The 72,089-nt window shown below is 43.4% G+C and overlaps 2 protein-coding genes and 1 non-coding gene across 3 annotated transcripts; 2 read left to right on the plus strand and 1 right to left on the minus strand.

Moving 5' to 3' along the window:
* Nucleotides 1-18,954: 18,954 nt before the first annotated feature.
* LOC123430404 (ATP-dependent 6-phosphofructokinase 2) lies at nt 18,955-21,035 on the plus strand. Its single transcript, XM_045114274.1, has 2 exons — nt 18,955-19,617; nt 19,988-21,035. The coding sequence occupies exons 1-2, from the start codon at nt 19,030-19,032 to the stop codon at nt 20,807-20,809; spliced, it is 1,410 nt and encodes a 469-aa protein (XP_044970209.1). The 5' UTR covers nt 18,955-19,029; the 3' UTR covers nt 20,810-21,035.
* A 255-nt stretch (nt 21,036-21,290) lies between these two features.
* On the plus strand, nt 21,291-21,364 carry TRNAI-AAU. The gene has a single exon. It is a non-coding gene; the product is annotated as a tRNA-Ile (tRNA).
* A 2,956-nt stretch (nt 21,365-24,320) lies between these two features.
* On the minus strand, nt 24,321-28,536 carry LOC123426969 (cytochrome P450 724B1). Its single transcript, XM_045110892.1, has 9 exons — nt 28,153-28,536; nt 27,434-27,761; nt 27,056-27,208; nt 26,645-26,881; nt 26,451-26,537; nt 26,078-26,156; nt 25,782-25,888; nt 25,184-25,308; nt 24,321-24,819 (listed from the first exon to the last, which is right to left on the minus strand). Exons 1-9 carry the CDS (start codon nt 28,365-28,367, stop codon nt 24,720-24,722), a joined length of 1,431 nt encoding a protein of 476 aa, XP_044966827.1. The 5' UTR covers nt 28,368-28,536; the 3' UTR covers nt 24,321-24,719.
* Nucleotides 28,537-72,089: the final 43,553 nt, after the last annotated feature.

Raw genomic sequence — 72,089 nt, forward strand, 5'->3', positions numbered from 1 at the left:
GTCAATTTCTTGGTCGTTCACTCGTAAGTTGGTCTTCAAAGAAGCAGAATTGTGTCTCATTGTCTTCCACCGAAGATGAGTATGTTGCAGCTGCGAGTTGTTGTGCAGAGTTGCTATGGATGAGGCCAACTTTAAAGGATTACTGTGTCACTTGTGACAAAGTGCCACTTCTATGTGACAATCAAAGTGCTATCAAAATTTTCCTCAATCCGGTGCGACATAGCAAGACCAAGCACATTGATATTCGCCATCACTTCATTCGTGAGCATATCAAGCGTGGTGATATTGAGGTTCACTTCATCAACACTGAAGAGCAACTTGCAGATATTTTCACTAAGCCCTAAATGAAGCAAGGTTCCGGGAGTTAAGGCATGAGCTAAATATCATTGATTCAAGTAATGTGGATTGAAACTAGGCACTCTGCACCTCATTCCGCATTATATCTAGTTCTAGGTGTAGGCATGGACATAGGGGAGTGTTGTTCTCTTAGTGAACTTTCCCTCCCCCCATTATGCATAAATCGATCAAGTCTTTCACATCGGCCATTATTGATGGCACTTGTGCTTCAAAGATGAGCATTGGTCATGAACCCAAGGATAATTCTTTGCGGTGTCATACCTTGTGTCTCAAACATAGGTGGCTCTGGCCACCGCCTCCCTTTCTCTCCCGATAAAGGAAGGTTACAATATGACTAGTCAGTATATTTTGCTTGTGCTTTTTTCTCCCATACTGACTAGTCGATGCCCACAATGATTTCGCGTTGTTCTGGCAAGTTCTCAAAACTCTGTGTGTTTTCTGGAGCGGTACTACCATTCAGAGGAAGTGGTACTACCACCAGGGGGAGCGGTGCTACCGCCTGGGTAGCGGTACTACCGCTATGACTCGAGCAGTACTACCGCAATGACCAACATGGTACTACCGCTGGCTAGGGCTAGGGTTGGCTATATTCTGGGGGAGCGGTACTACCGCTCATGACTCAAGCTGTACTACCGCCAGCCCTGCGGTACTACCGCTCTGGCCCGAGCGGTACTACCGCCCTGCCCGTGCCCTAGGGGGTATAAAAAGGGAGGGGGCCATTTTCTCTGCCCCATTTGCCTCTTCTTCGTGGAGCTCTCTCTCTATCCCGAAATCCCCCAGATCTGATCTTCCTCCGTGGAGCTTCTCCTCCCTTTCCAGTTGGAGGGATTGCTCCCCCTCCTCCTTCCTCCTTCGGGTGCTATGGATTCTGGTACAACTCCTCTCCTTCCTCTCTTGGTTGGTTTTCTTGCTTCTAGGGTTAGGTGCTTGATGCACTAGATTCATTGTTTTGATTTATGCTTAGTTTTTTGATGGAACGGGGGAGAAATCTTAGGAGATTTTAGGTCCAATGTTTTTACTTGAATCAATCTGACATGCCCTAGAGTTCTACATGTTTTAAAATCTGTTGGTTCTTGTCAAAATTATTATGGATGTGGTTTAGATGTGTATACCATCTAGAAATCCAGCCTCGCGCGGTACTACCATTCCATCCCGGGCGGTACTACCGCTGGGGGTAGCGGTACTACCGCTGGGGGTAGCGGTACTACCGCTTGCCTGGCAGTACTACTGCCAGGGGGAGCGGTACTACCACCCCTCGGCTAGCGGTACTACCGCTATGCCATCTATGGCTGGTTTTCTTTGGCGTCTTGTGCTTCTTCTTATGTGTTCTGGACCTTGCCATGACTCTTTTTGTCGCCTTTTCTGCGTGTTTGTGTTGTGTGTCACAGGTGGTGGTTCCCGTCGTTCCAACCCAGTCCGTGACACCCAGTCAAAGAGGTTCCGCAATCCTGACATCCCAGAAGGTTCAGAAAGTTCCAATCCCAATCCTCCAAAGCGCCATTTCAAGAAGACTGCTTCGAAGGAAAAGGAGGCCAACATTGACTACATCACTATGCCTCCTAAAGAGTTTATGCGGCGTCGTGGGAGCAATCCTTATGTCAATGAGAGAGTTCAGCTCAGAGGTTGTGATTTGTTTTGGACAAAGCAGCAAGCCCTCATATATCAAGATGTGATCCTGTCCTTCAAGAAGATCTATGTCCCTGTGCAGTGGATTGATCTCCATCATCTCCAGAGGTATCCTGATTATTTTGGAGAGGCCCTCTCTTTGATTGAGCAACTTGGTATTGAGAACGTCATCACCTCCCATCATGACTTCGATCCAGAGATTGTGGCTCAATTCTATGTCACTGTCCACTTTCATAGTGATGAGGATCGTACTATGACTTGGATGACGAATGGCGAGAGAATGTCAGGAACTTGGGTAGAGTTCATGAAGCTTCTAAATGTGCCTGGCGAGGGGCCGCGGACTGCTGTTGGCTTGCGCCCTCATGCCCAACCTGGTGCCACCCCCAAGAACAAGAACCTGGTGCCACCCCCAAGAACAAGCTACAACATCTCTATGTGAGAAAGAATGTGCTCCCCCCCCCCGCTCTTGGATATCATGCATCGGATCTTCCACAACACGTTGTTTCCTCGTGTTGGCAACAAAGAAGAGGTTCATTCCTATCTGGTGGACATGCTTCTGATGTGTGAGGAGGGAAGGACAAAGAACACTGGGCCACTTGACGTATCTGATGTGATGTTCTATGAGCTTAAGAGTTCGATCTCTCACCGTAAGGTCCCCATCTATGGGTCTTACCTGTTCTTTTTCATCAAGATAAAGTGGGCAGAGTCCTTTCCGCAAGTGCCCTTTCCTGCTGGCTCTGGGTGCGTCAGCCATGATCCTATCAAGTTGCGCCATAAGGAGAAGTGGGCCAACACCTCATCTTCAAGTTCTGCTCAACGCATGGAGACTAACAGGGAGACTGCTGCTGCTAAGGGAGGCCCTGCCTCGCATACCTGCTCCTCTACTGTGCCATCTCGGGCCGTGAAGCTGAAGGACCAGATGAAGACCCTCTTCTGGATGTAGGCCAAGGGACAGTATCAAACTCATGTGGCCCAAAAGGAGAATCGTCAGAGGCACAAGCGTGTCTTGAGGATGCTTGATGTGCATATTTCAAGTGGCTCTGAGGACATCATCACTCCAGAGGCTGACTGGATGCAGGCACGAGACTACCAGTGGGCTGAGTCCGACACTGAGGAGGAGGCATATGACGAAGACATTGAGGAGGAGGAGGAGGAGGATGCGGATGCTACGCACGAGTCTGATGCGGATGCCTGAGCTACCACATGTGTCCTAGGTGTCCTCTCTGCCCTTTTTGGTGTCTTGATGCCAAAGGGGGAGAGAGTGTAGGGATTTGTATTTGCTTTGATTTATCATTTTCTGAGTCTTTCTGTGTTGAACTTGGCTAGCCTTATCGTGTTCGATTACCTTTCATGGTTGTGAGACTCCCTACATTACCTTTATTAATTATCTTCATGCTCACATGCTTTACCTTGCTTCCTCACTTAATGTTGTATCAGGTCGTTGCAAGGAGTACTAGCCTATGATTTCTAGGGGGAGTCTTCTCCTTGGACTGAGTGCACTGCTATTCATAGCACTAACCTAAATCATGCACTCATCCAGGGGGAGCCAGTCCCTAGACCATAGACTTTGGGTTTGCAGTTGTATTCAGTATACTTTCCTTTTGTGCAAATCCGGTATTGTCATCAATTCACCAAAAAGGGGGAGATTTTAAAGGCATATTTATCCCGAAGTGATTTTGGTGATTGATGACAGTACCTCAACGGACTAATCGTGTGCATTGAGCATTTCAAATAATACATGACAAAGGCACAAGACGTTTCGGCTCCCCTCCGTGGATTAGAAGCACGATGGCTTCTACGGTTCTCTTTGGTGGTCTTGAGTTGTAGGAACGCCATACTATTAAGAGGGGATCCGTGTCGGGAAGGTTGGGTGGAATCAAACTCTCATGCGCACATTTTATCTCCACCTCTTTTCCCTCGCTGCTATGGAGCTCCCCCCTTGTTCTTTCTCTCTCTCTCTTGGCAAAAAGGCTCTAGCGGTAGTACCGCTAGAGGTGAGCGGTAGTACCACTAGAGGTGAGCGGTAGTACCGCTAGTAAGCAGTAGTACCACCTCCTAGTTAGCGGTAGTACCGCTCCAAGACTGTAGTACCGCTCTCCTAGCGGTTGTGCTTCGTCGGACTTTTTGCGAAGACTTTCTCAGCGGTGGTAGGCCCGGTAGTATCTCTTGCACTATTTTGGGTAAAGAGGTAGTACCGCTCTAATCCTAGTGGTAGTACCGCTACCCCTGAGCGGTAGTACCGCCCTGCTCGTGCAGTAAGTGGGGGTAACGGTTGGTTTTGTTCCTCCACTATATAAAGGGTTCTTCCACTCCGTGAACCCTACCTTTGACCCTCCAATACTCCATTGTTGCTCCCTAAGCTCTCATGTGCCCGATCTCTCTCCCTAGCCAATCAAACTTGTTGATTTCCTAGGGATTGGTTGAGAAGGCCAAGATCTACACTTTCACCAAGAGAAAATTGATTCCCCCAGTAATCCCTTGCGGATCTTGTTACTCTTGGGTGTTTGAGAATCCTACACGGTTGAGGTCACCTCGGAGCCACATTCCATTACGGTGAATCTCCGTGGTCTTGTTGGGAGCCTCCAAGCTTTGTGTGGAGATATCCCCAACCTTGTTTATAAAGGTTCGGTCGCCGCCTTCAAGGCACCTATAGTGGAATCACGACACCTTGCATTGTGTGAGGGCGTGAGGAGAATACGGTGGGCCTAGTGGCTTATTGGGGAGCATTGTGCCTCCACGCCGCTCCAACGGAAACGTACTTCTTGTCAAAGGGAAGGAACTTCGGTAACACATCCTCGTCTTCATCGGTTCCACTTGTGGTTATCTCTTACCTTTACATTGTGTATGTTATTGTTGTAGAGTATTGCTTACTTGCTTTAGCGGTTATAGTTGGTAGCATCATATAGGTTGCTCACCTAGTTATTATTTTAGAGAACCTTTATGTTGCTAACCCTAACTTGTTAAGAAAAGCTAAAAATTGGTATTTGCCTATTCACCCCCCTCTAGTCAACCATATCGATCGTTTCAATTGTCTTCCCTCCTCGCACACCAGATGAACTTTCGCATAAAATAGAAATAACCCTCGCTATCCCATTTGTCCGGATATTGATCCATCTCTTTCTAGAAATGATTGGACCTACACAACAAGTAAGAAACACAAGGTTTCTTCATTCTCCAAGTATTATCATTAGTGAAAAGGTGAGAACTAGCAAAACCCCTTGGAAAGAAATCGAATTACCCACTTGAAAGTGTTAAATTATGTAGCCATCAACTCCTCTAAGTTTAAACGTTGCTCGTCCTCGAGCAATCAAGAAATAAAAAAAAGGGAAATAGACAATTGGGTGAAGAGGGCTTATGTTCTCGCAATTATGTAATATATCAATGTCACAAATCATGCAACCTTAATGAAGGGAATACTTGTATTTGAATGGTTGCACCGAAGCTCGCTACCTAGCCACTAATAATTTTTGTAAGACTAGTTCTAGTTCACAACACAAAGCTCAATAGGAAGATATACATGAAGCAAATTAAAGCACTTCTCTTTTGAAAATGTATTTTCATTTTCACTCACTTTCAAAAATATAAAAAGGGTCATTTTAAGAAATCATAGTACTTTAATATCTCATAAAGAACCATGAGTACCACCTAATCATGACTCACAAGCACCCCTTCCTTTCGTTCTTTGCAGGAAGTCCGTTTTTTGTGATGAATCCATACCAAGAGTTGCACGGTTCATCTAAAACGGGATGTTACTTGGGTTGTTTTTTATCAGCATGTTCTACAAAGAATTACAAAAAGGTATTCTAATGACACGCATAAATTTCTTGAGAAGAAAGGTGTTGTAGTTACGCGCATAAAGCAACATCCTACGTACCCATGTAGTAACACACATAAAGCAATATTTACACTATTGTGATAAACCCTTGGCATGCGTCAGCCTCAATTTCTTTTAAGTTCAGTTCCTTTAGACAATTATTTTATGGAAGGTTATTATGTCGATTAAACTAAGTGTTCTCGACTTGAGTATGTCGACTACTAGTTTCATTTAGGAAATTTTCTCGACACCCAAGTTCTCTAAAACTTTTCCTTTCTATTTGTATTTTTCTCAAGTTCAAAACAAGGCTCAACGTCGAAACTACGCTAGCAAGACTCGCAATGGGCAGTGGAACTAAATGTTATTCAACTAACATGGGGAGAAAAATTTAAGTGCAACCATGTTGGGGAACGTTGCATGGGAAACAAAATTTTCCTATGCACACGAAGACCTATCATGGTGATGTCCATCTACGAGAGGAGATTATATCTATGTACCCTTGTAGATCGCTAAGCGGGAAGCGTTAAGAAAAGCGGTTGATGTAGTGGTACAGCTTCGTGATTCAAATCACCGTCGTCCCACGATCCGTCCCACGACCCGTTTCGATCCAGCGCCAAACGGACGGCACCTCCGCGTTCCGCACACGTACAGCTCGATGACGATCTCGGCCTTCTTGATCCAACAAGCAAGACGGAGAAGTAGACGAGTTCTCCGGCAGTGTGACGGTACTCCGGTGGTGGTGATGATCTACTCCTGCAGGGCTCCGCCCGAGCTCCGCAGAAATCCGATCTAGAGGTAAAACTATGTGGAATAGGCTTGAGTTGCACGTGGCAAAGTTGTGTCCCTAAAACCACCAGTATATATAGGAGGAGGGGAGGGGCTAGCCTTGGGCTCAAGGAGCCCCTTGGTGCATCGGCCGAAAGGAGGAGGTGGATTCCCACCCCAATTTGGTTTGGGGGAAGGAGTCCAGTTCTTCCTTCCCACCTCCCTCTTTCCTTTTTTTCTTTGCTTTGGTGTTTTTCCACTTGTGGCGCCATGGCCCTACTGGGCTGGCTTCACCATCCCACTAAGGGCTGGTGCGCCACCCTAGGATCGCTAGGCTCACTCCCGGGTGGGTGGGCCCCTCCCGATGAATACCCGGAACCCATTCGTCACTCCCGGTACACTGCCGGTAATGCACGAAACTTTCCGGTGACCAAATGAAACCATCATATATATCAATCTTCGTTACCGGACCATTCTGGAAACCCTCGTGACGTCCGTGATCTCATCCGGGACTCCGAACAACATTCGGTAACCACACATATAACTCAACTATACTAAAACATCATCGAACCTTAAGTGTGCAGGCCCTGCGGGTTCGAGAACTATGTAGACATGATCCGAGACACTCCTCGGTCAATATCCAATAGCGGGACCTAGATGCCCATATTGGATCCTACATATTCTCCGAAGATCTTATCGGTTGAACCTCGGTGCCAAGGATTCATATAATCACGTATGTCATTCCCTTTGTCCTTCAGTATGTTACTTGCCCGAGATTTGATCGTCGGTATCCGCATACCTATTTCAATCTTGTTACCGGCATGTCTCTTTAATCGTTCTGTAATACAAGATCCCGTGACTTACACTTAGTCACATTGCTTGCAAGGCTTGTGTGTGATGTTGTATTACCGAGTGGGCCCCGAGATACCTCTCCGTCACACGGAGTGACAAATCCCAGTCTTGATCCATACTAACTCAACGGACACCTTCGGAGATACCTCTAGAGTACCTTTATAGTCACCCAGTTATATTGCGACGTTTGATACACACAAGGTATTCCTCCGGTGCCAGTGAGTTATATGATCTCATGGTCATAGGAATAAATACTTGACACGTAGAAAACAATAGCAACAAAATGACACGATCACATGCTACGTTCATAGTTTGGGTCTAGTCCATCACATGATTCTCCTAATGATGTGATCCAGTTATCAAGTGACAACACTTGCATATAGTCAGAAAACCTTGACTATCATTGATCAACTCGCTAGACAACTAGAGGCTTGCTAGGGACATTGTTTTGTCTATGTATCCACACATGTATCTATGTTTTCATTCAATACAATTATAGCATGTATAATAAACGATTATCTTGTAACAGGAAATATAATAATAACTATTTTACCATTGCCTCTAGGGCATATTTCCAACAAACCAGCCAAATGAAAGCATTATCTTATTTAAACTTGCAAGAGAAGTGAACATACATACATACATGATACATTCTCATCCATGCTTGGTTCTTCACTCAAGTCACTTTTCCATTTGTTCTTCCCATTTCTAGATCACTAGCGACAAGTAACTTTGAAAGCTCACATAAAAGATCACCGCAAAGAGAGTTCCAACCAAATAAAACTCAAGGCTACTTTAACTTTTATTATGCAAGAACTGTAAATAAACATGCAAGAAAAAAAAATCAAACTAAGAAAATAAAATATGAATCTCTATTATTAAAGGGGAGCCTGTAGTTGTTCCATTGATTTCGTTACCACCACAAAACGAAGGAACACATCCCCATTTTTATCCAACACAAGCCCAACACCACTCTGTCTGTTTTTTCATACGAGTCAACCCATCTTCTGGTTTTTACTTCTCACTCTCCCAAATCCACCGAGCTCCAAATGTCAATAGACCCCATCCCCACATCTTCCACTTTCCTTGTAAAAGTCACAACGTGCAAAAGAGGTAGCCCAGGAGGTGTCCGTCGGCCCCCTGCGCCCCTTCACGCGTGGTGGCATGTGTGAAGGACTTGTATACCGCCTATTCTCCATTTGTCCTAGTAGCTTCCTTTACACATAGTTTTTTCCTATAAAATTCCCGAATTTTTCCGATCGTGGTAACACACTTTTTCCTCTTGTTTTCGTTTTGAGCCGTTTCTGCTAGGTTTTGTAGGGTTTGCATCAAGATGTATTCATCAAACTCCTCGAGAGATTAATTCTTTGATAAGGTCCTCAACCCCAATCTTCTTGGTGTGAGGAAAAATCCCAAATCCATACAAACATCAAGGAGGAAGAAGCGCCAAAGAAGGAGGTAAGCGATAAGGTTGGGCTTGAAGAAGTTCAAGAAGATATCATGTGCAAGAATATAGTGGAACATGGGGTGGATGAAAACCACTCCATGATATCGGGGCTTACTCGGTCTCATCACGAAGCTCATGGAATCATCAATGTATCTGTTGGTTGAGGTTATATAATAAAGAGATCGCATGAGCCATCCTTTTTATTTTTCATTATTATATATTGTAACACTATAATTCACTCTTATAGAATTATCTTGTGGGAGGCCATGACTTTACATGTTAGCTATAACAAATAAAAGCTAGTGAGAATTAACAAACAAGCGTTGGTCATATAAGCAATTTAACGAAACTTAGTACAAGGAAGAGAGATATCACATGCAAATATATTATCTTGGACATCTTTTATGATAGTGAACTCTCAATAAAAAATACCAAACTTGAATAAAGTGTTTGGCTAGACAAGGAAGACAACCTAATGCATGCATAGTTATGCATATTCCATTTATTTGTTATGGATCCTCCAACATGCACTCTTTAGTTCATCCTTTGCTAGCTCAAAACTATGTACTAAGTGGGACCTCTGCATGTACATCTACAACCCCTGAACCCCCATTTCTTTTCACAAGGTCCACTATTACTATGCATTGTGAAATACCTTCCAAGTAAGTTCTCATTGGTGCATGTATAAAATTTGGTATTAAATTAAAGTGTGAGTTTTTATTGAAAGGAATCAAGTTTTATAGAAATTTGTGATGAGACGTAAAACCATAATAATAACGCAAATGGGTGCCACCATAAGGGGCAATTTAAATTGAGGTTCATTTCCAGTAAACTGAAACTCTTTTGCAACCAAAACCTCAAAAAGTGCATGACAACTTCTACTTCCATCTAGGAACGACTATCTATTTAATTTTTATGTTGAGTCAATTCATTTTTTCCTTTATGGAAGCTACACCATACTTTTTCCGACGAAAAGAAACATGTGTTGCATTTTATTGATGTAGAAGAAATACGTTAGAGAGCTCAGACCGAGTTCACAAGCACACAACACAATGTTACACAACGCCAGAAGTACAACACAACACCAACTCATCCATACCGATGTAGATTACTTAGGAAACACAAGAACCCATCAACTTCCATTGTGTCTAACCAAGAAAGGCAAGCGCCTTTAGCATTGGCCATCTGGTTGCCACCCGACAATACCCCTCAAAGAGACGCCTTTAGCAAGATCACCGTGTGGTTGAATCCACTACTATGCAGACTCTCTGTGAAGAATTACCCACCTATCTCCATCTATATTGGCTAGAGAAGACGAATATCTCAGAAAGCATACATAGCTATTTAATCATACAACAGAGAAAATTTGAAAGATTCTATTATATTTAATGAATAATTTGATCATAAATTCACAATTTATCAGATCCCAACAAACACATCATAAGAATCACGTCAGATTGATCTCAAAGGAGATCATTGTATTAAAGATCCGGAAGAGAGAGAAGAAGACATCTATTTACTACTATGGACACGTAGGTCCTAAAAGAACTACTCACACATCATCATGGAGGCAACAAGGTTGATGAAGAGGCATCACGTGGTGGCTTCCTGATACTTGTGATCAGCGTTGGGTTTTTCCCCGAAGAGGAGGGGATGATGCAGAACAGTATAGGTAAGTATTTCCCTCACTGAGAATCACGGGTATTGAACTAATAGGAGGACCACGCAATTTCTTATCTTCAGCGTCTACACACAAAAAGCACACACTTGCACCTAACGCAGGCAAGAGGGTTGTCAATCCACTTGAACTCGTTACTTGCAAGCGATAAGTAGTGATACATATATAGTTGGTATATATTAAATACAAAAAGTAAATGCAAATAATAAAAGGCAACAAGGTATTCAGCTTTTTTATAAATATATTTCTGAATAGACCCGAGGGTTATAGTTTTCGCTAGAGGCTTCTCTCTCATAGAAATCATACAGTGGGTAAACACATTATTGTTGGGAAATTGATAGAAAAAAGCATAGTTATGCAATATTTATTCATAACAATGATCATTACATATGGGCATCGTGTCCTAAGCAAGTAGACCTAGTCTTGCTTGCATCTACTACTATTACTCCACCCATCGACCACTATCCAACATGCATCTAGATCATTAAGTAAAACATAGTAATGCTTGGAGAACAATGACATGATTTAGAGAAAGAAAATCCAATTAATATGAATCAACCTCATCGTTTTATCCTTAGTAACAACAATACAAATACGTGTCTTGTCCCCTACTTTGTCACTTGGATATAGAGCATCGCAAGATTGAACCCACTACAACGCACCCCTCTCACTGAAGATAGGCCAATCTGGTTAGCCAAACCAAATCAATGGATCAGAGGGAATTATGAAGCTATCACAATCATGCATATAAGAATTCAGAGAAGACTCAAATATATTTCATGAATAATCTAAACATAATCCCACAATTCATCGGATCCCAACAACGCACCGCACAAAGTGATTAAATAACTAATGATCACGGTGATCATGGCAACGAAGAACATAGAGAGAGATAGCCATCTAGGTACTAACTACGGACCCGTAGGTCTGTGGTGAAATACTCACACATCACCATGGGAGCAGCAAGGTTGATGTAAAGGCCATCCCTGGTCAATCCCTCCCCTCTGACAGGGCACCAAAACAGGGCTCCACATGGGCACACGGCAGAACAGAGACTTGCGACGGCCGAAAAAGTGTTGCGGGAGGCTCCCAAGGGTTTTTGGGATTAATGTGAATTTATAATACAAAGAGGAACGCCAGAGGCCAAGGGAGGTGGCCCCAAGCCATCAGGGTGCGACCACCCCCTAGGTGCGCCCCGTTGGCTTGGCGCCACCCCATGAGGCCTCCGGTCTCCTTCCGAAGCTTCCAGGTCCTTATTTGTCCAAAAAATATTGTCAAAATGTTTCGGGGTATTTGGACTTCACTTTATACAGTATTCCCGAAAAGGAAAAAACATGCATAAACAACAACTGGCACTTGGCACTAGTTTAAAAGGTTAGTGTTTAAAAATAATATAAAAAACAAGTAAATGCCTAAAAAACATCCTAAAATGAGAATATAATAACACGGAACAATCAAAAACTATACATACATTGGAGACGTATCACTTCCCCCTCCGACGGAGCTCAAACAGGGATCTAGATCGAATTGCTTCACAAGAGAGGTTTGTGACGGCGATAAAAGTCTCTCGTGTGTCTCTATGAGGGTTTCGGGAATAATCGAACTTTAGGCTAGAACTTAGGTCAACCAGAGGCTCAAGGGCCCCACAGGCTTAGGTGGCGCGACCCCCACCCACCCGGCCGCGCGACCTGGCTTATGGGACCCGCGAATATCTTATTGACGACCCTCGAAGCTTCTAGGGTCTCTCTTGGTTTAGAAAAAATTGTCAAAAAGTTTTTGTCATGTTCGGACCTTCTTAGGTATGGTTTTTTTGCGAAACCAAAACCAAGAAAAAATGAGAGACTCGCACTCAAAAATGAGAGACTCGCACTCGGCACTAAGTTTTTAGTTAGTTCAAAAATAATAATAAAACAATATAAATGCATATAAAAGTGATAATGTAATACTCCCTCTTACATAATGTAGTGCTTATAGATTGTTTTGAAAGTCAAACTTCACCATTTTTATCAAATTTGCAGGGGGAATTATCAACACCTACAAAACCAAATATATAAAACCATCATGGTATATTATGTGTTTGATATTCTAGATGTACATATTTTCCTCTAAAATCTTAGTCAAAGTTTGCATAGTTCGACTTTTCAAAAAATTATATGGACCATCATGGTATATTATGTGTTTGATATTCTAGATGTACATATTTTCCTCTAAAATCTGTATGCACTATATTATGTAATGGACGGAGTAACATTTAACAATAAAAAATTATAGATACATTTGACACGAATAACACAACATTATTTATGAGGTCACCGTCAAGTATAGGGTTAGGCTTTTAGTTCATCGGAAGACATATCGTCCGGTTTTACGTAAAAAATATCCTAATTTAAATGAAAACCGCCTAGTTTGTTTGAGTTTGCACCAAATTTTAACCAAATTCATTGAATTTCGTTTGAAATGCAACCGTACATATGCAGTAGTTTTGATAACCGCCTACCACATTCGTTTTCACGGACTGTGTCCCGGATGTGATGTCCGGTTATGCCTTTAGTATTAGTATTATTACTAGAAGTGAAAGCGCCCTTTGCTGCGCCGTTGAATTTCAACAACCAGATGAGTGGAGTACACAACCATCCATGAATTTTGAAATTTTGGGCACTGTAGTATATGTGAACCCTATGAAAAGAGTATAACTAAATTTCAGATATGGTCTTTATTTAAAAGAAAAATACTCAAAAGCCATCCATCGAGTTGTAACACCTAGCATTATAGGGATTTTCACAAGCTATTACAGCATGTGTCCAGTCACTTGAGGTTCCATTTGTAATAAAATTTTGATTCCATGGAACAAAAGAGGACTTGATCCCATGGATTTCCCTGATCTTCAGTGTGATTGATCTTAAAAGCATAATGAGGAGCGGCAGGCAGATTCAAAGGCTTCAGCTGAGCGGGCAACAATTTGTCCACCATGAGTGCATTAAAGTAGTAATTATGTACACACAAACATTGGCAAGAAGTGTTCTTGGAAGTATTAGCATTAGGACAAGACATAATCGAGTGAACAATTGTGTGTGTTTTAATATGTGAACATTTCTTCATTTCCAAATGCATAAAATAAGGAATAAGACATAAAAATCATCTGAATGAGAGATCACAATTGTTATCATGACTTGGAGGCATTTTTTTAGCAAAGAACTTGGATGCATTTCAGAAGAAGTTCAATCGTTTGTTGGTTAACCCAACTAATAACTACGCAAAATAGATTCAGATCATGACAAAAGAAGACGAGTTTAACATTTTCAAGAAGTTACAACCATCATAGAGTTCCAAGTTGAAGGATAGCATGGATTCTTCTATGAATTTGCAATATAGTTACAAGAGAAAAACACAATTTCGATCAATTAGTTAAATGTTTTTGCTTTTCCCAATCAGTATGATGGTTCACATAGATTGTCAGAGTGATTAACACTTGCGAAAATATATAATAAATACTTTGAGCAAATATTAGAATTAATTTTGTGACATAATATTACATGCTTATGTATATTATTTAAAAAACTAACTAGACAAAAGAGAGAAGTAAATAGCATTCTAAAAATCCACAAGAACACAACTAACTGAATGCTACCAAAAGCACACACATATTGACATTGCCAAGGGTATGAAGTAATATAAGAATAAAATGTGGAATTACTGCAATTTCTAATTCTCCATCCGATAAATGGATCTTTAGTACAAAAAAAATACAAAGCTCGACGGGTCTTGCTACCATTGTGAGTCGTACCAGAATAACCAAAATAGAAGAATTGCATTCTCTTAGTAATGCTTATTCAGTATGCAATCTCTAGCCAAACTAAAGTTGGTTAATTTAGTGTTCTGACTATTGAACGAAATGAAACTGAAAAAATATAGTTAAGAAGTAGCATAAATATTTTAAGGTAATTGGTGAAAGGTGCAGAAACAAAGACAATGACAAGAACACAATTTCTATTATGCAGTGAAATATATGTATCAAATTCATCTTCCATTGAGCATATTTTTTATATGTTTAGCTCATGATGCACTCAGTTTGAAGAGTATAAAAATCCTTATTTTATGATGCAAAAGTACGCACCTCAACACTAAATGATACCCCGTATGTAAACTAATATTAGACCTTTTAGATCACTAAAGTAGTGATCTAAAAGGTCTTAAATTAGTTTATGGAGGTAGTAGATTATAGTTCACTCCAACATAAGTGCAACTCAAATGGAAATGTAAACTTGTGAAGTGTAAACTGTTTAAAACTTTTGATAACTGAAATGACTCACATCAGTGGCACTCAAGTGTTCTCTATTTTAGACGTAAGATTTCATGATATGCATGATATATATTTCTCGTCGAAACAAAAGTGAGTAAGCATTTCAGTTATCTAACCATGCATACTGAGTTATCATGATCATATCACTAAATGTAATAATTTTAGCATTGCCATGATTATGATTAATTACGGTTTCTAATCCATTATCAATTCAACGAAAATAGTGGGCAAACAAGGTCACAAGAGGAGAGAGCGCGAATCTATAAAATATATGTAAAGGTGAGAATTAACTGGAGTGAACTCTTTTTCTCCCTAAGAAATAGTAACAAGCATAGTACTTTTTTCGAGAGTTCCTACTATAAGCTCAAAATTCCTTCCAGACCATCAATCGTCTCGGAGCCAGTTTCCTCTGTGCCCCAATGTTCTTCCCGTAGGGCGTTAATCATATGAAAACATAAGCATAAAACACATATTAAGGAACAACATCCGCTTCCTGTCGGCATCACAATCCACAAAGAATGACCATACATAGTCTACACATCCATGCACAAAGAAAAAACTGTTGGGTAACGTAGCATAAATTCAAAAAAAATCCTACGCATATTCAGATCTTCCTATGGAGAGACCAGCAACGAGAGAGGGATCAGTGCATCTTCATACCTTTGAAGATCGCTAAGCGGAAGCGTTGCTAGAACGCGGTTGATGGAGTCGTACTCGCGGCGATTCAGATCGCGGTGTGATTCCGATCTAGTGCTGAACCACGGCACCTCCGCGTTCAACACACGTGCAGCCCGGTGACGTCTCCCGCACCTTGATTCAGCAAGGAGGAGGGAGAGGTTGGGGAAGATCTCCGGCAGCACGACGGCGTGGTGTCGATGGAGATACGAGGTCTCCCGACAGGGCTTCGCCAAGCACCGTGGGAGAGGAGGAAGAAGGGGGGCAGGGCTGCGCCGAGGGAGATGGAAAACTGTGTGCAAAATAGCCCCCAAACCCCCACTATATATAGGAGGAGGGGAGGGGGGGTGCCACCCCTAGGGTTCCCACCCTAGGTGGTGCGGCAGCCCCCCCCAGATGGGAGGTGCGGCGGCCAGGGCAGGGGGAGGGGGTGGCGCACCCCTAGGTGGGCCTTAGGCCCACCAACGCCTAGGGTTTCCCCTCCTCTCCACCTCCTACGCCTTGGGCCTCCTTGTGGGAGGCGCACCAGCCCACTTTGGGCTGGTTGCCCTCCCTCTTTTGGCCCATGCTACCTCTTGGGGCTGGTGGCCCCTCCCGGTGGACCCCCGGGACCATTTCTGGTGGTCCCGGTACATTACCGGTGATGCCCGAAACATTTCCGGTGTCCAAAACCATCCATCCTGTATATCAATCTTTACCTCCGGACCATTCCGGAGCTCCTCGTAATGTCCGGGATCTCATCCGGGACTCCGAACAACTTTCGGTAACCTCGTATAACAATTCCCTATAACCCTAGCGTCATCGAACCTTAAGTGTGTAGACCCTACGGGTTCGGGAGACACGCACACATGACCAAGACACCTCTTCGGCCAATAACCATCAGCGGGGTCTGGATACTCATGGTGGCTCTCACTTGCTCCACGCTGATCTCATCGGATGAACCACAATGTCAAGGATTCAATCAATCCCGTATACAATTCCATTTGTCTGTCGGTAAAGTACTTGCCCGAGATTCGATCGTAGGTATACCTATACCTTGTTCAATCTCGTTACCGGTAAGTCTCTTTACTCGTTCCGTAGCACGTCATCGTGTGACTAACTCCTTAGTCACATTGAGCTCATGATGATGTTCTACCGAGTGGGCCCAGAGATACCTCTCCGTCACGCGGAGTGACAAATCCCGATCTCGATTCGTACCAACCCAACACACACTTTCAGAGGTACCCATAGTGCACCTTTATAGCCACCCAGTTACGCTGTGACGTTTGATACACCCAAAGCACTCCTACGGTATCCGGGAGTTGCACAATCCCACGGTCAAAGGAAAAGACACTTGACATTAGAAGAGCTTTAGCATACGAACAATACGATCTAGTGCTATGCTTAGGATTGGGTCTTGTCCATCACATCATTCTCCCAATGATGTGATCCCGTTGTCAATGACATCTAATGCCCATGACCAGGAAACCATGATCATCTATTGACTAACGAGCTAGCCAACAAGAGGCTTGCTAGGGACACATTGTGATCTATTTATACACACATGTATTACTGTTTCCTGTTAATACAATTATAGCATGAACAATAGATGATTATCATGAACAAGGAAATATGATAATAACCATTTATTATTGCCTCTAGGGCATATTTCCAACAAAAAGACCCATACACGCAAGTGGCACCATAGAAGGGAGCAGTAGAAGCAGCCCTAGATAAATCGAACACCCAGGACTGTCATAGAATGACAACAACAATCTCTGATAAATTGAACACCCACAGACCAATCCAAGGGAAACACAAAGCAACCCTCATCCATACTAACCATAATGTGCATCTATCAAAAGAGGCGATTAGGCTGGCCAAGGAGGACGCACGCAAAAAAAGGAACAACCCTAGGACAAAGCACACCACAATATCCTACAATCCAGTATAAGGGCGTACATGAACAACTGATAACAAATGCACGATGGAGCCCGCACACGAGAATCTAGAAGTACACTTTATTAAAGATCATTCCAAATAATTTGTCAAGCTATTGAAGAAAATTGCTCTATGTGGGTTATTTGAACAAACAAGTGATGGGCAAATTATATCACCAACAAATCTGCAAGCATAACAACTCATATGGACAATAGTTGAGACACATATTTCATAGAGGCAATCTAACACAAAGGATATCTCCATGCACTACAATGTCACTATGATCAATTAGAGGAAGAAATAAATTACTAAAATTATGGATCTTGTGGACTGCACGGGAGGAGATGTGCTTGTAACCATGACCTGGAGATCTAAGCTATTCCCAAAACACCAAAACATCGTTAAAAAGAAACGAATTAACCCACCTAGAAATAAATCCCATGCCGTGAGGGATGAATAGGTTAGCATGTACATCATACAAGGTCTGCCGCTAGCCGAAACGACGACGAGTCGCTCCGCTTTCTCTAAAACCCGACCCGTTGCGCCACCTCGTTGGTTACCATGGCCGGATCAAAATTCTACTTACGTCTAAAGGATTCATATTCGTAAGATGAGGAACGATGCAACAACAACGATAGTGCAAAGAACCCATCAGATTATCTATTTTTATCCCCCAAAAAGGTTGACAAACCACCACAAGAACAACCTTGACACTTGTATTACCTAAAGCTCCCGGCAGCCCGCCACACCAATCCACAGGAAAACAGAAATCCACATCAACACATGAAGGAAGAGGGGAGAGGGAGGAGAAGCATACACTAGCTCGGTCAGCCGCTGGAACGGACAAGGAATCAAGGAGCAAGCACCTGGCAACAACAAAGAATCTCCTCCCGTCGCAGGTAGAGGAAGTCGTGCCTACCACACCACAAAAGTCGCATGTGTCGGTAACTTCATTCTCTTCGCACATCATCCCCTTCTCTGGTTCTTCCCGCATATGCAACGGGACACAGAAGCAACATGCAAGTCCCGCATAAGCGCCACGCAACAAACACCATTGGATCCAACTCGAACCGCTGCATCCATCCTCTGACTTGCGGGCTCAAATGCTTCTCCGAAGCCTCGTATTTGGACCAACGACACGATCCGGTCAAAATTATACATCCAATTCGCAATTGAAGACCTCAATTAATTTTAAACGATTAGTACATGTTCTGCTTTGTCCGAATCTTCTTGTGCCGCATTTGAAAAGGGTGTAATGCATTTATTTTACACCTGTATTTTATCGGTCATTAGTATATTTCTAGCTGAAAATAAAAAGGTGGGCAGAGATCGGCAATCCAGGCAAGGCTTTAGATTGTACACCTAGTACTGTTTACGTGGCCATTTGTTAGTCTTCTCTTGACTGCCATTTGGCCATTTGCTAGTCACTACCGATGAGGTGTCCCTTGACACCGCGCCGCTTTCAACTTCGAGAAGCTCAAGCAGACCGCCACGCGTCGCTCAACCCCCTCCCTTTCAGGTTTCAGCTTTCATCTGCCGCGAGCGAACAGTTCGCAGTTCCACTTTCCCACCGCCCTGACCGACAGCAAGCGCAGATGGATCCCACCGTCCCCAACTCCGGCGACCACGCCGCCTCCACCCCTAGCAACACCACCGTGACCCTCCCGCCGCTCACCCTCCGCGACGCGCCGCGGCTCCCGGCCTCGCCCTCCGGCGCCACCACGATCCCCAACCCAATCTCCAGCCACCCCTACTTCCACCCGCCCCCCACCTTCTACATCTCCCCGGGGGACGTCTCCCTCCGCCACGCCTTCTTCGACCTCGCCTCCGGGAAGCCGAACCCGCTCGTCGCGTACCGCCGCGCGGGCCCGCGCGAGAGCGTCGCCGTCGACCCGGCCCGCGCCCGCGCCGCCCTCGTCACCTGCGGGGGCCTATGCCCGGGCCTCAACACCGTGCTGAGGGAGCTCGTCGTGGGGCTCCATGAGCTCTACGGCGTCCTCGACGTCTTCGGCGTCGCCGCGGGGTACCGCGGGTTCTACGGCGCCGACGACGACCACGTGCGGCTGGACCCGGCCTCCGTGGACGACTGGCACAAGAAGGGCGGCACCGCGCTCAAGACGACTCGTGGTGGCTTTGATCTTAACAAGATCGTCGATGGCATAGTCGCGCGCGGGTATACGCAGGTAAAAGCAACTCAGACGCAGCTTTCAGATTTTTACTAGAGACGGTGATTACTTGCAAGCAAAATCACCAGGTGATGTACAGAATGAGTAAGCACTTAGGATTGGGATCAGCCGGGCCTTACTCTAATGTACATAAATTGTTCAAAGTTGCGATTTAAAGGATCATGGGTGTAGTACAGAAAAGTCTGAAAATACTCAGGACTGTCCGTGTTAGTTAGGATCAATATTTTGGAGCATGTTTTACCTATTTTTATCGTCGATAAAAATTAAGTACAATGTTAAATGTGCTGGCTCACATGCCAATCGTTACAGTTCTTCAGGCCTTGATCTTACCATCATATCTGAATATCCCTTTTATGACAATTCACAGATCTATGCGATTGGCGGGGATGGAACCATGAGAGGAGCAGTGGCGATATTCGAAGAGTTTAAACGGCGTGGTTTGAGGATCTCCATTACAGGGATCCCAAAAACCGTGGACAACGACATCGGCATCATAGACAGGTCATTTGGGTTTCAAACAGCAGTGGAGATTGCTCAGCAGGCGATCGACGCGGCACATGTGGAGGCTGTGAGCGCTGTGAATGGCATCGGTCTTGTCAAACTTATGGGGAGGAGCACGGGACACATTGCTCTTCATGCCACCCTGAGCAGCCGAGATGTTGACTGCTGTTTGATTCCTGAGATTGATTTCCACGTTGAAGGGAAGGGAGGCCTGTTCGAGTTCCTGTATGATAGGATAAAGAAGAAGGGACATGCTGTCGTCGTTGTTGCTGAAGGCGCTGGGCAGGAGTTGATTCCCCGGACCGATGACCAGAAGCGAGAGCAGGATGAGTCTGGCAACATGCTGTTCCTTGACGTTGGCCCCTGGCTGAAAACTGAGCTGGGTAGGTGGTGGAAGAGAGAGCACCCCACTGAGTTGTTCACCGTGAAGTATATCGATCCTACCTACATGATTCGGGCAGTCCCAGCGAATGCTACTGATAATTTGTATTGTACGCTGTTGGCGCATTCAGCGATACATGGGATCATGGCTGGGTTCACTGGCTTCGTACCTGGCCCGATAAATGGGAATTACAGCTACATACCATTGGAAGATATTGCAGTGGCCAAGAACCCCGTCGATGTGAATGATCACAAATGGGCATGGGTTAGATCAGTCACAGACCAGCCCGATTTCCTAAAGCCCTAAGATTAAGGCCTCAAGTTCTGCGGTGTCAGGAAGTCGTAAGCTGAACTACCCCTCTCTGGACACCGTCAAAATTAATTTCTTTTGATCTAGTTATTTCTATTGTCATTTCTGTACTTCAATAAGGCATCAGCGAGCGTGTTTCCTGGTTTGTGAGTTTGTGTGTATGTCTGAAAGTTGCTGTAGTTCTGTTGTAAGTATGAATTGTCATGAATATTTTTAGTGGGCATGAAATGGTGTTTGGAGGCCTGAGGGCAAACGGTGATCTACGTTCGACCAAGAAAGGCTTGTGTTCCAATTCGAACTAGCAACTGACTTCATGTCACTAAATCATTGTCTATCTTTGCCGGTATGATACTTTGGTTGCAAGTCATTAGAGATGAACGTATTGTCGCTTGCCAATACGTCGCTTTGACCGAGTTGCAACTGAAAAAAGAACACTTAATGGAAATATAAAACGTGTACTCGATCAAACCTCACACAAGGCCTATTAGCTCAGCTGGTTAGAGCGTCGTGCTAATAACGCGAAGGTCACAGGTTCGAGACCTGTATGGGCCATACTTTTTGCATATAATTCTCTATACTCCTGTATGGGTCACTGATCATCTTTTTAGGAGAACTGCCACACTATCTATTAAATAAATAATATAAACTGAGTAAACTATAACATATACTTGTATTAGTTTTCCCAAAAGTCAAATATGTGCAAGTTTGACCAAGTTTTACAGAAAATATATCAATAACTACAATATCAAATTTGTATCATTATTAGATACATCACATAAAGCATTTTCATATTTTATTTCTTTTGCATTGTTGATGTCGATATTTAAATCTATAATCATGGTCAAACATATTCAAGTTTAACATGCATGAAAATCGATACACCTTATATTTTGAAGCGGAGGAAGTATGTGACATCTTCGAGGAGAAATCCAAAGAAAAAACGCACTAGGATATACATGAAGCACCCACAATATAAAAGAAATATGCAAAAAACTATTCAAGTTTAACATGCATGAAAATCGATACACCTTATATTTTGAAGCGGAGGAAGTATGTGACATCTTCGAGGAGAAATCCAAAGAGAAAACGCACTAGGATATACATGAAGCACCCACAATATAAAAGAAATATGCAAAAAACTTCTTTTGGGTCCCAGGGACGATCAATCCAGGGACACAAAACTTCAATGGCCGTCGTCGTTAGAGAGAAGAAGAAAGTACCACCAACAAACCAAGACCTAATGGAAAGCCATAGCAGCAACTATATGGAAAGAGCCTATGAACAAGCGACGCCGCTCGCGGGGACGTACATGTCGTTGTGGGTCGTCGGTTGGAGATGTACTCCATCCTTATTGGATCGCGGTTGTGAAACCCTCAAGCCACAATGATGCCGAGGGGGTTAAGAAACGTCGACCATCTTTCACCACAAAATCATGAGGTGTACCATCACTCGGATGCAAAGAGTGGCGTAGCGCCGGCCATCTCCAACACAACCACTTCCGACTCCACACCAGTCCTGGAGAAATCGCCAGCCATCAGTGTTGAAGAAATCATCGGCCTGACAATGACACGCTGAAGAAACAAGATATGTAGCAAGACCTTCATCACTGTCTTGAAGACCTCACCAGCAGTGGCGAATCTAAGGGGGTGCTTAACAGGTTTGAGCCCCCCCCCCCCCCCCCCCTCCAAAAATTGAAAAACAAAATTTAATAGTATTCATCATAAAAAAATTAAAATTATTTGAACTAGAGGACTGAGAGTTAATTCATTTTTTCACACAGTTAACGTTGAACCCTTCCTCCAATTTTTTTTTGCATATAATTCTCTATACTCCTGTATGGGTCACTCATCATCTTTTTAGGAGAACTGCCACACTATCTATTAAATAAATAATATAAACCGAGTAAACTATAACATATACTCCATCCGTCCGGAAATACTTGTCCTAAAAATACATATAATGGATGTATCTATAATTAAAATAAGTCTAGATACATTCATCTATAGGACAAGTATTTCCGGACGGAGGTAGTACTTGTTTTAGTTTTCCCAAAAGTCAAATATGTGTAAGTTTGACCAAGTTTTACAAAAATATATCAATAACTACAATATCAAATTTGTATCATTATTAGATACATCACAGAAAGCATTTTCATATTTTATTTCTTTTGCATTGTTGATGTCGATATTTAAATCTATAATCATGGTCAAACATATTTAAGTTTAACATGCATGAAAATCGATACACCTTATATTTTAAAGCGGAGGAAGTATGTGACATCTTCAAGGAGAAATCCAAAGAGAAAACACACTAGGATATACATGAAGCACCCACAATATAGAAGAAATATGCAAAAAACTTATTTCGGGTCCCTGCGACGATCAATCCAGGGACACAAAACTTCAATGGCCGTCGTCGTTAGAGAGAAGAAGAAAGTACCACCAACAAGCCAAGACCTAATGGAAAGCCATAGCAGCAACTCTATGGAAAGAGACTATGAACAAGCGACGCCGCTCGCAGGGACATACATGTCGTTGTGGGTCGTCGGTCGGAGATGTACTCCATCCTTATTGGATCGCGGTTGTGAAACCCTCAAGCCGCAATGATGCCGAGGGGGTTGAGAAACGTCGACCATCTTTCACCACAAAATCATGAGGTGTACCATCACTCGGATGCAAAGAGTGGCGTAGCGTCGGCCATCTCCAATACAACCGCTTCCGACTCCACACCAGTGCTGGAGAAATCGTCAGCCATGAGTGCTGAAGAAATCATCGGCCTGACAATGACAAGCTGAAGAAACAAGACATGTAGCAAGACCTTCATCACTGTCTTGAAGACCTCACCAGCAGTGGCAAATCTAAGGGGGGTGCTTAACAGGTTTGAGCCCCCCCCCTCCAAAAATTGAAAAACAAAATTTAGTAGTATTCATCATAAAAAATTTAAAATTATTTGAACTAGAAGACTGAGAGTTAATTCATTTTTTCACACAGTTAACATTAAACCCTTCCTTCAATTTTTTTTCAAGATTCGCCACTGTGTCACCAGGATACAAATCTGTGGTTCCTCAACGCCGTCGTTGGACACGTCGAAGCGGTGACCCGGAAAACGTTATTTGTGGTATTGACATCGCAGCACCGACCGAACATCATCACCCGAAATACAAATCCTAAACCTAACAACACCAGACAGGGAGTCGGGGCTTCGAAACCCTTCCGACATCTCCGGAGCGGCAGGGGAGAGGAGCCGGCGGATCGGCCCACGTTGGGAGAGGAAGTTATGCGATCTATTTTGGAGAGATAGCCTAACAATAAGATTGCGAGATGTTTTTTATTGATCACCTCTCATTCTCCATTTGAGCATCGGAATTTGAATTGAATTCGGAAGGACTTGATTCGTTCTCTCCAAAAGTCATTCATACAATCATGCACAAACAGGATTCCATGTTTTTTATCAATAGCGGTTAATGCCAGTTTTATACAGTAACTTCATTCTCTACTGACTGGTGTGCTTATGCCAATTTTCTCTTACATGGTCTTTATTTTTTGAGACTTACATGGTCTGTTTGGCAAGGATAGGAACGTTGTTTCGAAGTTTCAATGAGGTGCGGCTCATACATATGTCCCCCCTACTGAGTTTCAGAACAAGTAAATGTAAACCCCAGGAGCCCATTTTTTCTCTATAGGGTGGTAGTCCAAACAGTGGAGGACGTAACAGGGTGACCCAACCACCTCAAGTAATCACAATGGACAAAATATATGTACACCATGTACAGAGGAGATCACAACCTCCTCAGCTACCCCATTCCAGCAACTAGCTATGCTAGCTACTCATCAGTGCTTCTTCACTTCACTGCTTGCAATCTCTTTTTTTTTCACTCGCCACCATGTCTGCAGCTCCAAGAACCCAGTCAAGATTCAGAGCAAATTGGCTCGATTTCGATCGGCAGGCCTCTCGGGAACTCCACGTACGGGTATGCCATTGGAATGTCATCGCCATCTATTTTCCATCTGCAGGGCGCCAAATTATACAAGGATCAGCAACTATACAGAGAGATTCAGTAAGCACTTATCTCTCTACTCTGAAGAAAAAAAAATAGAGAAGGAAATGCATTTTCTTCTGTCACAATCTGATAACTGCAGATATCTATGGACCAGATTTGGTACCACTCAACTTGCATGCCATACTTATTGGAAACACCATGCTGCCATGTTTGCACAGTATCTCCACTAGTATGAGATTGATAACTGTATCAATCTGCTGTCATGCTATTCATATTTCCTCTGGTTAATTTCATTCTTAAATTGATTTGTTGCTCTTGCTGCGTCAGTAGTGACCTGTATATCTCTTAATCGGCTAGGACAAATGTTTTACCTGAAATTCAGCACAAGGTGATGGAGGAAGAAAGCAGCCTCTACTTTGGCAAGCTCTGATCCAGGGCAGAGCCTGGTGCCACCGCCGAAGGGCGTAAACTTCTTGCTTGTACCTTGGCTTGGGCCCTGTTGCATCAATCAATTATACAAGTCATGCGTATGAACTAGCTTCATCAAGGGAGTTAATAAAATGAGGAAGCAAAGCCAAGGATGCTGGCTTTGAGGGAGGAATCATGGTTAGGACCATGTACAGAAGGCACTAGGCCCTCAGCCAAAGCCTGCTTGGCATCTGAAGATACCAGGATAGTTGCAAGTAATTATTATGGCATGGGTTAGTTGGACACTCACCAATTAAAGGCATCAATTAGTTAAGAGAGCAACCTTAAAGAAGATTCTCTCAAAGCTACAGATAAGCTCTTCTGATTTGTTCTCACCTTTGCATTGCATAAAATAGTTTTATAAAAAAGCATAATTATGTCAAAGTTAAGCTTCCCTAAACAAGTATATTATGTTAAAGCTAATCTGCATAAACTAAGATGTATTCATTACTTGACTACAAATATAGATGCCCATGCACATGCTATGAAAATGGGACATACCTCCCATCTGCAAGGCTGAAACTGTTGGGCATTTCCATGAAGTGAGGGGTTCAGATGAACAGCACTAAAAACAGGTAGGACTTTCCAGCCAGATGGAATCAGATACTCTGCAACAGAGCAAAAGAAGAGGTCCACTTGCTTTTGAGCATCTTCTATCAAAAGCTAGGTGTTTAGGAATAACAATGCTCACAAATCAGCAATAAAGGCCCAACCGCCCCCTTTGCCTGATCCATTATCATGTGATGAGCACAATGGGATCTGCTGGGAAAGCCCCAAGTACTAGCAGGGTTAATTACCTTTGTATCTGACATCTTTGAGGGCCTTCCTGTGGACAAACTTGACAATGTTTCCACATCTCAGCGCCTCATTGATAACCTGAAAGGACATCCACGCATGTATGTATCATTGAACCATTCCAATTATTACAGAACATATTAAGACCCTTCCTTCCCCATTTGCACTGTTCTTGCAAAGTGTTGTTTGCTCTAGGCAAAATTCTAGATATAGGCAGGCATATGGACAGAAAAAAAGAAGATCAGTTTTGGCGGGTCACATATTTGTGTGGAACTGGATGGATGATAATAGAAAGAAGAAAAAGGCCCCCTTCTTACCAACCACTGCAGCTACATATCCTAAAGCATGTACTGAAAGATCATACATCTTACTTACATGTTGGGTATATTCCATCTTCTTGTAGTCCTCAGAGCTCAAGCACTCCTCCTTCGCTTTGGTAGATCTTATGCCTTGATGCTCCCTCTGCATGCACAGCATGTTCATATATAATAAGTGACATAGGAGTACATGCATGCACGCAACCACCAATCACCTGTGGCTCAAGCTTGATCATGTATGTATGTATGTACCTTCACTAGGTCCAGATCTTGAGCTGACTGCCCAAGGAAGTAGACGACCATGGAGATCATGAGCGAGGTGGTCTCATATCCTCCCAGCAGGGAGTCCAGCACAAAACTCACTTTCTCCTCGTCAGAGAGTTCATCGGTTGACAGGAGCACGTTGAGGAAATCATCCCTCTTGCAGCAGTCAGCCTTCCTCCTCTCCTCAATAATGCCCTTCACAGTGCTTGATATCCTCTCTCTGGCCTGTGAGGAATGATCAACATACCCAAGAACCTCAGTCAGTGTTAGAAGTTAGAACACTATGTACACTTAAATGTAAACTTGGTACGAATGGGTATACCAGAGTTCCATGAGAGCTTGATGCATGGTGAAGTAGATAAAAAAAGTGCTGAAAACTTTGACAGTTTACTCAATTACCTGGACAGCTTTGGCATAGGGGGTCCCTGGGATGCGGAGAGGAAAAGAGATGAGGCCCTTCATGAAGGTGAGGAAGTCCTCCAGTATCATGGCAGTGACTGGCTCCTCTGGTGACAGCCCCAGCACCTGCTTCACTATCACACTGAATGCAAACTGCGCCCAAAGGAAGAAAAAAAAAAAGAAGTCAAAACAAGACCCTGGTAAGTCAAAGCCAGCGTTTGAAAAATACCCATGCATGCATCAGCGAGTAACTGCATGATGATGTAGCTATAGGTAACATGTGCAGAGTTTTTCCTCCATGTTTCACGGGATCATGTCCCCACTGATGCATGCCTAGCTAGCTTTGGTTGTAGTAAGTGCATGCACTGGGTAACCAACCTTTCTTGCCTCCTCGCAGAAGGTGATGTTGCTGCCCTTGCCATGCCATGATCCAACTATATGCAGCGCAATCCTCTCAATGTCGCCAAGGTAGCTTGGCTTGAGCTTTGTGGAGGTGACCAGGGCCAGAGCAAGGTTCCTGAGCCTCTTGTGGTCCTCCCCCAGGACCACCAGCATGGAGGACTTGCCCAGTATGCCATGAATTGGCCTGGGGTAGCTGCACTGGAACAGCCTCTCCTCATTCTGCAGGATGAAGTGGTTCAGCTCCTGGTCACAGGACACCACGGTGGGGGTGCAGAACAGATGGGACTTGAACACCCTCCCATACCTGCATCGTCACACCAACAATGTTAGTCTCTTTTGATCTTTCAAGGGTAACAATGTTAGCTGCCATCATTTGTTAGAGAGTCTTATGAGATCTTTCCATTTTTTTTCCTCCCACAAAACAATAAATAAAACTTTTCAGAAATAAGTTTGCGCACGGAACCTGTGCAGCACACCGTGAAATTCAAATATATCGCAGCCTCTCGGAGCAAAGAAAGAAACAAAGATAAAGCTGCTGACTCAGGACAACATGCACGACATGCATCATCTTTCGCTGCCACATGAATAAATGATAAACAATCCTACGCGCTCGATTGCATCGTTGAGAAATCTTGAGGTGTGGTGTGGCTGTGGTGAACCATAGCAAAAAATAAGAAGAAGAAAAAAAGAAATACCTGGAGCAGTGATCCTCCAGGAAGCTACCCAGCGTGTTGGAAGCGTGAGGGGTGAGGAACCTGAGGGTCTCACCAACAAGGGGCCATCCAAAGCTGCCCCTCGGAGCCTTGGGGTTGAGGAGCAAAGGCAGGAAGTGGCTCAGCACCAGAGCCAGGAGCAAGGCGAGCAGGATCGCCGGAGCGGCCAGCACAAGATCGCCCACCGTCATGCTCATGCTACCACACACCACACACCACACACCACCGCCGCACCACCCTACTGGTTACATCTCACAAGCTGAAGCTGCATGGAGCCTGCCATGCCTTGCCTCTCTGTCTGTCTGTCTGTCTGTCTAGCTATCATTCACTCGCTCGCTCGCGCTCTGCTTCTTTCTCTCTCTCTGGAATGGAAGGCGAGGGGGAGGCTATATAGTAGCGGGAGCAAGGGCAGGAAGGATCTTTGCAAAGCGGGAGGGAAAGGAAAAATAAGGTTGCCTTTTGTTTTCATGCCTTGGCCTTTTTTTTAATTACGTACTGTAGTAGGTACTCAAAAACACCACTTGTACTAGCAGCAAATTTACTTGCTTCATCTCCGTTTTTTTTTACTGCTGCGTGTACTTATATGTGTATGTATACTCTTACCACTGTTTGAACTGTATGAATAACTTTTATCAACAAGGGGCTGGGGCTGGGGCTGGGGCAGGGTCTAGCTAGGAGCATGGTCCCTTTGCAGTACTACTACTAGCATCTAGGCTGCTGCTGCTCAAGGTGCAGTCAAACACGCAGGTAGAGAGAGAAAATGTATCGGGTTACATGCACGCATACGACTTTGGTGCTGAGCTGTGAAGGTCTGCGCCTTGTTTCTGAAATGGTAATAACTTGTAGTAATATGAAAACCAGATCGAGTGCCAGTTTTGGGTTAATTTTTTTTAAATATTACATTTTCTAAATTAAATTCGACAAATAATATGCTGTTCAAATTATTAACAAGAATAATATGGCCTCGGTCGCGCCGTAGCCGATAAGCACCTGTCGGCCGCGGCGTAGCGACTAGACCTCTGGGCCGCAGCGAAGCCGACGGATGCATGACCCTCCATATTTCTCGCCATGCATCCGTCGGCCTCGCTGCGGCCGATGAGTTTCACTCAGCCTCGCTGCGGCCGATAAGGTCCTGGCAGGCATGCAACCGTCGATAGACAGGAAATTGGCTACGCCGCCGCTGACAAGTGCCTATCGGCTACGGCGCGGCCGACAGGTTCATATCGGCCACGACGCGACCGAGGCTATAATATTCCTGTTAATAATTTAAACTGCATATTATTTATCGAATTTAATTAAGAAAATGTAATATTAAAAAAAGAAGAAGCCAGTTTTGGTCACAGCAGGCCGTATAGTACTGTCCTTGATTAGTTTGATTGTGTGAAATTATATTTTACTGGCTAACTCGTTTTAGCACTGTTCTTATTATCATGTCCTTGCCTCAGAGCAGCCTTCACTAAACTATCCTATCTGAACATGTACCTCTTCTTTCTCGGTCACACTCGGCTTGGAACTAGAGTAAGTTAGGCTCCATCTTTCGATTGACAATCGTTGACTAGACATATCTGCTACCAATAGAATTGTCAACAGGGTCATCCCAAAAACACAAAAAGAATTGAAGTGGCAACCGCCGCCCAGTTCTTTTGATTCTTCTTCCGTAAACCACCCCCTTCTGTTAGTTTTTTTATAATAAAGGGGTTTCCCCTTGCTTCACTTTATTAATGAAGCAACGAACAGACGCGTTCAACAGGCCAACATCGAATTAAAAGGGTGTTTGTTTCCGGAGACTTATTGGCTTAGGGACTTAAAAAAGTCCCTATAAGTCCCACCTAAACCAAACACAAGGGACTTATTGGGACTTATTATGGTGATTTGAGACTTATCAAATAAGACTCTCCGGAAGGAGCTTATTGGGACTTATCCTGGATCGGACCTACCCCGCGTCGCTCCAGGCTCGGTCCAAACACGCCGCCCCGCCTCTCGGTCCAATCGCCGCCGCCCCGCCTCTCGCTCCGTCGGTTCGGTTCGCCGCCCCGTCCCGTTCGTTCCGTCTCACCGTCGCTGCCCCGTCCCGTTCGTTCCGTCGTCCCGTTTCTGCCTCGGTTCGTCGCCCCGTCTCGTTCGTTCCGTCGCCCCGTTTCTGCCTCGGTTTGTCGCCCCGTCGCCGCCCCGTCCCGTTCGTTCGTCGCCCTGTTTCAGCCTCGTTGCAACGGTGATTATCCTGTGTGTCGTACGCTTTGGCTGATGACGATCCATGTTGACTGCAGGTTATTTCGGTTGTCACTATTCTGCAATTCATTTGTATGAACAAGGGTTATGTGAACAAGTGTATTATTAGGTGTAACATTGACTTATAAGTCCCTGTAAACAAACAGGTAGGAACTCGGGACTTATAAGTCCCTGTAAACAAACAGGTAGGGACTTATGACTTATAAGTTGGGACTTAAAAAAGTCTTAGGACTTATGAAACAAACATGGTCTAAGCTTCTAACACCCTGCCATTAACCAGAAAACAACGGAGAAAAGTCTAAGCCGTCTTCTAAATTTTATTACATCGACCAACAATAGTTAGGAACAAAGCTACCAGGGAAAACATCCTCAATCTTCAGTTAACAAGAGCATCACTCTAGACGATGCGGAGCAGTCCCCGTGGCGTCGGTCCAGCAAAAGGATGAGCTGATGAAGAAGCCCGACATGTGCATCGTTGCACAGAACCACCCATTGTAGGAGAAAACCACACAGTTTCATGAGAACGTAATTCAGACTTTTTCAACTTCGACCCTGAACATTCCTTACTCGCCAAATACTCCATAAGGAGGTAGAGGTCACCATATTAAGCACAGGTTTTTTCTTTCGAATTTGCCATATGGCGCAAACGTTCTCGAAGCAAGAAATCAGGTTAGCTTTAAAACCCTCAGCAATCAAATTCCATACGGTCTTCGCAACCACACAATCAAAGAAGAGGTGTTGAATAGACTCCATATCACAAGATAGACATTCTCTTAGGTTCTCTCGTAGCACTAGTCATCTCAAGATAGACATTCCATATCACAAATAAGTTTGTTCTGTCGAGCACGATTATGTGTTGTCTTTGTTGCAGGATTTTGTTTACAATGAAGATGATGATGCTCGGTTCCTCATCCACGGCTTGCCATTCTCCTCCAAAAATGCCTACTCTCTACTCTCTTCTCTCAGATGACAAGCATGTTGACCCCAACTACCACTCATTTGGTCCTCCAAGGTTCCAATCAAGCTACAAATATTTGGATGGTACTCTTTAAAAATCATCTAAACCCAAAGGCCAACCTCTTCGACAATTCCACCGCCATTGCTAGTTGTTGCCCGAAATGTGAGGCTCATATTATGGACGCTCTTCACATCTTAATCGGAGTTTCCTTCGCCTTGGGTTGACCCCCCCTCCGGTCCCCAACTCTATCAATCACATCCGGGAGGTTCGGTCTCTTCCTCGGCTCTCCAACGATATCCGACCCTCTATTGCTCTATCCATTCTTTAGAAGATATGGGGTTTTCAAAATAAGTTCGGCTTGGGTAACTGTTCATAAGTTAGTCTCGGACTTCATATTTTGGACTCATAGTTTCAGGTTTCCCACCCAAAAGGCGGCCACTATCTCTTGGAAATAGTACCTTGCCTCCCACACATATAACTTTGTGTAAACTTGGCCTTAGAGCAAGTACAATTGGTCTAGTCAACCTGCTATAACAGTACCACATCACCAAAAATCACTAGAGAGAGGGAAGGGAAAAGAAGGGAGCGGGCGCTCCAGCTATCGCCCGTTGCAATGCCAGAAATAAAAAAAGCAACCACATGCAACAGTGTGAGATGGTGTTCCTTTCCCTTCCACCAACCGAGAATGTATCCTTGCCTCCCTTCACATGCAAAAATTAAATAATACTAGCTAGTTTACATTCAAACTATAGTATTAGTGGACTTTTATAAAGGCTTTATGTGATGTGGCATTGGCATATAGCCAGCAACATGCTTTGCTATTAACCATGCTCTTATGGCCCCTTGAGTAATGCATTGAGTTGGATACCCCCTCTCCCCGGTGACTGTTCTAAAAAAGTGTCATAAAGTTATGTTCTAGATATTAAAAAGGTCTTCAAAATGTAATTTCGAATACAAATTTGTTTTATGTATGTATATCAGTTAAGAAAATTATAAGATTCTAGAAGAAAGATCGAAACAAATCTATAAGTAGGATTTCTTTAGGGAACCCTGGCCAAAAGGAACCACCACCGCCCTATCATCTCCTCAACTCACCGTTGCTAGAACGCATCGCCTGGCAAGCCCGTGCTACATCGCTGCTGGTGGGTTGTCTTTCTTACGACGCTCGATGGCGGTGTCTTGGACTAGGGGTGTTATCCACGTTAGCTTACCAGTCATGGGACGTGCCCGAGGACCTTGAGACAACCGAAGAATAGGACATGTCTATCATGGTCCTCGACATACTCAAGATGGAATCCTTTGAAGACTTGTAACACACTTCAAGACATGTTCAAATAATCGACAAGCTTATCCCTAGATATAACAAACCATCATGTAACCCTAGGTGCCCCCGATTCGTATATAAGTAGATGGGTTTAGTCCATACGGTTAACTTAGATTTATTCATACATGATCTCGATGTAGATCATCTTGTACTTTCTACTTCATGAATAGAGTAGAGCGGCTAGCACATGATCGTCGACAACCCGTCCGCCACAGGCAAAGTTGCAGCATACGTCCACCATGTCGTAGACGCACAACTCCCATTTCCAACCGCAAGGCATCCTCTTTTCCACCTCTCATGCATATTACTCGTCAGAAGGTAGTGTGCTCATGCCGACCATGCCTGCACCCATGTCCATCGACCTCAATGCCACCCTTGTGGCTGACGGGGCGTCCATCGGGGACCAAAGGAGGCGGCCGCATGAGATCCCCGCCGATAACCGTCCCTATGCCCATCAACTGTTTGACGCAATGCCGGCGTCGATGGATGATGACCTGGCCAATCACTTTATCATGGAGAAAACATCACTTTAGAGGGTGGTGTGGGCTTTGATCCTGATGACACCCACAGACAAGACGATCACGGTCATTTGAGGCAAGGCGAGGAGGGCATGGCCGACACATTCATGCAAGGACAAGAGGGCATTGCCGACACCTTCATGCAAGGACAATAGGGCATTGCCGACACCTTCACGCAAGGGAAGAATTCACGGACAACGCCCATGAGGAGGAAGATGAAGTGGATATCAAGAGGGTCTTTTTTTGCCGACGAAGAAGTCGCAAAGCATTCAGACGAAGGCATACCTAATGTGTTAGGACAAGCTCATTTTTGAATGTTGCAGAGATTAAGGACAAGATCCCAAGATGGATGCCGTGTTGGAAATATGCCCTAGAGGCAATAATAAATTAGTAATTATTATATTTCCTTGTTCATAATAATCGTTTATTATCCATGCTAGAATTTTATTGATTGGAAACTCAAATACATGTGTGGATACGCACACAAAACACTATCCCTAGTAAGCCTCTAGTTGACTAGCTCGTTGATCAAAGATGGTCAAGGTTTCCTGACCATAGACAAGTGTTGTCACTTGATAACGGGATCACATCATTGGGAGAATGATGTGATGGACAAGACCCAAACTATAAACGTAGCATATGATCGTGTCAGTTTATTGTTACTGTTTTCTGCATGTCAATGTATCTGTTCCTATGACCATGAGATCATGCAACTCCCGGACACCGGAGGAATACCTTGTGGGTTATCAACTGTTGCAACGTAACTGGGGTAACTATAAAGGTGCTCTACAGGTATCTTCGAAGGTGTCTGTTGGGTTGGCATGGATCAAGACTGGGATTTGTCAGTCCGTGTGACGGAGAGGTATCTCGGGGCCCACTCGGTAATACAACATCACAACAAGCCTTGCAAGCAATGTGACTAAGGAGTTAGTTACGGGATCTTATATTACGGTACGAGTAAATAGACTTGCTGGCAACGAGATTGAACTAGGTATAGAGATACCGACAATCAAATCTCGGGCAAGTAACATACCGAAGGACAAAGGGAATAGTATACGGGATTATGAGAATCCTTGATATAGAGGTTCGACCGATAGAGATCTTTGTAGAATATGTAGGAACCAATATGGACATCCAGGTCCCGCTGTTGGTGTAACATCCCAAAATTTTAAATTTTTGGAATGTTAATATAATTATTAGATTGATTGTTTGTTTGCTTGCTTGAGTGATTGAAACTTGTGTGAAATTTGAAACTTTTCGAAACTTTTGAATGAGAGGGAATAAAATGACTTTCCCCTTCTCCGATGAATTCAAATTCAATCTTTTAAAAGCAAAGAGAGAAGATGACATGACTTCTTCAACTATAAATAATTTGAACGGAGATATTTGCATTTGAATTCTTTTTGCATTTCCATTTGTTTTCTTCGTGCAAGAAATGCCGGGAAATACTTTCTGTCAAACAGAAAAGAGAGGAGGAACATGACCCTCAAATACCCGGGCATTTTGAAAGTTTTTGCACCCTAAAACTTAGAGGGTCATTTGAAAATTATTTGCAAAAGAAAATAAACCTTTTAGGCAATTTTGTGAAAATATTTTTTTCTGAATTTTTTATTTTTGCCGTGGAAAAAAGTCCATCAATTATATTTTATTTTTCTGATAATTTTCATATATAGAAACTTCTTATTTCGAATTGATTTGATTTCCTTTTTATCGTTTTAGTTTCCTAGTTTTAAAAATAGGAAAGGAATACCTTTATTTTGGAAAAAACCTGCTGGCCCATTAAACACTTTCCTATTCTTGGCCCAACAGGAGATCTTCTCCTACCTCTCTTCTTCCCCACGTCACACGAGCTTTCCCTCCATGGACAGAGGATCTCCACCTCCGGGATTCGCGAAGCTCTTCCCTTCCCAGCGCCTCCCGTCGCCTCTATAAGAACCCCGTGCACCTCCTCGTTCCATTCCCGTTGAAAACTTCCCCTCTCCTCGCCTCTAACTCGCGCCCCACCTCGTCGGAGTCGTCACCGGAAACTCGCCAAAGAACTCGCCGGCCACCTCCACATCGCCCGTGCACCTCCCCACCCCTCCCCGGCCTATAACTACTCCCTAGCTCCGCCGCACTCCGTTCCCACCCCACCCACGACGAGCCGCCGCCCGAGCCCGTCCCGCCACCACCGCCGGCCGCAGCCGAGCTCCACCTCGGCCACCCCCTGGGAGCGCCACCCCGAGCCGCTCCCCGCTCCGCCCGACGCCCCCCCCTCGGTGGAGGACTGCCACCGCCGCCTCCCCGTCCCTCCACCGCCCCCGGAGCCCCTCCCCCTCGCCGGCGACGCCACCCTCGCCGGAGAAAGCTCCTGCTACTCCCAGCCGAGGTAACCTCTCCTCCCTTTTTTTTTACTTGTTCTGTTTTTTTGTATTGTGTAGTTTCATCCCTTAGATCTAGATCCTACGGTGTAGATTAGGAGGTACTTACCCCTTCGGTCTTTTAGATAAAACCGATCAGTTTTTCTTTCACTTAAGTTTAGCCGAAGCGAATTAGTTAAATAGCGGCCGTTTGTTAGTTATCCCCGCAGCACTCACCCCCTTAGCCAATTAGAAGATGCCACGTGGACCCCTGTCCACAAATCAGTTTTTTCCTTTTTCTGTTTTAATTTCAAAACAGAGAAAGTTTCAATTTCCTTTTGATCATAACTTTTGATCCACAACTCCAATAGAGTTGATTCTTGTTCCAGTAGACTCCAATTTTTCCGTAGTTTTTAAAAACATATAATTTGTCTATGTTTGAAATTTTCAAATATAAGTTAGATCAGATTTAGTTTAAACCTTGTTTTGCCTATTCCAGGAGTTTAAGAAATGATTTTGAGTTGATTCTTTTCGCTACTGTTTCCTAGTGATTAAATATTACTGTGGTAGAAGTTTCAAAGTTTTTAAAGTATTTTTACTGGTGTTTACAACAGAAACAAGTTTCTGCCATAGTGACGCGTGTTGAATTCTTTTACTTAGGCTTTAGCAAATCCTTACTTGTGATGTTATTTTTACTTGTTGCATGATTGAAGTGCTTATGGTGTGTTTTGTGTTTGTATCGGTAGATCATCCGGAGTGTGAAGCGTGTTACTTAGAAGCGCTCGATCAAGACAACTATCATCAAGGCAAGTCAATTTGATCATGTTATTTTCCTATGTTTTCGATGCATGGTAGTTCACCTTTCTTTGCCCATTTGCATGCTGCCTAGGTACTTGGAAACTTTAGTATAAGTTGTAGTATCATGTGGTAGGCGCACAACAACCCCGATACTTGGCCCCGGGACGACAATTTTATATTTGCTACGCTTGAGTAGACGGGTTTTTGGTTGAGTGCATAACACGAGTGATGCGAGGTTGATTAAGTAATCAAGACCGGTTAAGACAAGATTTTCAAGACCTCAGACGCAATGCAACTCTGGGTGAAGGACGGTTGATCGGCTCACTGGAGAAACCAGTGGATGCCTGGGATGCTGGAGAGGCCATGACATCCTGCGGAAAGCTTCACCCAGGCTCAAAGAGACGGACGGAGACTTCAAGACTCAAGGCTTACCTGCACAGCCACAAGTCATTATGGGCTCTGGCTTGGTTGGACAACGCGGCGACTCTGGACAGGCGGTGCTAGCAGCTGTAGAAGAACGGTAGGAATGGATGGGCACCGACAGGGATTCAGAGGGACCCGTTGAAAGACCATGTTTTGATCATCCGGTCTTCAAACACCCTAAAGTGCGAGGACAAACCCGGAGGCGATCAAATCTTGTGGGGAACGTGTGTAAAACTCTGCAGAGTGCCCAACCTAATCGATTAGCCGTGTCCACGGTCATGGACAACTTGAGCCGAAGGCATTGAATTTCCCCTGAACTCTCGACACAACTTAATAATGATGTGGGTGTTAACAACTATTCGGGTACGAGAATTGGTTGGCGGAACCATCTCGTTAACAACAAACATTGTAGTAATATTTTGCTTCCAACCCCTCTTGTTGTACGATAAAACTGGCTTTATGCAAAACTTAGCCCCACTGGCCAAATATGCATGTAGAGATAGTTGATTATTATTTTTACTCCTCTCTTTGATGACTTGCCGGCATATTCAATATGCTGACCTAGACGGCTGCAACGTATCATGTTGCAGAGTACTTTTCCGACCAGGAGTGAGGCTACGATCTACGCTCAGCGACATGCCCTTGGAGTCGGATGGACTCGTCTACCTGATGCTTCCGCTAGTCTTCGTTAGATATCTCATGAGATGGCCTTCATCCACTTTATTGTAATCCTTTATTGTAATAAAGTACTCTTTATGAGATTTCGATTAATAAAGCTATGTGATTGAACTCTTGAATATATACATTATGTACTGAGTGTGTACCAGCATGATCTTGGGATGGTACGGAAACACCAGAGGCTTGACTCGTCTTGAGTCGGGTCGCTACGGAAATGGTATCAGAGCACATGTTGACTGTAGGACGTGACCCTAGAAACTGGAAATTTCTTAGGAAAGGATCTCTCGAAATTTTTATTTTCAACAACACCTTTTACTTCTCATCTCTTCTGATTTCATCAAATATTCTCTCTCACCTCCACTAGTTATACAATCCCCTTACCCCTTTGACCTCATGAAGAATCAACGGAGCTCTACTTCAAAGTAAAGATGATTTCAACATGCATTTGAAGAATTGAAGGTGCACCAATTGAAGACTCTCAAGACCCGAAGAACTCGAAGACCCCGAAGCGTTCGAATATTTATATGACCATTAGAAGTCCAAACCCCTGTTATATACCCACGTTAGATATGATGATTTGTGAGCCGTCATTGGTGTGTGTTTTCCGACGGCCACAAATAAAACCTATTCTCAAAAATATTGTTTGTATTGTGTGTATCTCCCTCTCGCTTACCCGTCTCATCCCCAAAACCTCAACCCTACCAGATGGAGTATGAAGCTGGACTTGTAGTCTCTGGACCAATGACCCAGCTGGAGGCTGGAATATGGATTCAGAACATGGAGAACCACTTCGGGATCAACTTGATCTCAAGGAAGTATGAAGTGGAACACGCTCTCCAGTACTTTACCCAAAGTGCTGCTATCTGGTGGAAAATGCACCATGCCATACAAGGATTTAGTGGAGCAGAAACTTGGGACGAATTCAAGGACACTCTGTTAAGATCCCGACTTATTCTGAAGAGCTATGATAATACGAAGGAGAAGACTTGTGGATGCAAGATCTGTGGAGAAATAGGACACACCCAGGAAGAACACAAGGATGGATGCACTCATTGTGAAGGAAATCACCCAGCTGAGGAGTGCCCAAGTAGTCAGGTGACTTGTTTCCTTTGTGAAGGAACCACCCACTACCCAGCTCAGTGTCACATTTACCTGAAGGTGCAACAAGTTGTCAAGCAGCAGAAAGATGCAGTGAAGGAAACCCTCAAGAAGAAGATTCTAGAAGAACCGGTGATGAACGAAAATATTGAAGACCCTGATGGACAAGGTCTGACCAGATTTTTCTCCAATGCATGCTACTCATGTGGAGAAGAAGGACATTATTCACAGGACTGCATGAAGAGAAGCCAAGAGTATCTGGGAAAATTCCCGACGGAAGAAGTGGAGTTTGATCCACTTGAAATAGAAGAACTGGCCAAAATAAAGGAGTCCGGAAAGAAGAAAAAGTACCCTCGGAAGAGCCAAATCTCTGCAGACATAGACCTGAGTCATGTCAGATGTTACAAGTGTATGGAATTTGGCCACCACAAATACATGTGCTCAGGAAGGAAGCCGGAAACCTAAGGAGCAAAAGCAAACACTAAGACACCTCGAGACTTGTCAGAACTCATTTGCTTTCGTTGCAAGGAAGCAGGACATTTTGCTAGCAATTGTCCACAAAGGAAGAAAGCTAAGGAGTAGTTAAGCTTTGACCATGGCAATTAGTGTAATCTGAAGAACTCTTGTTTCTCATGAGATCATGGAGTGAAATTTTTGTAATAGAAGTCCCTGAGATTGTAATAACATCATGAATAAATGGAAATTATTGTCTCATGATTGTCTATGTTGAAACTGTATGCGTTGTTTCTCTACGAACAAAGATCTCTGAACATTTATGAGGATATGAGAAAATATGGTCTATGCAGGCATGAGTATAATTCATTTTAAGTGTGGTAGTAATCAGTAAACCCACAGGATCCACTGAGTAGGAATGTACCATGATTACCAAGGAGAAACATACATTCCTCTGAGTACCTATTTACTGACACCTGCAGATGGCAACTCTCTACGAGTCCTACCTCAAGGGCCCAGAAACGATCATGACCCTGACCAGTGATCATGATTACCCGAAAATCCTGAAGGACATGATGAAGCACATTCACCTTGAAGGAGATGCAGTCTACAAAGGCTACCCATTCATGGAAAATGGAGTGGAACTTTGGTACGTGGAAGTACACCTCCACCATGTGAAAGGAGTTTGTCCGAAGACTATGAGGCAATACTTTTTCATTTCACATGTACCACGAGCAACCTTCTTTGATGCTGTTCGTGAAGCTGCCATGGAAGCCATACATCAGATCGGAGAAATACTTGAAGCAAGACTCCGTCATACCCAGGAATACCTGAGTGAGGTACATGCGGAGATGATGGAGATGAAGCTCATGGCCACCATGAGAAAGCAAAAGATGGATGATTTCAAGGAACACATTGGAAAGTTCCAGTGGAACTAAAGTACCTCCAAGAGAGGCAGATGAATAAAGTTGGCAGAAATGCTCGACCATACCGAACAATGTGGATGGCAGCATTTGTAAAAGAGTACTTTTGAATTGGAGTTTTTGATAAGAAATTAAGGATGTAATAAAGGATTGATTATGAAATGAATATGATTTATGGAAGAAGCTATGATGGATCGGCAAACATTTTCTTAGGAGCATACGAAAACCTGAGAGTTGTGAAGATACGATAGATGTTTCGTTCAGCTTGCAGAACCAATGGATTATCCAAACTTCGTTCGTGGACAAGAAAAACTCTGCAACGCTTGTAAGGATGCCCAAGTGTTAGAATGCGAGATTCGCTAAACCTTATACAGAGAAATGATTTGTGTGCGGAATGGATTGATCACCATGACGACTTACTCTTATCATTTATCTTGCTATTCGGAATGGTAAATCTGAGAGACTTACCCATATAGAGAGACGACGTTCTTTGAAGCTTTTGTTTAAGCCTTAGAGTGGTATAAGAAAAGCCCATGTACATGGCACTTGTTGTCACGCGTAGGAAATTTTACGATGAGAATGAAACCAAGACCCATCTCTCTGCAGGATAACCACAAATGGTAGACCACCATGAGAACCATCGATATGTTATTTAGAATTGACCACGAGACTGTCAGTTAAGAAGACCCAGTGACGGAAGAAGCTTATATCAACGGGAGAGCATCACCAAAGGATTTAATATGAAGACTGTGTGATGTCAGTTGCCAAAACCCCAGAGGATCGTTAAAGCATTTTGAGGGACCAATATCTCTCATTTTAAGTGTGGTAGCATCCCACCTTGCCGGAGATTGGATTTGTTAGAAGACCCCCAAACCCTAACCTTTCTTTCTAGCCTCTTCGAATCTCGAGGACGAGATTCATTTTAAGTGTGGTAGTTTGTAACATCCCAAAATTTTAAATTTTTGGAATGTTAATATAATTATTAGATTGATTGTTTGTTTGCTTGCTTGAGTGATTGAAACTTGTGTGAAATTTGAAACTTTTTGAAACTTTTGAATGAGAGGGAATAAAATGACTTTCCCCTTCTCCGGTGAATTCAAATTCAATCTTTTAAAAGCAAAGAGAGAAGATGACATGACTTCTTCAACTATAAATAATTTGAACGGAGATATTTGCATTTGAATTCTTTTTGCATTTCCATTTGTTTTCTTCATGCAAGAAATGCCGGGAAATACTTTCTGTCAAACAGAAAAGAGAGGAGGAACATGACCCTCAAATACCCGGGCATTTTGAAAGTTATTTGCACCCTAAAACTTAGAGGGCCATTTGAAAATTATTTGCAAAAGAAAATAAACCTTTTAGGCAATTTTGTGAAAATAATTTTTTCTGAAGTTTTTTATTTTTGCCATGGAAAAATGCCCATCAATTATATTTTATTTTTCTGATAATTTTAGTATATAGAAACTCCTTATTTCGAATTGATTTGATTTCCTTTTTATCGTTTTAGTTTCCTAGTTTTAAAAATAGGAAAGGAATCCCTTTATTTTGGAAAAAACCTGCTGGCCCATTAAGCACTTTCCTATTCTTGGCCCAACAGGAGATCTTCTCCTACCTCTCTTCTTCCCCACGTCACACGAGCTTTCCCTCCATGGACAAAGGATCTCCACCTCCGGGATTCGCGAAGCTCTTCCCTTCCCAGCGCCTCCCGTCGCCTCTATAAGAACCCCCTGCACCTCCTCGTTCCATTCCCGTTGAAAACTTCCCCTCTCCTCGCCTCTAACTCGCACCCCACCTCGCCGGAGTCGTCACCGGAAACTCGCCAGAGAACTCGCCGGCCACCTCCACATCGCCCATGCACCTCCCCACCCCTCCCCGGCCTATAAATACTCCCTAGCTCCGCCGCACTCCGTTCCCACCCCGCCCACGACGAGCCGCCGCCCGAGCCCGTCCCGCCACCACCGCCGGCAGCAGCCGAGCTCCACCTCGGCCACCCCCTGGGAGCGCTACCCCGAGCCGCTTCCCGCTCCGCCCGACGCCCCCCTTCGATGGAGGACTGCCGCCGCCGCCTCCCCGTCCCTCCACCGCCCCCGGAGCCCCTCCCCCTCGCCGGCGACGCCACCCTCGCCGGAGAAAGCTCCTGCTACTCCCAGCCGAGGTAACCTCTCCTCCCTTTTCTTTTTTTACTTGTTCTGTTTTTTTGTATTGTGTAGTTTCATCCCTTAGATCTAGATGCTACGGTGTAGATTAGGAGGTACTTACCCCTTCGGTCTTTTAGATAAAACCGATCGGTTTTTCTTTCACTTAAGTTTAGCCGAAGCGAATTAGTTAAATAGCGGCCGTTTGTTAGTTATCCCCGCAGCACTCACCCCCTTAGCCAATTAGAAGATGCCACGTGGACCCCTGTCCACAAATCAGTTTTTTCCTTTTTCTGTTTTAATTCCAAAACAGAGAAAGTTTCAATTTGCTTTTGATCATAACTTTTGATCCACAACTCCAATAGAGTTGATTCTTGTTCCAGTAGACTCCAATGTTTCTGTAGTTTTTTAAAACATATAATTTGTCTATGTTTGAAATTTTCAAATATAAGTTAGATCTGATTTAGTTTAAACCTTGTTTTTCCTATTCCAGGAGTTTAAAAAATGATTTTGAGTTGATTCTTTTTGCTACTGTTTCCTAGTGATTAAATATTACTGTGGTAGAAGTTTCAAAAATTTTAAAGTATTTTTACTTGTGATTTCAACAGAAACAAGTTTCTGCCATAGTGACGCGTGTTGAATTCTTTTACTTAGGCTTTAGCAAATCCTTACTTGTGATGTTATTTTTACTTGTTGCATGATTGAAGTGCTTATGGTGTGTTTTGTGTTTGTATCGGTAGATCATCCGGAGTGCGAAGCGTGTTACTTAGAAGCGCTCGATCAAGACAACTATCATCAAGGCAAGTCAATTTGATCATGTTATTTTCCTATGTTTTCGATGCATGGTAGTTCACCTTTCTTTGCCCATTTGCATGCTGCCTAGGTACTTGGAAACTTTAGTATAAGTTGTAGTATCATGTGGTAGGCACACAACAACCCCGATACTTGGCCCCGGGACGACAATTTTATATTTGCTACGCTTGAGTAGACGGGTTTTCGGTTGAGTGCATAACACGAGTGATGCGAGGTTGATTAAGTAATCAAGACCGGTTAAGACAAGATTTTCAAGACCTTGGACGCAATGCAACTCTGGGTGAAGGACGGTTGATCGGCTCCCTGGAGAAACCAGTGGATGCCCGGGATGCTGGAGAGGCCATGACATCCTGCGGAAAGCTTCACCCAGGCTCGAAGAGACGGACGGAGACTTCAAGACTCAAGGCTTACCTGCACAACCACAAGTCATTATGGGCTCTGGCTTGGTTGGATAACGCGGCGACTCTGGACAGGCGGTGCTAGCAAATGTAGAAGAACGGTAGGAATGGATGGGCACCGACAGGGATTCAGAGGGACCCGTTGAAAGACCATGTTTTGATCATCCGGTCTTCAAACACCCTGAAGTGCGAGGACAAACCCGGAGGCGATCAAATCTTGTGGGGAACGTGTGGAAAACTCTGCAGAGTGCCCAACCTAATCGATTAGCCGTGTCCACGGTCATGGACAACTTGAGCCGAAGGCATTGAATTTCCCCTGAACTCTCGACACAACTTAATAATGATGTGGGTGTTAACAACTATTCGGGTACGAGAATTGGTTGGCGGAACCATCTCGTTAACAACAAACAATGTAGTAATATTTTGCTTCCAACCCCTCTTGTTGTAGGATAAAACTGGCTTTATGCAAAACTTAGCCCCACTGGCCAAATATGCATGTAGAGATAGTTGATTATTATTTTTACTCCTCTCTTTGATGACTTGCCGGCATATTCAATATGCTGACCTAGACGGCTGCAACGTATCATGTTGCAGAGTACTTTTCCGACCAGGAGTGAGGCTACGATCTACGCTCAGCGACATGCCCTTGGAGTCGGATGGACTCGTCTACCTGATGCTTCCACTAGTCTTCGTTAGATATCTCATGAGATGGCCTTCAGCCACTTTATTGTAATCCTTTATTGTAATAAAGTACTCTTTATGAGATTTCGATTAATAAAGTTGTGTGATTGAACTCTTGAATATATACATTATGTACTGAGTGTGTACCAGCATGATCTTGGGATGGTACGGAAACAACAGAGGCTTGACTCGTCTTGAGTCGGGTCGCTACAGTTGGTTATTGACCAGAGGGTGTCTCAGGTCATGTGTGCATAGTTCTTGAACCCGCAGGGTCTGCACACTTAAGGTTCGGTGACATTTCGGTATAGTTGAGTTATATGTGTTGGTGACCGAAGGTTGTTCGGAGTTCCGGATGAGATCATAGACGTCACGAGGGTTTCCGGAATGGTTCGGAAACGAATATTGATATATAGGATGGTTTCATTTGGTCTCCGGAAAGATTTCACGAATTACCGGCAGTGTATCGGGAGTGACGAATGGGTTTGGGTTTTCACCGGGAGGGGCCCACCCACCCAGGAGAGAGCCTAATAGCCCAAGGGTGACGCACCAGACCTTAGTGGGATGGTGAGGCCAGCCCAAGTCGGCTATGGCGCCTCAAGAGAAAAACCAAAGAGAAAGAAAAAAAGAGGGAGGTAAAAAGGAAGAGGAGGACTCCTCCTTCCCCAAACCGAATTGGAGTTGGAGTCCTCCGCTCCTCTCTCGGCCAGCGCCCTTGGGGCTCCCTTGAGCCCAAAGGCTAGCCCCTCCCCTCCTCCTATATATACTAGAGGTTTTAGGGTTTTTGAGACACAACTTTTCCCACATGCAACTCAAACCTCTACTTCATAGTTCTTCCTCTAGATCAGTTTTCTGAGGAGCTCGTGCGGAGCCCTGCATGAATAGATCATCACCATCACCGGCGCGCCGTCACGCTGCTGGAGAACTCATCTACTTCCCGGCCTCTCTTGATGGATCAAGAAGGCGGAGATCGTCATCGAGTTGTACGTGTGTGGAACGCGGAGGTGCCGTCCGTTCGGCACTTGATCGGGATGGATCACGACATGGTTCATGGGACGGATCGTGGGACGGTTCGTGGGACATATCGTGAAGAGGTACCACTACATCAACCACGTTTATTAACACTTCCGTTTAGCGATATACAAGGGTATGTGGATCCAATTTCCCTCTCATAGATGAACATCACCATGATAGGTCTTAGTGTGCGTAGGAATGTTTTTGTTTCCCATGCAACGTTCCCCAACATGCCGAGCAAAACAGGTTGACCTTTTGGTTGAGATTTCATGCCTGATTTCATGAACAAGAAGTTCCCGGCCTACTGAAAGCACAACTTCTCCCTAGGTGGTTTGGGTAATTAATAACAACATATGATTCATTGGACTAATGAATCTACCAAGTATATTTCAGAAAAAGTTCAATGAATGGATTGGCTAGGATTGTGAGGAGATTCCCTAGATGCATGGAATATCAATTGTCAAAAGCTTCAACTCTCTACATTTTATCTTTTGTGAGAAACCACATTGAGTCCATAGGAAAGCCGATACTATTAAAAGGGGATGAGGTATTGCTACGGCAACAAAAGTCCTTCCTTGGCGCTAGGAATTCTTCTTGCTACTTCTCTGGTTTGCGTTGGTTTTTCCCTTGAAGAGGAAAGGGTGATGCAGCAGAGGAGCAGTAAGTATTTCCCTCAGTTTGAGAACCAAGGTATCAATCCAGAAGGAGGGTCTCGTCAAGTCCAGAGTACCTGCACAAACATAAACGAGCTTGCACCCAACGCTTCAAAGGGGTTGTCAATCCCTTCAAGATTGTTTGCAAAGTGAGATCTGAAGGCGGAAAGTGCAACAAAGTAAAAAGTGTAAGGCTGAAAATATGGTGTGGAGTAGACCCTGGGGGCCATAGTGTTCACTAGAGGCTTCTCTCAAAATAGCAAGTATTACGGTGGGTGAACAAATTACTGTCGAGCAATTGATAGAACCGCGCAAAATCATGACGATATCTAAGGCAATGATCATACATATATGCATCACGTCCGAGACAAGTAGACCGATACTTTCTGCATCTACCACTATTACTCCACACATCGACCGCTATCCAGCATGCATCTAGTGTATTGAGTTCATGACGAACAGAGTAACGCTTTAAGCAAGATGACATGATGTAGAGGGATAATCTCAAACCAATGATGAAAACCCCATCTTTTTACCCTTGATGGCAACAACACGATACGTGCCTCGCTACCCCTTCTGTCAGTGGGTGAGGTCACCGCACGGTATGAACCCAAAACCAAGCACTTCTCCCATTGCAAGAATCATAGATCTAGTTGGCCAGACAAAACCCACAACTCGAAGAGAAATTACAAGGATATGAAATCATGCATAAGAGAGATCAGAAGAAACTCAAATAAGATTCATAGATAATCTGATCATAAATCCACAATTCATCGGATCTCGACAAACACACCGCAAAACAAGATTACATCAGATAGATCTCCATGAAGATCATGGAGAACTTTGTATTGAAGATCCAAGAGAGAGAAGAAGCCATCTAGTTACTAGCTATGGACCCGTATGTCTATGGTGAACTACTCACACATCATCGGAGAGGTCATTGTGTTGATGAAGAAGCCCTCCGTGTTCGAATCCCCCCTCCGGCAGGGCACCAGGACGTGCCCCAGATGGGATCTTGCGGAGACAAAAGCTTGCGGCGGCGGAAAAGTGATTACGATGCTCCCCTGATTTTTTGGGAATATATAGGCGCAAGATCTAGGTCAGGGGACCTCCAGGGGGCCCACAAGCCTGCATGGCGCGCCCCCCGTGGCCGTGGGGTGGGGGCTTGTGGGGCCCCTGGGGCTCTTCTGGCTTGGCTCCCAAGTCCTCCGATCTTCTTCCGTTCCAGAAAAATTCTTTTCGGGGATTTCCTTCCGTTTGGACTCTGTTTCAAAATCTCCTCTGAAAGGGGTCAAAAACATGGAAAAAACAAGAACTGGCACTTGGCACTGAATTAATAAGTTAGTCCCAAAAAAGGCATGCAAAACATCCAAATTTTGACAAGATATTAGCATCAAACCATCAAAAAATATAGATACGTTGGAGATGTATCAAGCATCCCCAAGCTTAACTCCTGCTCGTCCTCGAGTAGGGAAGTGATAAAGAATGAATTTTTGATGTGGAATGCTACCTAGCATAGTTGTCCTTTGCAACTTCTTTCACGTGGCATGAATGTTCAGATCCGTAAGATTCAAAACAATAGTTTGCTATTGACATGAAAACAGTAATAGTTCAAGCAAACTAGCAAAGTTATGAACTTTCAAAATAACAAGGCCAAAGAAAGTTATCCCTACAAAATCATATAGTCTGGCTATGCTCTATCATCCTCACAAAACTAATGTAAATCATGCACAATCCCGGAATTGGCCAAGTAATTGTTTTCGCACTCTTACTTTCTCAAACTTTTTATAACTATCACACAATACATGAGCGCGAGCCATGGATATAGCACTATAGTTGGAATAGAGTGTGGTGGTGGTTGTGAGACAGAAAGGGAGGAGATGGTCACATTGACTCGGCGTATCAATAGGCTATGGAGATGCCCATTAATAGATATCAATGTGAATGAGTAGGGATTGTGATACAAGAGATGCACTAGAGCTATAGGTATATGAAAGCTCAAAAGGGAAACTAGTGGGTGTGCATCCAACTTGCTTGCTCACGAAGACCTAGGGCAATTTTGAGGAAGCCCATCATTGGAATATACAAGCCAAGTTATATAGTGAAGATTCCCACTAGAATATGGCAGTGACAAAGCAAGAAGCTCTCAATCATGAAGAACATGGTGCTATCATGAAGCACAAGTGTGGAAAAAGATAGTAGCATTATCCCTTCTCTCTTTTTCTCTTTTTTAGTTGGGCTCTTAGGTCTCTTTTTTTTCTCTTGTTTTCTCTTGTTTTTGGGCTCTTTGGCCTCTCTTTTTTCCTCACATGAGACAATGCTCTAATAATGATGATCATCACACTTTTATTTACTCATAGCTCGAAGATCACAATGATGATGACTCCATAGGAAATGCCTCCGGCAGTGTACCGGGATGTGCAACGATCTAGTATGATCATGCAATGGCAATATGAGAGTGACGACACAAGTCATGAGACGGAACGGTGGTAGTTGCATGTCAATATATCTTGGAATGACTATGAAAATGCCATAGTAGGTAGGTATGGTGTCTGTTTTGAGGAAGGAATTTGGTGGGTTTGTGCACCGGCGAGAATTGCGCGACACTAGAGAGGCTAGCAATGGTGGAAGGTGAAAGTGCATCTGTACCATGGACTCAACATTAGTCATAAAGAACTCACATACTTGTTGCGAAAGTTTTTATTAGTAATCGAAACAAAGTGCTAACGCATACTACGAGGGGAAGGGTTGGTAGGTGTAAACCATCGCACGATCCCGACCTAAACACAAAGGATCACAATCAATAGATCAATTATGCTCCGACTTCCTAACATAGCGGTTCACCATACGTGCATGCTACGTGAATCACTAAGTTCAACACAAGTATTTCTAGATTCACAACACCCTACTAACATAGCTTTTAATATTACTGAATCCATGTCTCAAAACTAATCGAGATGAATCCAAACTTCTCTTTCTACTCAATGCACATGAAGATGGAGGTTTTTGCATCCTCTTTGGGTACATAGCACATGGGACTACTTTCATCCTCACGGTATGAACCCCTTCTGTCAGTGGGTGAGGTCACCGCACGGTATGAACCCAAAACCAAGAACTTCTCCCATTGCAAGAATCATAGATCTAGTTGGCCAGACAAAACCCACAACTCGAAGAGAATTACAAGGATATGAAATCATGCATAAGAGAGATCAGAAGAAACTCAAATAAGATTCATAGATAATCTGATCATAAATCCACAATTCATCGGATCTCGACAAACACACCGCAAAAGAAGATTACATCGGATAGATCTGCATGAAGATCATGGAGAACTTTGTATTGAAGATCCAAAAGAGAGAAGAAGCCATCTAGTTACTAGCTATGGACCCGTAGGTCTATGGTGAACTACTCACGCATCATCGGAGAGGTCATGGTTTTGATGAAGAAGCCCTCCGTGTCCGAATCCCCCTTCGACAGGGCACCAGGACGTGCCCCAGATGGGATCTTGCGGAGACAGAAGCTTGCGGCGGCGGAAAAGTGATTACGATGCTCCCCTGATTTTTTTGGGAATATTTTGGAATATATAGGCGCAAGATCTAGGTGAGGGGACCTCCAAGGGGCCCACAAGCCTGCATGGCGGGGCCCCCTTGGCAGCGGGGTGGGGGCTTGTGGGGCCCCTGGGGCTCTTCTGGCTTGGCTCCGAAGTCCTCCGATCTTCTTCCGTTCCAGAAAAATTCTTTTCGAGGATTTTCTTCCGTTTGGACTCCGTTTCAAAATCTCATCTGAAAGGGGTCAAAAACATGGAAAAAACAGGAACTGGCACTTGGCACTGAATTAATAAGTTAGTCTCTGAAAAAGGCATGCAAACCATCCAAAGTTTGACAAGATATTAGCATGAAACCATCAAAAATTATAGATACGTTGGAGACGTATCAGGTATCTATGATGATCTAGCTGCTCAAAGTTCTTAAAGATTAGACACCAAGAGCCTCAACATTTATCCCACAACATATTCTGTACAAAACGCTAAAGTCAAATCGGTGCCACCAACTTTCTATATATCATCCACAGCGATTTCTCATAGATAAAACGCAAGCCAAACCCTAGAAAATCGGTACAACCGAGTTTTGCTTCGGTACAGCCGAAAAGGAGTGACCATGATAGAGGCAAAGTTGTCCCTGCCATTTGATGAGATGGTGGCTAACATTTTTGGTGGAGTAGACTTTGACGATCCGACTATGAACGTGCGAAGACGTCGCGCCTTAGCAATCGCTAAATCCACTCCAAGAGGTTATTGACCACGCCGGAGCATGATCAACCTGACCACGAGGGTCTGTTTCCTACACGCAAACGAAGACCAAGCAAGAAACTGAAATTGCAACCTGGATATTGCGAATATCAGAGGAAATCTTTATTGATGAAAGTGGGGTTTTGTGATGTCTTGGTCTGGTTGTAGAACACAAACGAAGAAAACGAAGTTGCAGCTATGGCGAACTTGTAATCTAAACAAAACCCAAGTCTAAACGATGCCCTAAGGGTTGTATATACGAGGGAATGGAGAGGGATTTTCGTGACCCTTGGAGGAGGGGGCCGGAGACGACCCTAAACTCAGTTTCCCCACACATATGGACTCTGAAAATAGCGTATGTGGTAGTATTTCGAAATTACATGGGCCTCGCTCAAAAATAAGGTGACATAGCACCTATAATAGCCTATGGACAACATTTATGAAGTGACATCTTGTACATTTCATCCAAGCCTTCATGCTTTCCTTATGGCGGCTTCAAAGTTCGGAAATCACCACTCGAAGCTCCCTTATTCTTTCCCGCGTGTGCACCTTCCCCTCCATGCTTGAACCCGCTCCAATGGCCATCCTCCTTGTCCATGCTAGGTCCTTCATTCATAAGCAAAACAAAAGTATCTAATTTAAGAACCATCATATGTTCATGAACATTAGAAGGATTTCCAAGAAACGAAAGTACCTAGTAATTTAATTGGCATGCGCAAGCTCTACTAACTGGTCGAGTAGGTATAGTACGTGTAACAATGGTATCGATGTCCTCATCATACTCCCCTTCTTGAGTTGAAGTCGCCCTCGACGGAAGCTCATCTTCCTGACCCAAATAAGGCTTCAAATCTGCAATGCTAAAAGTGGGACTAACCCCAAACTCTGTAGGCAACTCAAGTCTATATGCATTATCATTTATTTTCTCTAACACCTTAAAAGGACCATCAACAAGTGGCATTAGCTTTGACTTGCACAAATCAGGTAATATATCCTTACGCAAATGCAACCAAACAAGTTCTCCACGTGTGAAGACAACATGTTTTCTATCCTTATCCCCAGGAAGTTTGTATTTAACATTCATATGCTCAATGTTTTCCTTAGTTGCCTCATGCATTTTTAATATCAATTCAACACATTATTTAACATCAAAATTAAACTTCTCCGAAGATGGAAGAGGCAACAAATCGATAGGTGCACGAGGTATGAAACCATACACAATTTTAAAAGGGCACATCTTAGTAGTAGAATGCATTGAACGATTATAAGAAAATTCAATATGAGGCAAGCATTCTTCCAACATTTCCAAGTTATTCTTCAAAACAGCCCTAAGCATATTCTACTTGAGTTTGTCCATCACTTTGGGGGTGACATGTAGTACTAACAAGTAATTTAGTCCCCAACTTAGCCCACAAACATCTAGAAAAGTGGCTAAGAAATTTAACATCACGATCTGAAACAATTGTATTTGGCATACCATGCAAGCGAATAATTTCACGAAAGAACAAATCAGCAACATTAGTAGCATCATCACTTTTATGACATGGTATGAAGTGTGCCGTTTTTGAAAATCTATCCATGACAACCAATATGCTATCCCTCCCCTTGTTTGTTCGAGGTAAACCTAAAACAAAGTCTATAGATATATCCTCCCAAGGAACACTAGGTACAGGCAAAGGCATATATAAACCATGAGGATTGAGTCGTGACTTAGCTTTTTGACATGTAGTGTAGCGAGCAACAAAACGCTCAACATCTCATCTCATCTTTGGCCAAGAGAAATGCATCGAAAGTATGTCCTCTGTCTTCTTCATGCCAAAGTGTCCCATTATTCCTCCTCCATGCGCCTCCAGCAACAAAAAAAGACGAACATAACTAGCTGGAATGCATAACTTGTTAGCATGGAAAAGAAATCCATCGTTAATGACAAACTTGTTCCATGTTCTCCCTTCTTTAAAATTCTATAACACATCATTAAATTCAGCATCATGCACATATTGATCTTTGATGGTATCCAAACCAAATATTTTAAATTCAAGTTGTGAAAGCATAGTATAACGACGAGACAATGCATCAGCAATAACATTTTCTTTACCCTTCTTGTGTTTAATGACATAAGGGAAAGTTTCAATGAATTCAAGCCATTTAGCATGTCGACGGTTCAGTTTTGCTTGACTTTTAATATGTTTCAAAGATTCATGATCAGAATGTATAACCAATTCTTTGGGACATAAATAATGTTGCCATGTTTCCAAAGTCTGAACAAGAGCATATAATTCCTTACCATAAGTAGAATAATTCAGACTAGGCTCGCTCAATTTTTCAGAAAAGTATGCAACAGGTTTACCATCTTGTAATAACACACCTCCTAATCCAATCCCACTAGCATCACATTCAAGCTCGAAAGTCTTGTTAAAATCAGGAAGTTGGAGTAAAGGAGCATGTGTTAACTTATCTTTCAATACCGTGAAGGCTTCTTCCTGTGCAGTACCCCAAGCAAAAGGGACATCCTTCTTTGTGAGCTCATTGAGAGGTGCAGCAATGGTGCTGAAATTTCTCACAAAATGCATATAGAAACCAGCGAGGCCAAGGAAACTCCTCACTTGTGTGACCGTTTTGGGCTTCAGCCAACTCTCAGTAGGTTCAATCCTGGCTTTATCAACTTCAATTGCTCATGGAGTAACAACATAGCCAAGAAAAGATACTCGGTCAATGCAAAAGGTGCACTTCCCAAGGTTACCAAACGAATGTGCATTGCGTAGAGCAAGAAAAACAACACACAAATGTTCCAAATGCTCCTCCAAAGATCTACTATAATCAGTATATCATCAAAATAGACTACCACAAATCATCCAGTGAAAATATGTAAAACCTCATTCATTAATATCATGAAAATGCTAGGTGCATTAGTTAACCCAAAAGGCATGACTAACCACTCATATAATCCAAACTTAATTTTAAATGTTGTTTTCCATTCATCTCCCAATTTCATACAAATTTGATGGTATCCACTACGCAAATTAATTTCGAGAAAATGGTGGAGCCACTTAATTCATCAAGCATATCATCTAACCTAGGAATAGGATGACGATAAGGAATGTATTATTGATGCCTCTACAATCAACACACATTCGTGATGTACCATCCTTTTTTGGCACTAGAATAATAGGAACAACACAAGGACTAATGGATTCACGTATATAACATTTGTTGAGTAGCTCCTGTACTTGATGCATAATATCCTTCGTCTCATCTGGATTGGTACAGTATGGAGCACGGTTGGGTAGTGATGCACCAGGAATTGAGTCAATCTCATGCTCAAAATCTCTAATAGGTGGTAATCCCGGTGGCACGTCTTGTGGAAAGACGTTAGTGAACTCCTGCAAAATGTTAGTGACGAGAGGAGGCAAAGAGGGAGGCACATCCTTGAATGAAGATAATACCTCTTTTCACACAAATACATAGTAAAGAGATGTTGTAAATTCTAGATGAGTAATACCAGATTTAGTAGCAACTAAACATCGACTTTTTAATTTTCTTTCAGATGCAACGCTAGATGATGGTTTGTTAGGCTTATTGTGTTGCTCAAATTCCTTTGCATTTTCACTCTTATTTAGCTCCTGTTTTGCTTCACTAGATCTAGCAACGTCATCTTTCATAAACTGTTCAGGAGACATAGGAAGCAAAGTTATATTGTGATCCTTATGAACAAGAGTATATTGATTTGTCCTACCATGGTGTACAATTTTTTATCAAATTGCCATGGTCTACCAAGTAAAACAAAGCACACTTGCATGGGTACCACATCACAATCAACATAATCAAAATATGTAGCAATGCTAAAATGCATACGAACAATACATGTTACCTTAACCTTACCACTGTTGTTGAACCATTGGATGTAATAAGGATGAGGATGTGGTCTCGTGGTGAGAGAACTTCTCCACCATCTCCATGCTAGCCAAGTTGTTGCAACTCCCCCCATCGATGATGACGCGAACAGAACGTTCCTTCACGGCTCCTTTTGTATGGAAAAAAATGTGCCGCTGATTTTGCTCAACCTGTGTTACGTGCACACTCAAAAAACGTTGAGCAACTAAACTTTCATACCCGCCGACGTAGTCAGCGACCATGTATTGTGTTTTTGTTCAGTATTGTCGACACCCTGTTCGTCACTAGCAAGAAGAGCCAAAGTCTCCTCATCATAATCACTAGCAGAGTCATATCCACCATCCTCAGTAACAATCATCACACACTTGGATGGGCAGTCTCTCGCATAGTGACCTTCATCCTCCCAGCAATGACATATAACCTCATGTGTTCGCCCTATGGACTCAACATATGAAGATGCGCTCTATGCAGGCCCGTAAGGTGTGCTCTTGGCAGAAGGTGGGGCAGGTGCTTGTTTCCTGCTATCTCGGCTGGAGTTAGTTGCTAAAATAGGTGGTGCCACAGCAGGACTTTTGGAAGCAGATGAGGTTCATGGCATTCATGATGAAGTGTGACCTGTAGAAAAATTAGTTTTGGACAATGCATGTCGATCCTACACTTCACGTTAAGCTTTGCAAGCAAGATGGAATAAACGAGTGATGGTGTTATACTCCTTATACTCTAAAATAGCCTGAATATCCCCATTTAACCCACCCATAAAACGTGCAAGCATAGCTTCATTGTCCTCAACAATACCACATCTAATAATGTGAGTTTGTAATTCATGATAATATTCATCTACATAATTTTTTCTTGTCTTAAACGCTGCAATTTTTGAAGTAATTCGCGTTGATAATATGGTGGAACCCAATGAGTGCGCATAGCAGTTTTCAAAACATCCCAAGTAGTTGGAATATTAGCATGATGTATTCTACAATGTTAAGACCACAAAATGCAAGCAAAACTAGTGAATGAACAAAAAACAGCAACATGTCTATCCTCAGGAAATTGTAAGCATGTAAAACATTGCTCTATTTCTAACTGTGAAATAAGATATATATCAGGAACATATTGTTGGGGAATGTTGCATGGGAAACACATTTTTTTCCTATGCTCACCAAGATCAATCTATGGAGACTAACATCTACGAGAGGGGGAGTGCATCTACATACCCTTGTAGATCGCTAAGCGGAAGCGTATATAACACGGTTGATGTAGTCGAACGTCTTCACAATCCAATCACGATCCGTCCCGCGATCACATCACGATCCGTCCTGATCTAGTGCCGAACGGACAACACCTACGTGTTCAACACACGTACATCTCGATGAAGTTCTCCACCTCCTTGATCCAACAAGGGAGGATGGAGAGGTAGATGATTTCTCTGACAACACGACGACATGACAGCTATGGTGGTGCATCTTTTCTGGCAGGGATTCGCTAAGCAATACCGAAACCGATCTAGTGAAGGAAACTGGTCTATGGGAGAGACAGGGCTCGCCGTGGGAGAGTGCCGAGCCCCTTTGCGCATCCCCACCTTTATATAGGCGTGGGAGGGGATGATGGCTTTCCCTCCAAGCCCCTAGGGTCGTTGGTCAAGGAGGGAGCAAGGTGATACGTCCATTTTGCATCATGTTTTCATGTTGATATTTATCGCTTCTTAGGCTGTTATTTCACTTCACGGTACAATTCTTATGCATTTTCTCTCTTATTTTGCAAGGTTTGCATGAAGAGGGAGAATACCGGCAACTGGAATTCTGACCTGGAAGTGGAGCAAAGTTGAGATACCTATTCTACGCAACTCCAAACGCGGTAAAAATCAACGAGGAGTTTTTTTCTGGATTTATAAAAAATACTGGGCCGAAGAAGTGCCAGAGGGGCGCCACGGATTGGCTACAAGCCTGCACGGCGTGGCCACCCCCGAGGCCGCGCCATGAGGGCTTGTGGGCAACCCGCTGTCCCACTTGCCCCCTCTTTTGCTATATGAAGGGTTTCGTCCAGGAAAAAATCAAGGATGAGCTTTTTCGTGGATTCGTCGCCGCCACGAGGTGGAACTTGAGCAGAACCAATCTAGAGCTCCGGCAGGACGATCCTACCGGGGAAACTTCCCTCCCGGAGGGGGAAATCATCACCATCGTCATCACCAACACTCCTCTCATGGGAGGGGACTCGTCACCATCAACATCTTCATCAGCACAATCTCATCTCCAAACCCTAGTTCATCACTTGTAACCAATCTCCATCTCGCGACTCCGATTGGTACTTGTAAGGTTGCTAGTAGTGTTGATTACTCTTTGTAGTTGATGCTAGTTGGATTATTTGGTGGAAGAGTTTATGTTTATATCCTTGATGCTACTCATTACCTCTCTGGTCATGAATATGATTATGCTTTGTGAGTAGTTACTTTTGTTCGTGAGGACATGGGATAAGTCATGCTAATAGTAGTCAGGTGAATTTGGTATTCGTTCGGTAATTTGATGTGTTGTATGTTGTTTTTCCTCTAGTGGTGTTATGTGAACGTCGACTACATAACACTTCACCATTATTTGGGCCTAGAGGAAGGCATTGGGAAGTAGTAAGTAGATGATGGGTTGCTAGAGTGACGGAAGCTTAAACCCTAGTTTATGTGTTACTTCGTAAGGGGCTGATTTGGATCCACTAGTTTAATGCTATGGTTAGACTTTTTCTTAATTCTTATTTCATAGTTGTGGATGCTTCCGAGAGGGGTTAATCATAAGTGGGATGCTTGTCCAAGTAAGGGCAGTACCCAAGCGCCGGTCCACCCACATATCAAACTATCAAAGTAACGAACGTGAATCATATGAACATGATGAAACTAGCATGATAGAAATTCCCGTGTGTCCTCGGGAGCGTTTTTCCTCCTATAAGACTTTGTCCAGGCTTGTCCCTTGCTACAAAAGGGATTGGGCCACTTTGCTGCACCGTTGCTACTTTTGTTACTTGTTGTTTGCTACGAATCATCTCACCACACAATCACTTGTTACCGACAATTTCAGTGCTTGCATATATTTCCTTGCTGAAAACCACTTGTCAGATCCTTCTGCTCCTCGTTGGGTTCGACACTCTTACTTATCTAAAGGACTACGATTTATCCCCTATACTTGTGGGTCATCAACACTCTTTTCTGGCGCCGTTGCCGGGGAGTGAAGCGCCTTTGGTAAGTGGAACTTGGTAAGGAAACATTCATATAGTGTGCTGAAATTTATTGTCACTTGTCACTATGGATACTAATCCTTTGATGGGCTTCTTCGAGGTATCTTCACCTCGAACGGAAGCACAAATAGTTGCTCCTCAACCTGCTGCACCTACTGAAAATATTTGCTTTGAATTTCCTTCGGGTATGCTTGAGAAACTGCTGGCTAATCCTTTTACAGGAGATGGAACATCACATCTAGACTTGCATCTAATCTATGTAGATGAAGTTTGTGGTTTATTTAAGCTTGCAGGTTTGCCCGAGGATGAGGTCAAGAAGAGGGTATTTCCTTTATCTTTGAAGGATAAGGCGTTGACATGGTATAGGCTATGTGATGACACTGGATCATGGGACTACAATCGGTTGAAATTGGAATTTCATCAAAAGTTTTATCCTATGCATTTAGTAGATCATGATCGGAATTATATTTATAATGTTTGGCCTTGTGACAGAGAAAGCATCGCTCAAGCTTGGGGGAGTCTTAAATCAATGCTATATTCATGCCCCAATCATGAGCTCTCGAGAGAAATTGTCATTCAGAACTTCTATGCTCGACTTTCTCATGATGATCGCACCATGCTTGAAACTTCTTGTACCGGTTCTTTTATGAAGAGAGATATTGACTTCATACTGAATTTATTGGAGAGAATTAAAGGCAACTCTGAAGATTGGGAGCTTGAAGAAGGTAAGGAGTCAGGTATGAATTTCACATTTGATTGCGTTAAATCCTTTGTTGAGACAAATACCTTTAGTGATTTTAGCGCTAAGTATGGACTTGACTCTGGGATAGTAGCTTCATTGTGTGAATCCTTTGCTGCTCATATTGATCTCCCCAAAGAGAAGTGGTTTTATATCATCCTCCTTTAGAAGTCGATGTAGTTAAACCCACTCCATTTGAAGAGAAAGTCATTGCCTATAATGATCCTGTTGTTCGCAGTGCTTACATTGAGAAACCACCTTTCCCTGTTAGGATAAAGGATCATTCTAAAGCTTCAACTGTGATACATAGAGGCTATATTAGAACACCTACACCCCCTGAGCAAATTAGAGTTGAACCTAGCATTGCTATTATCAAAGATCTTCTGTTCGACGATGTTGAGGGACATAATATTCACTTCTGTGAAGATGCTGCTAGAATTGCTAAACCTCACGTTAGAGACAAACATAGGCATGTTGTTGGCATGCCTGTGGTTTCTGTTAAGATAGGAGATCATTGTTATCATGGCTTATGTGACGTGGGTGCTAGTGTGAGTGCAATACCTCAATCCTTATACGACGAAATCAAAGATGAGATTGCACCTGTTAAGATAGAGCCTATTAATGTCACTATTCAGCTTGCCAATAGAGATACTATTTGCCATGTGGGAATTGTTAGGGATGTTGAAGTCTTGTGTGGTAAAACGAAGTATCCTATTGATTTCCTCGTTCTTGCTACCGCACAAGATAGCTTTTGTCCCATCATATTTGGTAGACCTTTTCTCAATACTGTCAATGCTCATATTGATTGTGAGAAGCAAACTGTCACTGTTGGCTTTGAAGGTGTGTCACACGAGTTCAATTTCTCTAAGTTTGGTAGACAACCTCATGAAAAGGAGTTGCCTAGTAGGGATGAAACTATTGCCTTAGCTTCTATTGTCGTGCCTCCTACTGATCCCTTAGAGCAATACTTGCTTGAGCATGAAAATGATATGCATATGGATGAAAGGGATGAGATAGATAGAGTTGTCTTAGAACAATATCCTATCCTTAAGAATAATCTGCATGTTGAACTGCTTGGGGATCCACCCCCACCAAAGGGTGATCCTATGTTCGAGCTTAAATAGTTGCCTGATACTCTTAAGTATGCTTATCTTGATGAAAAGGAGATATATCGTGTTATAATTAGTGCTAGCCTCTGAGAGCATGAAGAAAAGAAGTTACTAAAAACTCCGAGGAAGCACCATGCTGATATTGGATATACTCTTGATGATCTTAAGGGCATTAGTCCTACCCTATGCCAGCACAAGATTAAAATTGATCCTGACTTCAAACTAGTTGCTGATCATCAAAGGAGATTAAATCCTAAGATGAAATAAGTAGTGAGAAAAGAAGTACTAAAGCTCCTGGAAGCAGGTATCATTTATCCTGTTGCTCACAACGATTGGGTGAGTCCGGTGCATTGCGTCCCTAAGAAGGGAGGCATTACCGTTGTCCCTAATGAGAAGGATGAATTGATCCCTCATAGGATTATTACTGGCTATAGGATGGTGATCGATTTTAGGAAACTGAATAAAGCCACTAGGAAAGATCATTACCATTTGCCTTTTATCGACCAAATGCTAGAAAGACTGTCTAAACACACACACTTCTGCTTTCTAGACGGTTATTCTGGTTTCTCCCAAATACCAGTTGCACAATCTGATCAGGAGAAAACCACTTTCACCTGCCCTTTCGGTACCTTTGCTTATAGACGTATGCCTTTTGGCTTATGTAATGCACCTGTCACTTTTCAAAGATGTATGCTGGCTATATTCTCTGACTTTTGTGAAAAGATTGTTGAGGTTTTCATGGATTACTTCTCCGTTCACAGGTCTTCCTTTGATGATTGCCTCAGCAACCTTGATCGAGTCTTGCAAAGATGTAAAGACACCAATCTTTTCTTGAATTGGGAGAAGTGCCACTTTATGGTTAATGAAGGCATCGTCTTAGGACATAAATTTTTTGAAAGATGTATCAAAGTCGATAAGGCTAAGGTTGATGCAATCAAGAAAATGCCATATCCCACATATATCAAAGGTATAAGAAGTTTCCTTGGTCATGTTGGTTTCTATAGAAGGTTCATTAAAGACTTCTCTAAGATTTCTAGGCCTCTTACCAATCTCTTGGAAAAGGATATTCCTTTTGTCTTTGACGATAATTGTGAGGAAGCCTTCGAAATACTTAAGAGGGCTTTGATAACTGCACCTATTGTTCAACCACCTGATTGGAACTTGCCTTTTGAAATCATGTGTGATGCTAGTGATTATGTTGTTGGTGTTGTTCTAGGGCGAAGAGTCGATAAGAAGTCGAATGTTATTCACTATGCTAGTAAAACTCTAGACAGTGCCCAGAGAAACTATGTGATACGTCTCCAACGTATCTACTTTTCCAAACTCTTTTGCCCTTGTTTTGGACTATAATTTGCATGATTTGAATGGAACTCACCTGGACTAACGCTGTTTTCAACAGAATTGCCTTGGTGTTATTTTTGTGCAGAAATCAAAGTTCTCCAAACATCCTGAAAATTTACGGGGAGCAGTTTTGGAAAATATCAAAAATATATGCGCCAAGTTCCACCTCAGGGGGTGGGCCAATGGGCCACAAGCCCCTGCTCCTCCACCACCCCCTGGTGGCGGTGGGCAGGCTTGTGGGGCCCACACGCACCTGCCGCCCCCAACTCCAGCTCTATAAGTTGCCTTTCGTCCCAGAAAAAATAAAAAGAGAAGTTTTCATCGCGTTTTTGATATGGAGGCGCCGCCACCACCTGTTCTTCATCTGGAGGGCAGATCTGGAGTCCGTCTTGGGCTCCGGAGAGGGGAAATCGTCGCCATCGTCATCATCAACATTCTTCCCTCTCCAATTCCATGAAGCTCTTCGTCGTTCGTGAGTAATCTATTTGTAGGCTCGCTGGGCGGTGATGAGTAGGATGAGATCTATCATGTAATCGAGTTAGTTTTGACGGGGATTGATCCCTAGTATCCACTATGTTCCGAGATTGATGTTGCTACTACTTTGCCATGCTTAATGCTTGTCACTAGGGCCCGAGTGCCATGATTTCAGATCTGAAATTATTATGTTGTCACCAATATATGTGTGTTTTAGATCCGATCTTGCAAGTGTAGTTACCTACTATGTGTTATGATCCGGCAACCCCGGAGTGACAATAACCGGAACCACTCCCGGTGATGACCATAGTTTGAGGAGTTCATGTGTTCACCAAGTGCTAATGCGTTGGTACGGTTCTTTATTAAAAGGAGAACCTTAATATCCCGTAGTTTCCTTTTGGACCCCGCTACCACGGGAGGGATGGACAATAGATGTCATGCAAGTTCTTTTCCCTAAGCACGTATGACGACACACGGAATGCATGCCTACATCACATTGACGAACGGGAGCTAGCCTCATATCTCTCCATGTTATAGCTGTTGCATGATGAATATCATCCAAACAAATCACCGACCCATTGCCTACGAGTTTGTCCTACTGTTGCTACTGTTGTTACTTGTCTTGCTCTGCTGCTACTACTGTTGCTACTGCTATTACTTGTCTTGCTCTGCTGCTACTACTGTTGCTACTGCTATTACTTGTCTTGCTCTGCTGCTGCTGCTACTACTGTTGCTACTGTTGTTACTTGTCTTGCCCTGTTGCTACTGTTGCTACTTGCTACTGTTGTCACTACTACTGTTCCTTGCCACTGCTATTGCTAGTTACACTGCTGCTACCTGCTACACTGTTGGTTCACCTACCGTTGACGGGAATTGACAACTTCCGTCAACGCGACAACGAAGGCGCCATTGATACAATTGTTAGGAATAGTCTGCCGTCAACAGATCGTTTCTGACACCGTTGTTATCATACTACTTTGTTGTTACTACTGTGCTTGCAGATACTAATCTTTCAGGTGTGGTTGAATCCGACAAATTCAGCTGCTAATACTCGAGAGTATTCTCTCACCTCCTTTAGGCGATCTACAAATTTGGGTCGAATACTCTACCCTCGAAAACTGCCGTGAACCCACGCGCTAGTGGGCCGACAACAACATTCTTCTAGTTTCATTACCGGGGAATGCTATCAGCATTCTTCTGGTGCCGTTGGAGGAGAAGGTTCGTTGTCATAAGGATTTGTCTAGCTAACGCCAGAGATTGCACGATCAGCATTTTTCTGGCGCCGTTGCCGGGGAGGTATTGCTATATTCTCTGAGTCACTTGGAATTTATATCTGTTGATCACTATGAAGAATCTGAAACATCCGAAGACCAAAGTCTTGCCCTCTACTACGAGGGGAGGTAAGGAATTGCCATCTAGCTCTGGACTTGATTCACCTTCAGTTATGAGTAAGTTTGCGACATCACCTCCTGCTAGAAATCTTGATATGTCGCCTGTGCTTGATGATGCTAGAGATGCTATTTTGCCTGATGATACTATGCTTGATACTATGCCTGATACTGCTAGAGATACTATGCCTCATGATGCTAGAGATGCTATTTTGCTTGATGATGCTATGCTTGATACTTCTAGAGATACTCCTTTGCCTGATGTTCCACTAGGAGTGTTCCTTGATGCTCATATTGCTAGAGTTACTGCCAATGCTCATGATGCTTCTGATACTGCTGATACTATTGAGACAGAACCTGCTTTTGCTCCTGTTAGATCTAGCTCTCCTAGATATGAATTGCCTGATATACCTGAGGGTTACGTTATGGAGGGAGAGATAGCTGAGGATTTTCATGCGTGTAAGGATGCCTATGACGCCGAGAAATTACTTCTCAAGTGGAAGGAAAAATCTCGGGAAGCTAGGATGAAAAATGACCCGAAGTTTGCCACTTCGCCTATCTTTGTCACCGATAAGGATTATGAATTCTCTGTCGACCCTGAGATAATCTCTCTAGTCGAATCTGATCCTTTTCATGGTTATGAGTCTGAGACGGTCATAGCCCATCTTGCCAAACTATCCGAAATAGCGAACCTTTTCACTAATGAGGAGAAGATCCGCCACTAGTATATCCTTAAGCTGTTTCCTTTCTCTCTAAAGGATGACGCTAAAGTCTGGTTCACCTCTCTTGCTCCTGGATGTGTGCGTAGTCCCCAGGAGATGGTATATTACTTCTGTGAGAAATATTTCCCTGCCCATAAGAAGCAAGTTGCCTTGCAGGAAATATACAACTTTGCTCAACTCCAAGAAGAGAGTCTTCCACAAGCTTGGGGGAGGCTCGTCCAGCTACAGAATGCTTTGCCTGATCACCCTCTTATGAAGAACGAGATACTTGATATCCTCTATAACGGACTTGCCGATGCCTCTAGAGACCACCTAGATAGTTGTGTCGGTTGTGTTTTTAGGGAACGAACTATAGAACAACCTGAGACTCTACTGAATAACCTCTTGATCAATGATAATGCTTGGACTATTCCCGAACCACCTCCTAAGCCAACTCCTAAGAAAAGAGGTATTCTATTCCTCAATCCCGAAGATATGCAAGAAGCCAAGAAATCTATGCAAGAGAAAGGCATTAGATCTGAAGATGTCAAGAATCTACCACCTATCAAAGAGATCCACGGTCTCGATAACCCGATACAGGTAGTAGAAGTGAATTCTCTGCATAGGTTTGACGAGAGTGATATTCCTTTTGATAAACCTGCTAGCCTATGCTTTGATGAATTTGACAACTTTGTTGCCAAACAAGAGAGTTTCAATGATTATGTTAGCAGACATTTGGAACAAAGTGCTCGTATGCTTAGCCATTTAGGTGCTTGTGTAGACAGAAATGTCAATGATCTGAAGCTTTTGAGTAAACACGCTTCTATGATTACTACTTAGGTCGAACAAGTACTTAAGGCTCAGAATGACTTGCTCAATGAATTAAATGAGAACTCTGTCAGAGTCATTACTAGAGGAGGCAAAATGACTCAGGAACCTTTGTATCCTGAAGGTCATCCTAAGAGAATTGATCAAGATTCTCAAGGAATCAATGCTGATACACCTAGTCATACTAAGGAGAAGAAGAAGGATGATAGAAACCTGCATGCCAGTTCACCAAATACTGTCACACCTAAAGAACCTAATGATATTTCTGCGTCTGATGCGGAAAGGCAATCTGGTGATGAACATGAACCTGGTGACAATATGGAGAGTGATGTTCATAATAATGCTCAACCTAGCAATGATGAGGATGTGGAGATTGAACCTGCGGTTAATCCTGATAATCCACAACCTAAGAGATACGACAAGAATGATTTCACTGCTAGGAAGCATGGTAAAGAAAGAGAGCCATGGGTTCAGAGACGTATGCCCTTCCCTCCTGAGCCATCCAAGAAAAAGGATGATGAGGATTTTGAGCGCTTCGTTGAGATGATAAGACTCGTCTTTCTGCAGATGCGGTTAACTGATATGCTCAAGATGTCTCCGTATGCCAAGTACATGAAAGATATCGTGACTAATAAATGGAAGATACCAGATCTTGAGATCTCCACCATGCTTGCCAATTAAACTTTCAAAGGTGGAACTCCTAAGAAACTTGGCGATCCCGGAGTGCCCACTATACCTTGCTCCATTAAAGGAAACTACGTAAGAACTGCCTTATGTGACGTTGGAGTCGGTGTTAGTGTTATGCCGCTTTCTCTTTATCGTAGACTTGAATTGGATAAGTTGACACCCACTAAAATTTCTCTGCAAATGGCCGACAAATCAACTGCTTTCCCTATCGGCATTTGCGAGGATGTGCCAGTTGTGGTTGCTAATACCACTATCTTAACAGACTTTGTTATCTTGGATATTCCCGAGGACGATGCCATGGCTATCATCCTCGGAAGACCCTTTTTAAACAATGCAGGGGCTGTTATAGATTGCAACAAAGGCAATGTCACTTTCCACGTCAACGGTAACGAGCACAGAGTGCACTTTCCGAAGAAACGATATCAAGTACATTGCATCAATGCTATCGAAAAGACTTCATCGGTTCTCATTGGGAGCTTTGAATGCCCTATTCCTTGTGTCAAGATGAAGTATGATTTGCTTGTTGGGGAGATTCATATCCCCATTGAGGTGACTTAGTGGCTATTCGAAAATTCTCCGTTCTCTTTTGCGATTCGAGAAGGTTTTGTCATAAGGACTTGATCAATCCCATTGACGGATTTCTTTCGATGACCATGAGACGGATGAATGAGAGAGTCACACACCTCTGTTTTGAGTTTTTCCTTTTCTGTTGCTTAGAAGAAAAATGATGGAATTAGTTTAGTTTTTCCTGTTTTCTGTTTTAGCGTCCCGGAGAAAAATACCTCGAAAATAAAAGTTCTCCCATGGTCCTGGAAATATAGTATGATTTTTTCTGGAATTTTTGAAAATTTCTGGGCCTGAGAGCTGGCCAGGGGGCCTGACCAGTGGGCCACAAGCCCCCCCCCACCGCCACCTACCCCCTGGTGGCGGGGTGCAAGCTTGTGGAGCCCACAGGCACCCCCTCCACTCATTCCAGCTCTCAGCCTCTTCTTCCACCTCCAGAAAAAATTGTTTCATAGCTCAAACCCGTGTTCTTGCTCATTTGGCTGTGATTTTAGATCTCCTTGCTCAAAGCACCATTCTCCGAACTGTTTTGGGTAAATTACTCCTTGGTAAGTGACTCCTCCATTGGTCCAATTAGTTTTTTCTCTAGTGCTTTATCCTTCGCGAATTCTTGCTACCTTGGTGACCCTGTTCTTGAGCTATAAATGTTGAGTTCAGTTGGTTCCAAGTAGTTTTAGCGCGTAATACGGTCTCTAGGCACTAGTAGGAGTAGTTGCTACAAGTTGGGTTAATCCTTATTCACTTTTCTTTCGAAGTCTCTAAAAATTTCAGAATTTTTCAGAGCTAGAAAAAGGAAGAGATGAGGAGGTTCTTGAGAGGCACTTCAAGCCGTAACCACAAGGAGGATGAGAAGAACCACCCCAAGTATGTAGTCCCTCGAGTCACAGAAGTTCGAGCGTGCGAGTGGCCAAGTGATGAATTTTTGCGCGTCGCCGGACTTTATGCAGACTTTTATTACTTGGTGGAGAACGCAGGTCTTACTGCGTTCGTTGAAGATAAGTGCCCACAATATCTCCTCCTCACCAATATTTTCGTTCAAAGCTTCAACTTTTATCTGAGGAAGAATCCTCCCATGGTTGAGTTCATGATTTATGATATCCCCCAGTGCATGACGCTGCAGGACTTTTGCAATGTATGCAAATGACCTTATGTTGGGGATATCCGTGACCCTCGTCCATGGGACTTGGAGGATTTCATTGGTTCCATTGCTGTTGGAGAGGAGAGAGGAGTGTCTCGCGCTAGAATTGCCAGCATACATTTTCCTGTGCTTCGGTACTTCTCACTATTTGTGGGAAAATGTTTAATTGGCCGTGGGGAGGCTGGATCACTTAGTTCTCCAGACCTTAAGGTTTTGCGCGAAGGCCTTTATAACGATAAGACTTATAGCTTGGGCACTATAGTAGCTCAACGGTTGAACCTGAACCGTTCTAAAGGTGTTGTCTATGGATGTATCTATGCTACCCGTCTTGCGAGACACTTTGAGATACCCATTAGACCGGGAGAGGAAGGAGAGATACTTCTCCCTGAGAGATATATGGATTATGATAGCACGGTTCGCCATGATTTTCTGGATAGAGATGCTAGTAGACGGATGATTTATAACCTGGTATTTAGTCAGGGTACTCGAGAGACTATTACTTTGCCTGCTCCTTCTTTGTTTGATCTTCATGCAGGTAGGTATACTATTATGCCCGCGGACATCTACGCATATTGGGGCTTGGCCCAACCACAGGCACCCGTGCCCGAGCCGCCAGTCGAGTACCAGACGCTAGTTTATCAGTGGGAGCCAGAGGAGCTCGCACAGCAGTGGCATCCGCAGTCTGCTCCGGAGTATCCTGGAGCTGGTTATTTCCCACCATGGGAGTAGACCAAGCTAGGCCAAAAGCCTAAGCTTGGGGGAGTACGTGTTCTCACCGACTTTACATTCATGATTATGCTTTCGCTTTGTTAGCTGGTGTTTACACTTTGCCACTGTATTATCCATGCTAGTTTCTTTTTGTTTTCTTGTTTTCTTGTTTTGTGTCCTTTTGAGAAAACCCAAACAGATTTTTCTTTCTTCTTTTGCTTGTTGGGAGTTTTCCCGTGTAAATAGTTTCTTTTTCTTTGTGTCAAGGTAGAAGATATTGGTTACAATGCTTATTGGTTCTGACATGCTTACCTGTTTAGCTTTCAAAGAGCCATATTATTTTGTCTTCTCCTTTGTGTTTGCCTGCAGATTCAGCTTAGTCCAATGCGCTTATTATCGTTCTCATCGTTCGATCGTGCAAATGAAAGGCAACAATGATGATATATGATGAAGTGACTGAGACTGAAAAGCTGGTATGAACTCTATCTATTTTGTTTTTGTAAATATGACTAGCTTGTCGACCCAGATTTAGCTTTGTTGTGAGAGAACCATGTTTGCAATGACAATTTAGAGATCATAGTTTCTGATGCCATGCTTATTTAGCTGAGAGCTTATAATGGTTTGTCTTGATTGCCAACATAGATTTTGAGATGACTGTGATGTAGTATGATAGGATGGTATTCTCCTTTGAATGTTTCAAGTGGCTTGACTTGGCGCATGTTCATGCATGTAGTTGAAACAAATCAACATAGCCTCTATGATGTTCGTATTCATGGTGCTTTATATCCTGTTCATGCTTGCATTTAATGTTAGTCAAACTCATTGCATCTTGATGACTGTTGTCGCTGTCTAGTTGGTCGCTTCCCAGTCTTCTGCTAACCTTCACTTGTACTAAGCGGGAATACTGCTTGTGCATCCACTTCCATAAACCCAAAAGTTTTTCCATGAGAGTCCACCATACCTACCTATTTGCGGTATCTACCTGCCGTTCCAAGTAAATTTGCATGTGCCATTCTCTAAACCTTCAACAAATAATCTGTTTTGCATGCCCGAACCGCTCATGTGGTGACAGAGGGCTATTGGTATCTTCCATGCTAGGAGTGTTATCCTCGACATGTGTTTATTCACAGTCATTCACGAGAAAGGGGCCGGTATTTGGGATGCCTAGTTCCATGCTTAAATCGAAAACATAACTGTAAAACAAGACTCCCCCCGGATTGATGTTAGTATGGACGGTACCCGAGGATTCGGCTAGCCGTGGAGTGTGATTGATTGGTGGTGGGGGAGTTAAAACTTTATTTTCTGTTTGGGAACCGCCTATAGCATGAGTATCATGGAAGATATTGAGAACTCTTGGTCATTGCGTTGACAATGAAAGCATGCCACCCAAAATTATTATCTCTGTTTTCAAAAGCTTGAGCTCTCGCACCTCTGCAAATCAATGCTTCCCTCTGCGAAGGGCCTGTCTATTTATTTTCCTATCGAGTCATCCTCCTCTTATGTAAGCACCAATTAGAGAGCACCTCTGTCATTTTTTATGATTTGCTTTTGATTGATATTGAGTATGACTATGACTGGATCTTCGTTGCTATGAATTACAATGTTTAGTCAGCCCTTGATCTTTGAAAGTGCTCTGCATCTATGTTTTGCGGTCTCAGAACGAGCTAGCGAGATACCACCTATTCATATTGCTTCATGCTTGTTTTTATTGAAGTGTTGGTATTTGAAACTCATTATTATTTGCTCGTTAGCGGATTATGCCATTGATATTAGTTTACCGTGAGACCTTTGTGTCATTTGCTTATGTGGTTAACTTGTGATCTTGCTGAAATTCTGGTTATGAGTTAGACATAGTTGCAACAAGAAGATCAAACAGAGTTTGTCGAAGTTTTTCTTTCTCTCTCAGTTTGTCAACTGAGTTGCTTGAGGACAAGCAAGGTTTTAAGCTTGGGGGAGTTGATACGTCTCCAACGTATCTACTTTTCCAAACTCTTTTGCCCTTGTTTTGGACTATAATTTGCATGATTTGAATGTAACTAACCTGGACTGACGTTGTTTTCAGCAGAATTGCCTTGGCGTTATTTTTGTGCAAAAATCAAAGTTCTCCAAACGTCCTGAAAATTTACGGGGAGCAGTTTTGGAAAATATCAAAAATATCTGCGCCAAGTTCCACCTCAGGGGGTGGGCCAGTAGGCCACAAGCCCCTGCTCCGCCACCACACCCTCGTGGCGGTGGGCACACTTGTGGGGCCCACAGGCTCCTGCCACCCCCAACTCCAGCTCTATAAGTTGCCTTTCGTCCCAGAAAAAAAAAGAGAAGTTTTCTTCGCGTTTTCGATACGGAGGCGCCGCCACCACCTGTTCTTCATCTGGAGGGCAGATCTGGAGTCCGTCTTGGGCTCCGGAGAGGGGAAATCGTCGCCATCGTCATCATCAACCTTCTTCCCTCTCCAATTCCATGAAGCTCTTCGTCGTTCGTGAGTAATCTATTCGTAGGCTCGCTGGGCGGTGATGAGTAGGATGAGATCTATCATGTAATCGAGTTAGTTTTGACGGGGATTGATCCCTAGTATCCACTATGTTCTGAGATTGATGTTGCTACTACTTTGCCATGCTTAATGCTTGTCACTAGGGCCCGAGTGCCATCATTTCAGATCTGAAATTATTATGTTGTCACCAATATATGTGTGTTTTAGATCCGATCTTGCAAGTTGTAGTTACCTACTATGTGTTATGATCCGGCAACCCCGGAGTGACAATAACCGAAACCACTCCCGGTGATGACCATAGTTTGAGGAGTTCATGTGTTCACCAAGTGCTAATGCGTTGGTCCGGTTATTTATTAAAAGTAGAACCTTAATATCCCATAGTTTCCTTTTGGACCCCGCTTCCACGGGAGGGATGGACAATAGATGTCATGCAAGTTCTTTTCCCTAAGCACGTATGACGACACACGGAATGCATGCCTACATCACATTGACAAACGGGAGCTAGCCACATATCTCCCCGTGTTATAGCTGTTGCATGATGAATATCATCCATACAAATCACCGACCCATTGCCTACGAGTTTGTCCTACTCTTGCTACTACTCTTATTTGTCTTGCTCTGCTGCTACTACTGTTGCTACTGTTGTTACTTCTCTTGCTCTCCTGCTGCTACTGTTGTTACTTGTCTTGCCCTGTTGCTACTATTGCTACTTGCTACTGCTATCACTACTGCTGTTCCTTGCCACTGCTATTGCTCGTTACGCTGCTGCTACCTGCTACACAGTTGGTTCACCTAGCATTGACGGGAATTGACAACTTCCGTCAACGCGGCAATGAAGGCGCCATTGATACAATTTTTAGGAATAGTCTGCCGTCAACAGATCGTTTCTGACACCGTTGTTATCATACTACTTTGCTGTTACTACTGTGCTTGCAGATAGTAATCTTTCAGGTGTGGTTGAATCCGACAAATTCAGCTGCTAATACTCGAGAGTATTCTCTCACCTCCTTTAGGCGATCTACAAATTTGGGTCAAATACTCTACCCTCGAAAACTGCTGCGAACCCACGCGTTGGTGGGCCGTCAACAACATTCTTCTAGTTTCTTTACCGGGGAGTGCTATTAGCATTCTTCTGGTGCCGTTGCAGGAGAAGGTTCGTTGTCATAAGCATTCGTCTAGCTAACGCCAGAGATTGCACGATCACTATGGTACTACGGAGAAGGAATTTTTAGCAGTCGTGTTTGCATGTGAAAAGTTCAGGTCTTACATAGTTGATTCCAAAGTCACTATTCACACTGATCATGCTACTATTAAGTACCTCATGGAGAAGAAGGACGCTAAACCTAGACTTATTAGATGGGTTCTGCTGCTACAAGAATTTGATTTATATGTTGTCGACAAAAAGGGTGATGATAACCCAGTAGCAGATAACTTGTCTAGGTTGGAGAACGTTCTTGATGACCCACAACCTATTGATGATAGCTTTCCCGATGAGCAATTGAATGTCATTAATGATTCACGTAGTGCACCGTGGTATGCTGATTATGCAAACTATATTGTTGCCAAATATATACCACCTAGTTTCACGTACCAGCAAAAGAAGAAATTCTTCTTTGACTTGAGACACTACTTTTGGGATGATCCTCACCTTTATATGGAAGGAGTAGATGGTATTATTAGAAGTTGTGTACCTGAACATGAACAGGGACAGATCCTACAGAAGTGTCACTCCGAGGCCTACGGAGGACACCATGCGGGAGATAGTACTGCACACAAGGTATTGCAATCAGGTTTCTATTGGCCCACTCTCTTCAAGGATGCCCGTAAGTTTGTCTTTTCTTGTGACGAATGTCAGAGAATATGTAATATTAGCAAACGTCAGGAAATGCCTATGAACTATTCACTTGTCATTGAACCATTTGATGTTTGGGGCTTTGATTATATGGGACCTTTTCCAAAATCCAACGGGTATACTCATATCCTAGTTGTTGTTGATTACGTCACTAAGTGGGTAGAAGCTATCCAGTGGTCAAGTAGAGCTAAGCAACAGAGAAATTAAACTAATTCTGCAAAAGACTGTCAACGGGTCTAGAAAGAACTGGTCTAAGAAGCTCGATGATGCACTGTGGGCTTATAGAACTGCCTATAAGAATCCCATGGGCATGTCTCCGTACAAAATGGTGTACAGTAAAGCATGTCATTTACCTCTTGAGCTAGAGCATAAAGCTTATTGGGCAATCAAAGAGCTCAACTTTGATTTCAAACTTGCCGGTGAGAAGAGGTTATTTGATATTAGCTCGCTTGATGAGTGGAGAACTTAGGCATATGAGAATGCGAAGTTGTTCAAAGAGAAGGTTAAGAGGTGGCATGATAAGAGAATACAAAAGCGTGAGTTCAATGTAGGTGATTATGTCTTGCTATATAACTCTCGTTTAAGATTCTTTGCAGGCAAGCTTATCTCTAAATGGGAAGGTCCCTATGTTGTTGAGGAAGTATATCATTCCGGTGCTATCAAGATCAACAACACGGGAGGTAATTGTCCAAGAGTGGTAAATGGGCAGAAAATCAAGCATTACATCTCAGGTACTCCCATAAATGTTGAAAGCAATATTATCAATACCATAACTCCAGAAGAATACCTAAGGGATATTTATCAGCTTGTTTCAGACTCCGAAAACGAAGGGGTATGTGATTCGGTAAGAAACAGAGTCCAAAACTTTTCCAGTAGGAAATTTTCTCCGTTTTGGAATATTTGAAAAAATAAAAAAATTGGAAGTAGTCCGGAAAGTGCGCGAGGAGGCGACAAGCCTGCACGACGCGGGCCCACCCCCTGGCCGCGCCGTGAGGGCTTGTGGACACCTCGTGAGCCTCCCGGACTCCGTTTTCGTGCGGGGTACTCCTCGTGTTCTGAAAAAAAATCATTATATATACTC

Source organism: Hordeum vulgare, chromosome 2H (genome assembly GCF_904849725.1).
Source record: "Hordeum vulgare subsp. vulgare chromosome 2H, MorexV3_pseudomolecules_assembly, whole genome shotgun sequence".
In the NCBI taxonomy this organism is placed as follows: Eukaryota; Viridiplantae; Streptophyta; class Magnoliopsida; order Poales; family Poaceae; genus Hordeum; species Hordeum vulgare.

Bases quoted from the DNA above. Each gene is read 5' to 3' on its own strand.
- LOC123430404 (XM_045114274.1), top strand. From the start codon at position 19,030: ATGGATCCCACCGTCCCCAACTCCGGCGACCACGCCGCCTCCACCCCT. The intron at 19,618-19,987 runs GTAAAAGCAACT...GACAATTCACAG, and splicing joins TCGCGCGCGGGTATACGCAG to ATCTATGCGATTGGCGGGGA.
- LOC123426969 (XM_045110892.1), bottom strand. From the start codon at position 28,367: ATGAGCATGACGGTGGGCGATCTTGTGCTGGCCGCTCCGGCGATCCTG. The intron at 26,882-27,055 runs GTAATTGAGTAA...CATTCCTCACAG, and splicing joins CCTATGCCAAAGCTGTCCAG to GCCAGAGAGAGGATATCAAG. The intron at 26,157-26,450 runs GTAAGTAAGATG...ATGTCCTTTCAG, and splicing joins AGATGGAATATACCCAACAT to GTTATCAATGAGGCGCTGAG.